This window comes from Chlamydotis macqueenii, chromosome 8 (assembly GCF_036417535.1).
Source record: "Chlamydotis macqueenii isolate bChlMac1 chromosome 8, bChlMac1.mat, whole genome shotgun sequence".
Lineage (NCBI taxonomy): Eukaryota > Metazoa > Chordata > Aves > Otidiformes > Otididae > Chlamydotis > Chlamydotis macqueenii.
In genome coordinates, this window is record NC_141563.1 from 676,438 (window position 1) to 748,289 (window position 71,852).

Genomic DNA, 71,852 nt, shown 5'->3' on the forward strand with positions numbered 1-71,852 from the left:
GTTCCCCTGAGGAAAATAGGGTAGTAACCCGTAGCCAAACCAGACGGAGGGAGGAGCGGGCAGAGTTATATCCCCTTAGAGAAATTGCGATGGGGGGACCTCAACCTGGCATGGGGTATGTATCCATCCCACTTAACTCAGGGGATGTGAGAGGATTTAAAAAAGAGATGGGGGGTTTGTTGGAAGACCCCCTAGGGGTCTCGGAAAGATTGGATCAGTTCCTAGGTCCTAATATATATACCTGGGATGAGCTACAAGCAATTTTGAGTATTTTATTTACGTCTGAAGAGAGAGATATGATCAGACGAGCTGGAATGAGGATATGGGACCATCAACATCAAGGGGGTCCGGCAGCAGATATAAAGTGGCCAATCCAGAGACCTAATTGGAATAATCAGAATGAAGTTGATAGAGGCCACATGTCCGACTTGCGGATAATAATTATACAGGGAATTAGAGAAGCTGTTCCTCGAGGACAAAACATTAACAAAGCACTTAATGAACAACAAAAGAAAGATGAAACCCCTACAGAATGGTTAGAAAGACTAAGGAAGAGTTTACAAGTGTACTCCGGGTTAGATCCAACCACTGATTTAGGGCAAGCATTATTGAAAACTCAGTTTGTGGCTAAGTCATGTATTGATATCCGGAAGAAATTAGAAAAGATGGAGGACTGGCAGCAAAGGGGATTAGATGAGTTACTCCGGGAGGCGCAGAAAGTTTACGTTCGGAGAGAGGAAGAAACTCAGAAGAAACAAGCTAGGCTTTTGGTTGCAGCAGTAAGGGAAGGACAGAGAGGTCCTCCGCCCAGACGGAATACGAACCTTAACCCATCAGGACCCTCTGGAAAGGAAAGTAGGGACCAGAGAGGGGAGAAGGAAATGAGGACCTGTTTCTGTTGTGGAAAGACGGGGCATATTAAGAAGGATTGTAGGAAGAGGATGAGGGATGAGAGAATGTTTAAAGAAGATGAGAGGGGTCAGGGGCTCTATCTGCTGGGGACCCGGGAGAAAACTGAGCCCTTGATAAAATTAAAAGTGGGTCCCCAGCGACAAGAAATAGAGTTCCTAGTGGACTCTGGAGCAGAAAGATCTACTGTTCAAAAATTGCCCCGGGGGTGTGAGACATCCTCGGAGAAAGTAGAAGTTATTGGAGCAAAAGGAGAGCCTTTTGGGGTTCCCGTAATAAAAAATGTGGTTTTGGAAAGTGATTCTAAATTTGGGGTGGGGTCCTTGCTGTTAGTGCCTGAGGCGGACTATAACTTATTGGGCAGAGATTTAGTGATAGAATTAGGGATTGGCTTAGAAGTCATAAGAAATGAACTAAGAATTAAGTTGTGTCCTTTACGGACAGTTGATGAGGGGAAAATAAACCCTGAGGTATGGTACACTCCGGAGACCATTGGAAAATTGGATATTGAACCTTTTTCAGTGACAATAAGAAACCCAGAAATACCAGTGAGAATAAAACAATACCCCCTACCGATGGAGGGGAGACAGGGATTGAAACCTGAGATTCAAAGGTTAATTGAAAAAGGAATATTAGAACCTTGCATGTCCCCTTTTAACACCCCCATCTTACCTGTAAAGAAACCTGATGGGACATACAGATTAGTGCATGATTTACGAGAAATTAACAAACGAACGGTTACCAGATTCCCTGTAGTGGCAAACCCTCATACACTTTTAAGCCAGCTGGGCCCCAATGATCAGTGGTATAGTGTAATTGATTTAAAGGATGCCTTCTGGGCATGCCCCTTAAAGAAAGATTGCAGGGATTATTTTGCTTTTGAATGGGAAGACCCGGACACTTACAGAAAACAACAATTACGGTGGACCGTTTTACCTCAAGGGTTCACCGAGTCTCCAAATTTGTTTGGACAGGCATTAGAACAAATATTGAGGGGGTAGGAATTAGGTGGGGGGGTGACCCTTGTCCAGTATGTGGACGATTTACTGTTGGCCGGCAGCGATGAGGAGGCAGTTAGGGAGGAGAGTATTAGGTTGTTAAATTTTTTAAGTTTACAGGGATTAAAGGTGTCGAAATCAAAACTGCAATTTGTCGAAAAGGAAGTGAAATATTTAGGGCACAGATTGAGTAAAGGAACTAAGAAGTTAGACCCAGAAGGAGTTCAGGGCATATTACCATTGCCGGCTCCAAAAACTAAGAGACAGATCAGACAATTGCTGGGCCTTTTGGGATATTGTAGACAATGGATTGAAGGCTATAGTAGGAAAGTAAAATTTTTATATGCTAAGATATCTAAGGATGGCCTATTAAAATGGTCTAAGGATGATGATGAACAATTGGAAGTTTTAAAAATGGATTTGGTAAACACTCCTGTTTTGAGTTTACCGGATGTCAAGAAACCATTTTATTTATTTATTAATGTTGATGAAGGAACAGCATATGGGGTGTTAGTGCAAGAATGGGCAGGGAAGAAAAAGCCTGTAGGATACCTTTCTAAATTGTTAGACCCTGTAAGCAGAGGATGGCCTATCTGCCTACAAGCTATAGTGGCTGCGGCTCTGCTAGTGGAAGAGGCTCACAAAGTTACCTTTGGGGGAGAACTGAAAGTATTATCACCCCACAATATTAGAGGAATTTTACAACAGAAAGCTGAAAAGTGGATTACTGATGCCAGGCTCCTGAAGTACGAGGGTATCCTGATATCTTCACCTAAACTAGAACTTGAAGTTACCGGTTTACAGAATCCAGCACAATTTCTGTACGGGGAACCGTCAGAGGAAATAACTCATGATTGCCTGCACACTATTGAAGAACAAGCCAAAATTAGACCAGATTTGGAGGAAGAAGAGCTAGAGGATGGGGAAAAACTTTTTGTAGATGGATCTTCCCGGGTAATAGAGGGGAAAAGAAAATCAGGATATGCGATAATCAATGGAAAAACATTTAAGGTAATAGAATCAGGGCCCCTGAGTCCCAGTTGGTCGGCTCAAGCATGCGAGTTATACGCAGTTTTAAGAGCTTTACAATTATTAGAAGGAAAAATCGGCACCACCTATACGGATTCCAAATATGCCTTTGGAATAGTGCATACATTTGGGAAAATTTGGGAAGAAAGAGGCTTAATAAATTCCCAGGGAAAGGGATTGGTTCATCAGGAGTTAATAATTGAAATTTTGCAGGCTTTACGGAGGCCGGTAGGAATAGCAGTGGTCCATTTAAAAGGGCATCAGCGGGGATTAACTCCACTGACAAGGGGAAACAATCTAGCAGATCAAGAAGCAAAACGAGCGGCTTTAATGATCTTCAAGGAAAAGAAAGATAGAAAGTTTCCTTGCAAGGATTGTTGGAAGAGCACACTTCATTGTAGCTGTGCGAATCCTAATTATCAGTTTTGTTGTGTGCATGGGGAAGAGTACCACCTGTACAGCTTCACTGTGCAGGAGAAAGACAAGTTAGTCCGAATGGGGGCAAGGGAAGTCAAATCTGGAGAATGGGAACTTCCTGATGGACGAGAGGTCATTTCAAAAACTATGGCTATAAGAATCATGCGCAAGTACCATGAAAACACCCACTGGGGGGTTCAAGCACTAGTAGATCAATTTGCCATAAAATATGCTTGCATTGGGGTATATAATGTAGCAAAAAGAATAATTGGAGATTGCCTAATTTGCCAAAAAGTGAACAAGCACCAATTAAGAGAAAGACCATTAGGGGGAAGAGATTTGGCTCACCGACCCTTCGCCAAAATTCAGATAGACTTCACCGAACTACCGAAAGTAGGCAGGTATAGATATTTGTTGGTAATAATAGATCATTTAACACACTTTGTAGAAGCATTTCCAACAGTCGGGGCCACTGCCCAAACGGTGACAAAACTATTGCTTGAAAATGTGATACCTAGGTATGGCTCTATTGAAACTATTGACTCTGATAGGGGACCACATTTTGCTTCAAAAATCATAAAAGAAGTTTTTACTGCTTTGGGGACCAAGTGGGAATATCATACACCCTGGCACCCACAGAGTTCGGGAAAAATAGAGCGGGTAAACGGTGAGATAAAGAAACAACTGACCAAATTAATGATGGAGACCAAATTATCTTGGGTAAAATGCCTTCCCTTAGCCTTATTAAATATTAGAATCCAACCTCGCACGGATGTGGGAATCTCCCCTTTCGAAATGTTATATGGAATGCCTTATGATTTGGAGGTTCCCCGAGATCATCCCCAGGCTGAAAATTTACAACTGAAACAGTACATAATCCAACTCATGTCTATGAGGAAACAATTGCGAGATAAAGGCTTAGCAGTACAAAGGCCTCCGTTGGACATTGCAATACACAATATACAACCTGGAGATAACGTTTTAATTAGGTCATGGAAGGAGTCCTCACTAACTCCCCGCTGGGAAGGGCCTTATCTTGTTTTACTCACTACAGAAACCGCCATCCGGACTGCTGAACGGGGGTGGACCCATGCCAGCCGGGTAAAAGGACCCATCTCCGAGGAGCAGTGGGAGAGCTCTGGAGACCCGAATACCTTGAAATTAAAACTGCGAAGAAAAAGACGGACTAATAAATTGAACTGAGCAATGAACATGTATCGGTAAGGCGGAGACGCTTCGCTTGTTAACCTTTTTTTTTACAGAAGAACCACACTTGGAGACCTGAAAAATACATGGATACGTAAGGACTATATTGAAATCAGAATTGTGGTTGTAATTGTAATTATCATTATATATATGATCCTTTAAGAAAAGTGATGTGTCACATAGCTCATATTAATTGTAGTAATAAGTTTGGTAGTAGCAGGGAAGGAACTTACATATCTTTGGAAGTGCCGAAAACAGGAGTAGCCTCGTTTAAACAATTTAAAAATAAAATACCAAAGTGCTACTCCCAGGAGAATCGGGAGCCGAACAGAAAATAAATAAGTGAGGGCCGATTCACTATCACATTTCTCCTGAAGATTGTCCTTGCCACCAAGAAGATGACATTCCTCGTAGCTCGAAGCAACCGAGTTGACGAGCGAGGTGGAGGGACAAGGTGCTGTGGAGAACTGACCCCTGTCACTGCAGATGATTTAAAGGCCCTCCAAGTGAAAAGGCCCCGAGGTTCCAAATGGGAAAAAGGCACTAGTCAAATTGGCCTAAAACAAAATTGGAGGCTTCACCCTTTTCGGTACGTCCTGACTATTCTGTTTTTAATGTTACCACAAACATGGGGGAAACTGAGCCACCAAGCTCATCAGCCATTCGAATGGACACTGCATCAAGTGGGCAATGATGATGATAAAGTCATACAAACTATAATAACTCCAGGGGCCCCTGCCTTTAAGACCACTCTGTGTCAGTTAGCGCCAGTAGATGGAGCGTGTAAAAATGAAGGTACACCATTTTATCTATGCCCGAGCTCTAACCCTGGGAAATCGTATTGTAACCAACCAGGACAACATTTTTGCGCATACTGGGGTTGTGAAACAATTGCTAACCGGTGGATTCCAGAGCCTGGAAAAGATCCCTTCTTGAAGGTATCTTGGGCCCCTTATGGATGTAAGCCACAAGTGGAACCTACACTGGATAGAAGTGGGTCTGTCAGTATCGCAAAGTGGAGTTGCAACTACTGGCACTTGAATGTGACCCGACCTCAGGACCCTAGCTGGCTAGTAGGAAGAACTTGGGGAGTTCGTTATTATAAGGAACTAGGGCAAGATAGAGGTGGGCTAATACACATTAAAAAGAAACCAGCCTCGAATGATCCACTGCCAGTAGGCCCCAAGCAGGTCCTGACTGATGATTTGGCTAAGAAAACAGACCCCGACCAGACATTGACTGATAGTTTGGTCAAGGAAACAGAGGGTGATGTAACGAAAGTTATTGTAATGAATAGTACCCAAGCCATCCAAACCCCTGACGAAAACTCTGGGGATAACCCTCTTTGGAAACTGATGCAAGCCAGTTACCTGGTATTAAACCACACAAACCCAAATATGACCCAACATTGCTGGTTGTGTTACGATACTAGGCCTCCCTTCTATGAGGCAATAGGCATCCACTCAAAGGCGAAAAGGGTAAATGGTTCAAGCCCGATACAATGTTTATGGGATTCTGAAGGTCGAAAACCAGGCCTGACGATGCAACATGTATCGGGACAAGGGAGATGTATTGGGAATGTACCCCCAGAGAAAAATAAATTATGCAAGATAAGAGCTTCCCTGAAAGGGAAGCCCCCTGCTGATTGGCTAATACCAGCCCGTAACACCAAATGGATCTGCTCCAAAACTGGAATCACTCCCTGTTTATCTCTTAAATTGTTCAACGAATATGAGGAATATTGCATCCAAGTGATGATAATCCCCCGGATCATATACCACCCTGAGGAATTTGTGCATAATAACCAGAATACCCAGAGTCACCACTTACAGAAACGAGAACCATTTACCTTTACGGCTTTGACAATAGCCACTTTGATAGCTGTAGGAGCAACAGGCGCGGGCACAGGAATAACATCATTGGTCCAACAAAATCAGAAATTTCAATCACTTAGAATAGCAGTAGACGAAGACTTGGTAAGAATTGAACAATCAATAACTGCCTTGGAAAAATCTGTTAGATCATTATCAGAGGTGGTGCTACAAAACCGAAGGGGGTTAGATTTAATGTTTCTACAACAAGGTGGGCTATGTGCTGCCTTGGGAGAACAATGTTGTGTATATGCTGATCACACAGGGATTGTAAGGGATACTATGACAAAACTTCGGGAAGGCCTAGAAAAATGAAAACGAGAACAAGAAACGCAACAAAGCTGGTATGAGTCCTGGTTTAACCACTCTCCTTGGCTTACCACATTACTATCTACCATTGCAGGACCCTTGATTATATTAATACTGGTATTAACTTTTGGACCCTGTATATTCAATAGAGTAGTTACAATTGTAAAAAACAGATTAGAAGCAGCTCATTTGATGCTTATGAGAGCCAAGCATGAACCTCTGGGAGGAATACCGGAGGTGGAGGAGACCCTCATTTTGAGCCAGCAGGTGCTTAAGCGATTTGATGAACAAAATAGTGAAAAGAAAAAGGGGGGATTGTAATAAACTGTGAGCTGTTTGTTCATCAAACCTTGTCAGAACAATGGAGAGTTATATGAAATACACAAAGTCGGCCACAAGAAAGTTACATTAAATACACAAGGTCAGCCACAGGCACCTGGCTATGTAAAAACGGCATGCAGGACTGCGAAAGGAGGGAGCGGGGGGGGGCTCATAAAGATGAAGGGTATAAAACCAGTAACTTTCTCACCATATAGTTTGAAGAAGCAATTAGTGGGAGGGGGAAGTCTGGTTTGGAGCAAGAAACAGTCTCACATTATCTCGAGGGAGGGAGGGAGTGATTAAAAGGAGCAAGGATTCGAAAACAGGATGGCACCCATCACATAAATCTCCTTGTTCAAGAAGGACACGAATCGGCTCAGACTGATAAGGACACTGCCAACTTGTGGGAACAGCACATTCCAGGCAAAGGTGAAAAGTACACCGTGAAGAAGACCTACGGCATTCCTCCCAAAAGACCCCCGAAGACCCTCGCCCACAATTCCTGGGAGAATTTGCGCAAGCGCGAAGGACTGATAAGCTAATTAGCATACGAAGCGAGAGTAGGTGGGTTTAGGTAATGAATATGTATCAGCATCAACGAAATATTTATTGTTTTTACTGTATAAGAACGGGGCGGTTTGCTATCTCGGCGCGCGCCGTTGGCGGAGCAGGAGACTCCCCGGCCGCCCAGCGCTGTTTTGCTTACTGGTCGCGTGCTTTAATAAACCAAATTTTTAATTGGCCAACCTCTGTCAGTTAATTGGACAAAGAGGGCAGATAAACTATAACAGGCTGCGTGCCAGGCTGTTACTGAAACCAAAGCGGGATAATGAGAAAAAGAACAAGACAGCCTCCCCCCACCCCTGCCTCTGCCCAGGGTTAACAGTATCTCTACCACCTTCCCCCCCGAGCGGCACAGGGGGGAAGAGGGAATGGGGGTCGCGGTCAGTTCATCACACGTTGTTTTACGCCGCTGCTTCGTCGTTGGGGGAAGAACTCCTCGCATTCCTCCCCTGCTCCTTAGTGGGGCCCCTTCACACGGGCTGCAGTCCTTTGTGAAACTTCTCCGGCGTGGGTCATCTCTTCCACGGGATGCAGTCCCTCCAGAACGGCTGCCCCGCGGGACCTCCATGGGCCACAGCCTCCTTCAGGCCTCCACCTGCCCCAAGGTGGGGTCCTCTCTGGACTTCAGGGGGATCTCTGCTCCTCCGTGGGCCTCCACGGGCTGCAGGTGGATCTCTGCTCCTGCGTGAGCCCCATGGCCTGCAGGGGGACAGCCTCCTTCACCATGGTCATCACCACGGGCTGCAGGGGAATTCTGCCCAGGAGCAGCATTACTGCTCCCCTCCTTCTTCACTGCCCTTGGCGCCTGCAGCCGTTCCTCTCACAAGAAATTCTTCACAGCAGCAGAACAGACGCCTCTCAGGTTCTCTACACATCAGCAGGTCCACCCTAGGCCTGGCCGAGTCCGCTGGACAAAGGGGAGCAACTTCTAGCAGCTTCTGACAGAAGCTGCCACTGTAGCCTCCCCCCCACCCCCCACTAAATACAACCAGAACACAACGGATGCCACAGCAGCCAGCAATGATCCACAGGAATATGGCCGTGAGCACATATTCCTCTTCTGGGAGGAGTACAGCCACCCAGACAAGGGCAGTTTTTGTCCATCTTGACTCCATACTGGTGTGGCCCCATCTAAAGTAGTGTATCCCAGTGTGGGGCTCCTCGTTCTGGAGGAATGGGGAGGAAATATCGTGTGACCAGAGAAAGTCTTCCAGGATAGTGATAGGGGTCGTGTTTGGAGAGGCTGAGAGACCTGAGCTTCTTCAGCCTGCTGAAGTGGTGCCTGAGAGAACAACAGTAGTAGCTCTAGACAGCTTGAAAATTTCTTACCAAGATGATGGCACTTCTTTTTTTGTGATAGTGGCAAACAGCATGAGAAAGGAAACCCATCAGAAACTGTAGCTTTGGAGGACCAGAGTGGACCTGAGGATAAAGAAATGTCAACCTGAGGGTAATGCTGCAGTGCAAAAGTCCCTCAGAGGGATTCTGGACCAGCCCGTGGCTTTGTGATTTAAGGAAGAGCTCATGGGGATGGCGAGACACCAGTACAGGTAGGGACATCCTGCTGTGAGAACAAGGTTGGAGGTCTTTGTCCCCTTGGCTATGGCTGATGACCCTGCCATTGAGGCCTAACAGGAGACACATCATCCTCAGGGCAATGGAGCATTGTTGTCTACTCACACCCACCCCAGGAGGCCGGGAGCTGTGAAACCCTTCTCCTTCACTTGGCATTGCACCTCCCACATGTGCAGGAAGAGCCCTGAGCAACACCTAAGGGACAAGAGCTCCCTTCCCTAGGGATGGGGCTCAGGCCTTGCTCATCATCTTTTGTCAAACAAACCAAGGGTTTTCTCAGCACCAGCGTTGCCTGGTCCTTACCTCTGCCTGCCTCTTATCATGGCCTCCAGTTATCTGCTGTAACAAGTCCATGGAGAGGCTGTGTCAGTCGTGGCCCTCAGAGGGACCCAGCAATGCTTCAAGGTCCTTTGGGTTTTGCTTCCGACTTTGACTCCTGGAAAGGTTTGTGCAAATCTCCTCGCAGTCGCTCAGGTTCATGGACTCAGCACCCAAAGCACCCTGGGGCTCATTACCGTGCAGAAAGCTGTCATGTGCCTTTTGGTTTCTACACATGTTTTCAAGTCTTCATGTCTTGTAGAGCTCAGTGGAGATGTTTCAGGGACCTAAGTAAAGAGGTCACAGAGTACTCTAATAAAAAGTTAGCTTTGCTTCTTAAGGGCATTTTGTCTACTTCTCCAGTCTACTGAAGAAGGGACAGCGGCACTCTGCAACGGACGTTGATCCAGGCTGTCTCCTAAGGAGGTCTGGCAAGGAAGGAAAAGCAGTCCCTTGAACTCTGCTTGGACAACCTTGCTCCTCACCACCCCAAGCCCAGCAGTGCCCTCATCGGCCACCTGACAGAAAGGTAAGAAAGGACAGATGTAAACACAATTCACGGTTAATTAGACTCCAGAAAGATGAAGCACGTTTCTAACTCCCTGAGGCTCAAAGCAGAAACCAGACCGGTGAATGACCAAAGAGCCAGCAGATGAGGAAACCTGGGAGCCATGGGAAGGGCCTGCATTCATTTAGTCTGCTGAAAGACGTCCTTAGACATCAGGAGAGGTGGAAACACCGGAATGAGGAGGGACGTGAAATAACAGAGTAGTGGTGACGCACGTACAGGGGAAGGCCAATGCTTCTCCTCCTGCCATAAGTACACTTCCTCGCAGGTTCCATTCTGTCATGGCGGGGAAACATTGCCGTTTCTTAAAAGCGCTGGAATGCTTCAGCTGAGGAAAATGTGCTTGTATGTTTTATCGAAATGTAAAAAATAAGATAGTGCACCTTTGCAGTAACATACTAGCTGTCTGGCCATGAACAGGCAGTGCCACTTTTAGGGGCCCCGGGGTACCTGAGGTGCTGGCCTGGGATTGGCATCGGTCACACAGGACCTGTGGGAGACCAGAGCTCCTTGCAAGCTGCAGGTGAAGGCTGGGCAGGAGTTCCCAGGGCATCTGCACTGGCACCGGGTGTCTGTGTCCCTGCAGCTGAAAATATTTGTGTCCTACATCCATTCCCAATCCTGGAAAACTTTTTCCATTTCAAGAAAAAGAGAAAACCCAGAAAAGTGAGCAAAACCTGGAAAGTCTGCTGACACGTTCCTTTGCTTTGCATGTTTGTCTTCAGCTCTTCTTCATTTGCATTGATATTTACTGACATCTGACAGCCCGACAGGCATAAAAACGCGATCATTCTGTGTGGTGCACAGAGCCCTTGCCCCCCTTCCCCAGCCCCAATATCTTGCCCAGGAATTTTCACTCTTTCACAGAGGGAGTCACGCTGAGGTGCTGACTCTTCTTCACTGGTATAGAAATTGGAGTAAATAGCCACTTGCAGCCCAGGAGATTTCCTGTCCCTAAACCAGAAGGTTTCTGCTCTAGTTAGAAACAAAGCTCAGCATCATCAAAAGATTGTAAGAGAAGTGAGGTTGGAAGGGACCTCGGGACGTCTGCAGTCCCACCTGCTCAGAAACAGGGTCAGACCAAGGTGTTCAGGGCTTGATTCAGTCCGAGCTACAAAACCCACTTGGAGATGTTCTTGGTCCTTGCAGGGGGGTTGGACTGGATGACCTCTGAAGGTCCCTTCCAACCCTTCTATGATTCTATGCTTCTATGATTCTTTTCAATGATTCTGTGATTTTTATTGTCCAATGTCTCAGTTTTAGTTTGCAAAGTCTCCTTTTCAGAGTCCAAACCACGTCTAGAGTGTCCAAAGCCTTGTGTTCAGGCTCCAAAGCATTGTTTATTTGATCCAGACAATTGGTTTTCAGGTCCAAATTGTATCTTGAGAGTCCAAACTCTCCTTTTTATGATCCAAATGCCTCCTTTTGGACCAAAAGCTTCAATTTAGGTGCCATGCTTTGGTTCTAGGGTTGAAAGCCCCATTTCTACGGTGCAAACTCTCAATTTTCGGTTCCAGGACCTCACGTGAGAGTTCCAAAGCCTACTTTTAAGTTTCAAAGATTCAACTTAAGGGCCCAGAGCATCCCATTTAATGCGTGAAGTCTTATTTTTCAGGTCCAAAGCCTCATATTGAGAGTCCAAAGCCTGATTTATAGGGTCCAGAGGCTCACTTTTGGGCCCAAAGCCTCATTTTTAGCTTCCAAAGCCTCCTTTTCAGGGAACAAAGCCTCATTTTAAGGACTCAGTTTTCAGATTTTTAAGGGGCAAGGCCTTAGGGTTTGGTACCAAAGCAAGAGTTGAGGGTTCAAACCCTATTTTTGTGGTTCAAAGCCTCATTTTCACTTTCAAACCCTCATTTTCAGGGCCCAAATCTGCATTTGCAAGTTCCAAACCCTCATTTTGCGGGTGCAAAGCCCTGGGGTTTTTTTCAGCTCTAAGCCCTCATTAGAGTGCCCAAATCTTCATACGCTGGACAGCGGGTTGCCCGGGCAACGGATCACTGTGGGGACCCTTTGTGACCTCACTTTGTGACAGCCCGCGGTGCTGCATATACCCAGCGTGGGCCCCCCCACACAGTGTCCGGCAGGACAGCAACGGGACAGGGCAGGAGCGTGGGTCTGGCGAGGAGCCCCTGAGCGCAGCCCACGTCTTTTCCCGCTGCCCCGAGCAGCCCCGCAGCACTGAGACGTTTCCCCGAGGCTTCCCCAACCCTTTCCTCCATCCCACAAGATGGAAAGGAGATCCCCCAGCTGTCCCAGGGTGGCCTGGGAGGAGGTGAGGGCTCCCAAAAGGAGCAGCAGGGCCCAGCCACTAAAATACGGTGAGTGAGTGGCCCCCGGGCTGGCAGCAGGACGCGGACCTTTCCAGCCCATCTGCAAGCCAGTTCCTCAGCCCTGAGGAACCCTCGGGGTTCTCCCTGACGTGTGGTGCTGCAGCCTCGCAGCCCTTTTGCTGAGCACCCTCAAGGCTGGACACCCCCAGGGAGACCGTGCCAGGGGAGCAGGCACAAGGCTGGGCGAAGAGCAGAGCTCCTTCTTCAGCTCTCTCCTGCCCTGAGGCCCTCTCTACAGCCCTCCCTGCTCTCCTCCAGCTCTAGATGGCAGCTGGTTAGCTGTCTATGAAGAGGAAGAGGAAAGCGTGAGCTGCATCCGGGCTTTTCTCGAGAGCACCAGCAAGGTAACCGTGGTCATTGCCCTGGCAGCTGTACCTGCATCTCCTGATGGCCCCGCAGCTCTGCTGCCTGCTGCCAGGGCTCTGGTCGTGCTGGCCATGTGCCTCCCTCTCTCACGCTCCCCCTTGCCTCCCTGTCCCTGGTTTGCAGGATGAGGCCCAGAAGATGCGTTTTCTCAAGAGCATCCGCAGGCTGTGCCGAGCTGCCAGACACAAGGTCTTGTGGCAGGGCCTGGATGTCTTCTGCCACAGATTGGAGCTGGCAGAGACTATCAGGGTGAGGAGACACCTGGCGGGTCTGGGAAAGCATGCAGGGACCCCGGGCAGCGGCACGCTGTGACGGCAGCGCTGGAGTGGGAGGGGGCAATGGCGAGCGTCCGTGGGTCCCAAGCTGTCCCCGAGGGGACTTGAATGTCACCGAGTTCAGGGACTCGGAGCCCTGCCAGCGGACACCCCAGCACCCGGGTCCTAAGGGCAGCATTCTGTGGGCCGGCAGCGGGGTGGGGGGCAGAGGGGCTCTGCCAGCCCTGCCCAGCAGTGCCAATGCTGCTGGCACGGGGTGCTGCTGGCTGACAGCTCCCATCCCGCTTGTGCTCTGCAGGCACTGCTGCAAGAGGAGCCCAAGGACCACCTGCGCACGGCGGTGCGACAGCAAGCCATGCTGGCCATCGCTGCCTTGAGGTACCTGCCCAGCCCCTGCTTTTGACTCTGTCCCCAGGGGTGCCTGGAGGCACAGCGCCCAGCGCCTGTGTCCCACTGGCCCCTCTCTCTCTTTGCAGCACGGTGGGGACGGTGCTGGAGGGCAAAAAGCAGCCCCTCTTAGACGCCTGCTTCACCAGTGTCTTTGAGCTTCCTCCAAAGGAGGAGATGCGGGGCCTGGACATCTCCCTCTACCACGAGGTGAGCACTGGGGAGCTACAGGAGCTCTGGGGTCCCCTGGGGTCACCTGCCCGCCCTGTGCCGAGAGACAACCGGACGTGCAAGGCTGGGCAGGGCCCCTGGCTTTGCTTTCCCACTCTCATCCTTCTCCCCCATTCCCGTGAGCCTGGCCACGTGCAGTGCTGCAGGCTGCGCTGGCCACAGCAGCTTCTCTGCCCTGAGGCCTCTCCCGGGCACCGTGAGGCAGTGCGGGTGTCCTCCCCTTGCACAGGGAGTTCAGATCCACCTCCTGGGAGTGAGAGGGGTCGCCGAAAGACTGCCACCCTCCTTTGTCCTCCCTGCAGACCCTGCATGCCATGGACACGATGCTGCAGATGTTTATACTCAGCTCTCCCGCCTCCAGCTTCAGCGAGGAGCTGCAGAACATCTTGCAGGTCTGGCACGGGCACAGCGTGGGGTTGGCAGGGGCTGTTCTTCAAGCGTTGCTCAAGCTCACAGGACGCCTGGAGCGACTGCACGAGTCCAGCCAGGAGATCAGCAGTGCTGCTTCTGCTGGCACGGGCGGCAGCTCCCAGGGCACGCCAACAGCTTCTCTTCTCCCAGATGCTGCTGACCTCCACCAAGTCCACGATGGCAGCGGTGCGCGAGAGGGCCGTGGGGAGGATCGCGATGCTGAGCTATTTGCTGGCCAGCTATTTCTCACTGGAGGTAAGAGCCAGGGCCCTTCCAGCAAGCCGTCTCGCCTTCCCTGCACACCAGAGCAGCCTGCAGCTGGGGGTGCCTGCGAGGCAAGTCGGGGCACAGGCTAGGGCACTGGGCCAGGCTCTGCCCTGAAGCAGGCCTCTTGGTCCCTCCTTCCTGCACGGTCTCCCCTCAGCCCTTCTGATGTTCTGCCTCCCTCGCCCAGGGCTGCTGTCACTTTGGAACAGAGGAGGACGGCCCTGACTGCTACGGGGACATCCATATCCCGATCCTGGGACAGCTGCTGGGACGTCTCATGCTTCTCAGCTCTTGCGAGTACAGAGACACCAGCTGTGTGGCCCTGGATGCTCTTCGCCACCTCTACAGTTTCATCCTGCAGCAAAGACGTAAGAGAAGCTGTGGCAGGCCGTGTCCCTCCAGACGCACACACCTCTGCTTGTTTCCCTGAGCATTGCCACAGACCGTTCTTGTGCTTGCTGGAGGCTGTCCATGAATGGCAGCCAGCTTCCCTGACCTCCATGGCCCTTGGCAGCTGCTTTCCGTACGATCCCAGCTCTGTCGTCTCTATCGTTCTGCTGCAGAAGCTCAATGCTCACCTCAAGTACAGGACCTGTTCTCTGCTGCTCTCCTTAATCACTCCTCTCAGGATCTCAGACGCGGCTGTTTTGTGGGCCCTGCAGCCACAGCTGCTGTTGCTTGCCGCGTCCCAAAACCCTTTTATCAGTGAAGAGCAGATCCAGCCGGGCATCATGCCAGCTGGTCCCTCCAGTGCCTGTAGCAAGAAGCTGTGCCTCCTCCTAATCCTTCCTCATCATTCCTGAGGAATGTTCCCATCTTCTTCCCATCACCCATCAGCCTTAGCTTTACACGCCTGCCCACCACCTCCTCCCCTGACTGTGGGTTGTCACCCCCCTCCTCACTCATTCCTACTTCCAAGCTCTCTTCATCGCTTAGGAAGCGTCTTAGCAAAATGCTGTGTCTTACTGACTCTTCTGTGTTTCCCCTCCATTTAGGCAACGCGCTGCCAGAGGACCATCCAGAGTACCCAGACTTGCAACGGAGATGGGATTCCGAGGGCAACTGGTTGCACTCTTCGCTCAATAGCAGCGACACGATGAAGGTATTGAGGTCCCCCCTTGCTGGGACTCTGGTCCGTGGCATTGGCAGGAGGCTTGTGTGAGCAAAGGGACCCAGAATCAGTGGGGCTCAGCCAAGCAGCACCACCAGGTCGTTCGTTGTGATTCATCTTGCCTTCTTTGCTTCCCCCTAGATGATTGGAAACTGCCTCGAGCCGTATGAGAGGACAGATGTCATCCTCACAGCCATCGAGGCCATGACAGACAACAGCCTTTGTGACGAGGACGGGGCCAGCAGCATGCTGGACGAGGCCATGAAAAATCGTTGTTCCTGGCTGACGGACGTAAGCGGCCTGTGGCTGGATCGCCCTGCCCATGAGCCCTTTCAGGGCTTGCTCCTCCCTCCCTCCCTCCTTCCTTCCTTTCCTCCCTCGCCCACCCCTCAACCTCTCCCTCCCACTCCCCAGTGTGTCCAGCACCTGCAGCCTTCCTAAGCCTAAAGAGAGGGAAGGGAAGGGCAGCAGTTTCAGTGGCAGCAGCTGTGCAAACAGCTGGGCTGCAGTGGCAGCACCATCCTCACCTGTGTCCCCTCCAGGTGCCAAAGATCATGACTGCCATCCATGGAAGCCTGGACCGCATTTGCGTGACACCAGCCCCGCGCAGCATGGATGCACTCCTCCTCTTCCTGGCCAACTGGCGCCCTAAGGAAGTGGTGAGGAGCTTGTTGAAGTTCTCTCCACCAGCTGACAGGTAGAGGCCCAGACACCCTTGAGGGCTTGTTCCCTGTGGGGAGAGGGGTGCGGAGACTCCGGCTGCCAGACCCTTGGGAACCTGCAGGACATCCTGGAGGTGCTGGGCCCTGGCCCAGCATGGTGGTCAGCTAACCCTGCTGACCCAACGCTCTGGCTTGCAGCGCTGCCCTGGCCATGTGGGAGGTGATCTTCTCCCTGCCCCAGCCGTTGGAGAAGGTTTTGAGGGAGCTGCGCAGCGAACTCCAGGACCAGCTGGTGTGCAAGTTGTTCCACACCATCAGTGACGATGTCTGCATCCTGCACCTGGCTGTGAGTGACCGGAGCAGGCCTTGCTCACCTGCAGGGCTGTGCCTGCCCGCTCCCCTCCCATCTGCCCCCAAATGCTGTTCAGCCGCTCCTCAGAGGCGTGAGGAGAGGCTGGCCATGGTCAGAGGACAGCAGGAGCCATCACAGACACCGTGCTGTGTGCGGCCTGGTGCAGGGCACGGGGGGATCCAAGAGGCCCTGCACAGGCAGAGCTGTCCCCACGACGGGCTGTCTGGCCCCAGTGCCCTTGCCCTGAGCTGCCAGTGGGAACCAGGAGCCGCTGGGTGCGGGGAGCCCTTCAGGCTCTGCCACTCTTTCACTGCCCTCTTCGTTGCAGCTGCTGGCCGCCAGCGACGTCCGGTCAGAGGATTTTGCTGCCGTGTACAATGAGCGGAGGTCTCTGCAGCACTCAAGCCTGGAGGTGCTCTCGCTGACACTCCGAGGCCTCGTCTCGCTGTCGCAGAGACCTGAGCTGGTGAGTGGGGCAGAGTCGAGTGGAGCCCAGTTGGCAGCCTGGGGCTGCTGGGGCAGTGGGTGTTGTGGTGGCTTGGTCTTGGCTGGGAGTCGGGAGGTGGGGTGACGGCTCCAAACACCTTCGCTTCATGGAGGGGCCTGCTGCTGTCCTGGGGAGCTCTCCAGGCACAGGGGGTTACCAACCCTTTGGCCCTTCGGGCTGCTCAGAAAAGGGGGTGGCTGAGCAGGGGCAGTCTTTGCTCTCCTACCACCTCTTCCCTCCCCCTGCTCTCCTCGCATCCCCATCCGTGTGTCCGTGGCCACCGCCAGCCAGGAGGCTGCTGCAGCAATTCCCGTGCTTGCTGCCAGGAAGCCGGACGGGAGGCTGGTGCTCAGGGACCAGAGCAGTTTGGCCAGGATGGCCTTTCATTGCTTCACAAAAAGGAGATGGTGTGTTTCATACAGGCAAGAAAAATGCAGGTCGTGCTGGGAGACGTCCTGGAGACCCTGCAGCATGCCAATGAAGACATTCAGATGAAGGCCCTGCTTGTCTTCAGAAAAATGCTGGTTTATCTGAAGTGGGAGAATGCCTGCCCCTTCACTCTGCAGCTGGTGGAGAAGCTCCTGCCACTCTTCAGCAATGTAAGGCTGCTGCGGGAGCCTGAGCCAAGGCAACGGACACGCTGCAAGGACAGCTGCTGGTCAGCCCAGCCCTGTGGTCAGCGGTCGGGCAGGGCTGCTCCCCTCCTCACTCCCCTGGGCTCTGCAGCCCAGCACGGCTTCTCCCTGGCAGGCTGATGCCTCCGGGTATCACCAGAGACCTGAGAGCCTACGCTGGGGCCCAGCTCAGCCCCTGTGCACAGCACCAGCCGCCCAAGAGCTGCTCTCAGAGCTTTGAGGGCCTCCTCAGCTGCAGCGCCAGGCCGGAGCAGACGTTCTCCCCAGGCGCCGTGGCGGGGGATGAGGCTGAGCCAGCCGTGTGTGCGCCGGAGGGATTTTCTCCGGCCAGCCTGGTCTTCTCTTCAGCCTGTGGCTGGGGAGCTCTGCACTGGCACGGCCGGTGTGGCTGATGGTGGATGCTGGGTGGCTAGGGGAGCACGCGGAGCATCGGCCCCACCTCTTGTGTGGCCTCTCTCAGGCCCAGGGCTATTCAGCCGCAGCTGCAGATCTGGCCCACAGCCCCTGTGTTCAGAACCCAACCCCGGGGCATCTCCCCCACATCAGCCACGCCAACGCCCTTGCTCAGCGTGGGCAGGGAGCAGCTGTTGCTGAAGTCCCCCTGTCCTCCTCCCTACCAGGAGTCCAGCCAGGTGCGGGAGCTCTCCATCAGCCTCTTCAGAGACGTGCTGAAGACTGTGGTGGGGAGGAACTGTACAAAGCTGAAGAAGGCAGTGCAGAGGGCCCTGCTCCCGCTATTCCTCCAGATGCATGACCAGATCGGGAGCGTGGCCAAGGTGCAGTGACTGCGACCGGTGTCGTGGGGAGGGGAGTGCTGACAGCATGGGCTCTTGTGCCTTCTCTGAGCCTCTGCTTCTCTTCAGGCCTCCAGGGAAGCCCTCTTAGCTGCTGCAGAGCTCCTGGAGCAGAACGAGCTCAAGGACCTCACCCAGACAGAGCAGACATGGAGGATTGGAGAGTGCTTGGTGAGAACAACCCCAAATCCTAAGATCCAGGCTGGACGAGGGCTGCCCTGTGTGCCCGGTGCTGTGGGCTGTGCAGCTCTGCCTTCCCTGCTCTGCTCCAGCCCGGAGCCCAACGCCTGGAGCTGCATCTTCCTTCCCTGCCTTCAAGCACAGAGCCCCCAGGAGCTCTTCTGCAGGCCCCTCTCCCCTGCTCGCTGCCCCCTGGGTGCTGAAGTCTCCTCCCTGCCCATCCGGGGACCTGGCAGCAGGACAGAGGAATCTCAGTACCTCGGGGCTCCCTCTGCCTCTGGCTCTCTCTGAACCCCAGCCCCACAGGGCTGTTGGCTGGAGACGGGAAATGCCGGGAGGGAAGGGCAGTGCTGGTGGGAAGGACTGCTCCAGCCGGCTGGGGAGGGTTGGTACCAGCCCCGTGCCCTTGTGCTCTCTCCAGCTGGCGCACAAGAGGAGCAGGGTGGAAGAGTACCTGCAGCAGAGCCTGCCGTACTTGAAGGACTCTCAGGCCCCCGTGCAAGAGGCAGCCGTCAGGTTCATCGGTGAGCCACAGCCCCTGGGGACCCTCTTCTGGCAGCCTGGCCCCAGTCCCCGCTGTTGCACTGGCAACAAGGGGCAGCCCGTGGCTACCAGAGCCCTGAGGAGGGCCCAGCACCACGCAGCTGGGCTCGCTGGGAGCCTCGCTCGGTCCCACCACCCTCGGGGACTGTCCTTCCCTGGGGTCAGCCCTGCTGAGGGGGAGGAGGGTGGGCAGCCACCCTGCAAAGTGAAGGTCTGACAAGAGATCTGTGCCTAGGGCTTGCCGCACGGCATCTGAAGGACCGAAGCTCGGAGAAGCTCTGCGATATCTGCAATGGTGAGGAGGGGCAGTGCTGTGCAGGCTGGGGCTGGTGGGGAAGGGGACAGAGCCCGCGCAGGGCGCTATCACGCCTGGAACTGCTGCAGGAAAACTCTTTGGGGCCAGAAGAACATGTTGGGGGACACGGGGCATTTGTCTCGCCTCCTCTCCGGGCCAGAGAATGAGATGGTTGGGCTGGCATGGTCTGGAGGGGACTCCTGGGGGTCTCTGCAGGTAGTGGGCGTTCATCTCTGCTCTGCTTGCTTCTCTTGCAGCTCTCAAGCCCTTGACGAATGACCCTGACCCCTCGGTCAGCTCCCTGGCAGCTCAGACCATCTTCATCCTGGGCAAAGAGACACCAACATCAAGAGAAACGCCAGCATCAAGACAAATGCCAACATCAAGGTGGAGCCTGCGGTCACTGTGCTGCTGGTGCCGCTGAGCCTTTGAGAGATTAAATTCTCCTCTCAAAATTGCCCGTGTTAAAGTACGTTTTTAAAAAAATAACTCTGGAACAACAAGCCCAGTCCCATGCGGTCCTTGCCACAGGGCCCACCTGGAGGGTGCTGAGCAGACAGTGTCACTGCTGGCCTCTGCCGCTGCCTCAGGACAGCACACCCGGACCCAGGGTGTCCTTGCAACAAAGCCCCAGCTGCCCCGCTAGAGCACAAAACCCGGAGGGGAGGAGGAGAGAAGCTGTAGCCAAGCTGCCCCTCCTGCGACACCTCAGGGCACGAAGAGGCACCTGTGTGCACCAAGCTGACAAATCATCCTGTGTCCCGTCACAAAAACCCTGTGCTGTACTGGGGAGCTGTGCTGGTTTGGGCTGGGACAGAGCTGAAACGCCCACAAAATGTCCCGCAAGTCCCTTTGCTCCCTGACTTTGGGCTCCGTCTGTTCTGGTGGTCACTCAGGACAGCAGAGGGGTGGCGTCGTGTGGAGTCACTGGGCCCCACAGCCAGCTCAGCTCGGAACCAAGAGGTTCCCCTGGCTTTCTGGGTCCAAAGCGCCACTTGTCGCATCCAGCCCGACCTTCAGCACCCAACGCCCCGATTTTAGGGCCAAAAGCCTTATTGTAAGGGCACCCACCAGGCTGTCGGTGTCACCGAAATCGGGACTCAAGCTCATAACACCAATGCAGCATTAAGAAGCAGGCATTCCTTATTGCGGCGCCGGATGCACGGGGGGATCCTTCCACCTAGCGTGCGTGCCGGTCTGGAAATCTGGACAGCACATATTTAGTGATTTCATGCGTAATCATTACTAATTCCCAGAATACTAACACACAATCATTAGTTTTCCTAGAAAGCATTATAATATTCCCCACCCACTTGCGCATGCTCAGTCCTTTGTGTCGAGGGTCTTTCGGGTGGTCTTGGGGGTCGTCGGAGTGCCCCTCCTCGAATTCGCTGGTGGAACCCCTCCTTCAAATCTCCAGCTACGGTCTTGGGAACAGGTCGCGTTGCCCTGGATTTTCTGGCTCCAAAGGGAGGGCTCAGGGCCTATTCCCACAGCTGGTGTTTGAGGCCTCCCTTTGTTCTGCCACCTTTCTTAATTACCCCAGACAGGCTGGGCTGACTCCTAACAAAGGAACAGCTCTGAGACTGCCCGCTCCCTCTCAGGACAAACAGATTTCATGTCAACTTTAACCTGTGTGACTACAGCTCTGCAGTTAGCAAGAATCACCTCGTATTGACATCTAATTTCCCAGCAATCACACTATTCTAAAGTTACACTGATTGAGCATTTCATGCCGTGTAACACCAGCACCCGCACCTTCTCTCAGGCCCCAAATTCCACCCTGAGCGGCTGCACCCGGGAGGCGGAGCTCGTCGCCTGGCAACGTCTGCCCCGAGGTCAGGGGGGCGTCAGTGGACCCAGGACAGCCAATGGCGTTTGAACAGGCGGGGCAAGGCTCGTGATTGAACGAACCAGGCAGCCAATCCGAGGAAACAGCACCGCCGGGCAGGGCGGGAACTGCACCCGGGTAGAGCGACAGCCCCGGCCACCAATCAGAGGTGACGGGCTCCGGTGCAGGGCAGGCTCAGCAGCCCGGGGGCCAATCAGAGGCGGCGTCCCCTCAGAGGAGGAGACCGACAGCTGTCGGCGCCATCGTGTGCAGAGCTGGGCTGGGGGCGGAGGGGTCCCCCGCTCTGCGGGGTTGCGGTCTGCGTGGGAGCGAGCCGGCCCGCCTTCCCGCCGCGGGACAGAGACCCAGGGGGAGGTGCCTCCGCTGGCGCTGCGGGATCCGTTCCCTCGGCAGGGGAAAAGCGATCGCTGTGGGAACTCTGTGCCCTGCCTGACGGCGGGACAGGGGAGAGCGATCAGAGCCCCGGTCTGGCTGTGCTGAGAGAAATGGCGCTGCGGGGAGTGGCCCTGCCCAGCTGAGGAGCAAAACCCCCGCGCTGGCTGCGGGCTGCGTAATAAACTGTGAGCTGTTTGTTCATCAAACCTTGTCAGAACAATGGAGAGTTATATGAAATACACAAAGTCGGCCACAAGAAAGTTACATTAAATACACAAGGTCAGCCACAGGCACCTGGCTATGTAAAAACGGCATGCAGGACTGCGAAAGGAGGGAGCGGGGGGGGGCTCATAAAGATGAAGGGTATAAAACCAGTAACTTTCTAACCTTATAGTTTGAAGAAGCAATTAGTGGGAGGGGGAAGTCTGGTTTGGAGCAAGAAACAGTCTCACATTATCTCGAGGGAGGGAGGGAGTGATTAAAAGGAGCAAGGATTCGAAAACAGGATGGCACCCATCACATAAATCTCCTTGTTCAAGAAGGACACGAATCGGCTCAGACTGATAAGGACACTGCCAACTTGTGGGAACAGCACATTCCAGGCAAAGGTGAAAAGTACACCGTGAAGAAGACCTACGGCCTTCCTCCCAAAAGACCCCCGAAGACCCTCGCCCACAATTCCTGGGAGAATTTGCGCAAGCGCGAAGGACTGATAAGCTAATTAGCATACGAAGCGAGAGTAGGTGGGTTTAGGTAATGAATATGTATCAGCATCAACGAAATATTTATTGTTTTTACTGTATAAGAACGGGGCGGTTTGCTATCTCGGCGCGCGCCGTTGGCGGAGCAGGAGACTCCCCGGCCGCCCAGCGCTGTTTTGCTTACTGGTCGCTTGCTTTAATAAACCAAATTTTTAATTGGGCAATCTCTGTCAGTTAATTGGACAAAGAGGGCAGATAAACTATAACAATTTTGGTGCCGTGACTCGGAGAAAGGCAATCTGGCCTGAGGTCCTTGGCAGGGGAGGCGCCCCGCTGAATAAGCGGCCCTTGTCAGGGTGCTTCTATGCTAAATCCTTTACCGACGAACCTTAAATTAGACAGTAAGCAAATTAAACCGGTTAACCCCATAATCTTTGTGCACGAAGCCCCGGGCGAAGACGCAGGACGCGTGAGTATAGGCCAGTGTCGTAGTTCAACAGCCGGTTATCCGTTCGGTTGGGGTTGGGTATCCTGAAGCGTGCTTGTGTGAGACGTCCATTGGGCTCAGTAGTCCACCGGGCGAAGTGAGTGCGGACCCTCAGTAGTGCGGTTCCCAAACCCCGCGAGGGGCTGGGCCACAAACCAGGGGAAGTGAGTGTGTGAGTGAAAGAAGGCGCTTTGGAAGATGGGACAGAGGAAAAGCAAGCCCTCTGATCCCATGGGTGGGTCTGGGGTCCAGGTGAGGCTCCCGCAGATACCACGGTATAGTCCATTAGGCTTAATGATTAAACATTGGGATGATTACCCCTCTAGGCGGGGTAAGGATAAAGTAAAAATGATTCACTATTGCATGGAAGTTTGGGGTGGTAAACAAATTAGAGGGGACCATCTATATTGGCCTGTATTTGGGTCCTTTGAAGATTGGATTTGCCAGGCCCTAAACATCTACATACATTCAAAGGAACCTTTTAATTTAGAAGAAAGTGAATATGCACATTTGTGGATTGGGTCAGAGACCAGAGTGAATCTGTATCCCTTAAAGGAAAAGGAAGGGGCTAGGAGAAAGAAACAGAAGGAGGAGGAAGGGGTTCCTACCTCACCTCCCCCTTATATTCCACCACCCCCTCCTCCACAGCCTTTGGCGCCCCCCCCACTAGTGGCACCAAGGTATGAGAATGACTCTGCTCCTAGTTCCCCTGAGGAAAATAGGGTAGTAACCCGTAGCCAAACCAGACGGAGGGAGGAGCGGGCAGAGTTATATCCCCTTAGAGAAATTGCGATGGGGGGACCTCAACCTGGCATGGGGTATGTATCCATCCCACTTAACTCAGGGGATGTGAGAGGATTTAAAAAAGAGATGGGGGGTTTGTTGGAAGACCCCCTAGGGGTCTCGGAAAGATTGGATCAGTTCCTAGGTCCTAATATATATACCTGGGATGAGCTACAAGCAATTTTGAGTATTTTATTTACGTCTGAAGAGAGAGATATGATCAGACGAGCTGGAATGAGGATATGGGACCATCAACATCAAGGGGGTCCGGCAGCAGATATAAAGTGGCCAATCCAGAGACCTAATTGGAATAATCAGAATGAAGTTGATAGAGGCCACATGTCCGACTTGCGGATAATAATTATACAGGGAATTAGAGAAGCTGTTCCTCGAGGACAAAACATTAACAAAGCACTTAATGAACAACAAAAGAAAGATGAAACCCCTACAGAATGGTTAGAAAGACTAAGGAAGAGTTTACAAGTGTACTCCGGGTTAGATCCAACCACTGATTTAGGGCAAGCATTATTGAAAACTCAGTTTGTGGCTAAGTCATGTATTGATATCCGGAAGAAATTAGAAAAGATGGAGGACTGGCAGCAAAGGGGATTAGATGAGTTACTCCGGGAGGCGCAGAAAGTTTACGTTCGGAGAGAGGAAGAAACTCAGAAGAAACAAGCTAGGCTTTTGGTTGCAGCAGTAAGGGAAGGACAGAGAGGTCCTCCGCCCAGACGGAATACGAACCTTAACCCATCAGGACCCTCTGGAAAGGAAAGTAGGGACCAGAGAGGGGAGAAGGAAATGAGGACCTGTTTCTGTTGTGGAAAGACGGGGCATATTAAGAAGGATTGTAGGAAGAGGATGAGGGATGAGAGAATGTTTAAAGAAGATGAGAGGGGTCAGGGGCTCTATCTGCTGGGGACCCGGGAGAAAACTGAGCCCTTGATAAAATTAAAAGTGGGTCCCCAGCGACAAGAAATAGAGTTCCTAGTGGACTCTGGAGCAGAAAGATCTACTGTTCAAAAATTGCCCCGGGGGTGTGAGACATCCTCGGAGAAAGTAGAAGTTATTGGAGCAAAAGGAGAGCCTTTTGGGGTTCCCGTAATAAAAAATGTGGTTTTGGAAAGTGATTCTAAATTTGGGGTGGGGTCCTTGCTGTTAGTGCCTGAGGCGGACTATAACTTATTGGGCAGAGATTTAATGATAGAATTAGGGATTGGCTTAGAAGTCATAAGAAATGAACTAAGAATTAAGTTGTGTCCTTTACGGACAGTTGATGAGGGGAAAATAAACCCTGAGGTATGGTACACTCCGGAGACCATTGGAAAATTGGATATTGAACCTTTTTCAGTGACAATAAGAAACCCAGAAATACCAGTGAGAATAAAACAATACCCCCTACCGATGGAGGGGAGACAGGGATTGAAACCTGAGATTCAAAGGTTAATTGAAAAAGGAATATTAGAACCTTGCATGTCCCCTTTTAACACCCCCATCTTACCTGTAAAGAAACCTGATGGGACATACAGATTAGTGCATGATTTACGAGAAATTAACAAACGAACGGTTACCAGATTCCCTGTAGTGGCAAACCCTCATACACTTTTAAGCCAGCTGGGCCCCAATGATCAGTGGTATAGTGTAATTGATTTAAAGGATGCCTTCTGGGCATGCCCCTTAAAGAAAGATTGCAGGGATTATTTTGCTTTTGAATGGGAAGACCCGGACACTTACAGAAAACAACAATTACGGTGGACCGTTTTACCTCAAGGGTTCACCGAGTCTCCAAATTTGTTTGGACAGGCATTAGAACAAATATTGAGGGGGTAGGAATTAGGTGGGGGGGTGACCCTTGTCCAGTATGTGGACGATTTACTGTTGGCCGGCAGCGATGAGGAGGCAGTTAGGGAGGAGAGTATTAGGTTGTTAAATTTTTTAAGTTTACAGGGATTAAAGGTGTCGAAATCAAAACTGCAATTTGTCGAAAAGGAAGTGAAATATTTAGGGCACAGATTGAGTAAAGGAACTAAGAAGTTAGACCCAGAAGGAGTTCAGGGCATATTACCATTGCCGGCTCCAAAAACTAAGAGACAGATCAGACAATTGCTGGGCCTTTTGGGATATTGTAGACAATGGATTGAAGGCTATAGTAGGAAAGTAAAATTTTTATATGCTAAGATATCTAAGGATGGCCTATTAAAATGGTCTAAGGATGATGATGAACAATTGGAAGTTTTAAAAATGGATTTGGTAAACACTCCTGTTTTGAGTTTACCGGATGTCAAGAAACCATTTTATTTATTTATTAATGTTGATGAAGGAACAGCATATGGGGTGTTAGTGCAAGAATGGGCAGGGAAGAAAAAGCCTGTAGGATACCTTTCTAAATTGTTAGACCCTGTAAGCAGAGGATGGCCTATCTGCCTACAAGCTATAGTGGCTGCGGCTCTGCTAGTGGAAGAGGCTCACAAAGTTACCTTTGGGGGAGAACTGAAAGTATTATCACCCCACAATATTAGAGGAATTTTACAACAGAAAGCTGAAAAGTGGATTACTGATGCCAGGCTCCTGAAGTACGAGGGTATCCTGATATCTTCACCTAAACTAGAACTTGAAGTTACCGGTTTACAGAATCCAGCACAATTTCTGTACGGGGAACCGTCAGAGGAAATAACTCATGATTGCCTGCACACTATTGAAGAACAAGCCAAAATTAGACCAGATTTGGAGGAAGAAGAGCTAGAGGATGGGGAAAAACTTTTTGTAGATGGATCTTCCCGGGTAATAGAGGGGAAAAGAAAATCAGGATATGCGATAATCAATGGAAAAACATTTAAGGTAATAGAATCAGGGCCCCTGAGTCCCAGTTGGTCGGCTCAAGCATGCGAGTTATACGCAGTTTTAAGAGCTTTACAATTATTAGAAGGAAAAATCGGCACCACCTATACGGATTCCAAATATGCCTTTGGAATAGTGCATACATTTGGGAAAATTTGGGAAGAAAGAGGCTTAATAAATTCCCAGGGAAAGGGATTGGTTCATCAGGAGTTAATAATTGAAATTTTGCAGGCTTTACGGAGGCCGGTAGGAATAGCAGTGGTCCATTTAAAAGGGCATCAGCGGGGATTAACTCCACTGACAAGGGGAAACAATCTAGCAGATCAAGAAGCAAAACGAGCGGCTTTAATGATCTTCAAGGAAAAGAAAGATAGAAAGTTTCCTTGCAAGGATTGTTGGAAGAGCACACTTCATTGTAGCTGTGCGAATCCTAATTATCAGTTTTGTTGTGTGCATGGGGAAGAGTACCACCTGTACAGCTTCACTGTGCAGGAGAAAGACAAGTTAGTCCGAATGGGGGCAAGGGAAGTCAAATCTGGAGAATGGGAACTTCCTGATGGACGAGAGGTCATTTCAAAAACTATGGCTATAAGAATCATGCGCAAGTACCATGAAAACACCCACTGGGGGGTTCAAGCACTAGTAGATCAATTTGCCATAAAATATGCTTGCATTGGGGTATATAATGTAGCAAAAAGAATAATTGGAGATTGCCTAATTTGCCAAAAAGTGAACAAGCACCAATTAAGAGAAAGACCATTAGGGGGAAGAGATTTGGCTCACCGACCCTTCGCCAAAATTCAGATAGACTTCACCGAACTACCGAAAGTAGGCAGGTATAGATATTTGTTGGTAATAATAGATCATTTAACACACTTTGTAGAAGCATTTCCAACAGTCGGGGCCACTGCCCAAACGGTGACAAAACTATTGCTTGAAAATGTGATACCTAGGTATGGCTCTATTGAAACTATTGACTCTGATAGGGGACCACATTTTGCTTCAAAAATCATAAAAGAAGTTTTTACTGCTTTGGGGACCAAGTGGGAATATCATACACCCTGGCACCCACAGAGTTCGGGAAAAATAGAGCGGGTAAACGGTGAGATAAAGAAACAACTGACCAAATTAATGATGGAGACCAAATTATCTTGGGTAAAATGCCTTCCCTTAGCCTTATTAAATATTAGAATCCAACCTCGCACGGATGTGGGAATCTCCCCTTTCGAAATGTTATATGGAATGCCTTATGATTTGGAGGTTCCCCGAGATCATCCCCAGGCTGAAAATTTACAACTGAAACAGTACATAATCCAACTCATGTCTATGAGGAAACAATTGCGAGATAAAGGCTTAGCAGTACAAAGGCCTCCGTTGGACATTGCAATACACAATATACAACCTGGAGATAACGTTTTAATTAGGTCATGGAAGGAGTCCTCACTAACTCCCCGCTGGGAAGGGCCTTATCTTGTTTTACTCACTACAGAAACCGCCATCCGGACTGCTGAACGGGGGTGGACCCATGCCAGCCGGGTAAAAGGACCCATCTCCGAGGAGCAGTGGGAGAGCTCTGGAGACCCGAATACCTTGAAATTAAAACTGCGAAGAAAAAGACGGACTAATAAATTGAACTGAGCAATGAACATGTATCGGTAAGGCGGAGACGCTTCGCTTGTTAACCTTTTTTTTTACAGAAGAACCACACTTGGAGACCTGAAAAATACATGGATACGTAAGGACTATATTGAAATCAGAATTGTGGTTGTAATTGTAATTATCATTATATATATGATCCTTTAAGAAAAGTGATGTGTCACATAGCTCATATTAATTGTAGTAATAAGTTTGGTAGTAGCAGGGAAGGAACTTACATATCTTTGGAAGTGCCGAAAACAGGAGTAGCCTCGTTTAAACAATTTAAAAATAAAATACCAAAGTGCTACTCCCAGGAGAATCGGGAGCCGAACAGAAAATAAATAAGTGAGGGCCGATTCACTATCACATTTCTCCTGAAGATTGTCCTTGCCACCAAGAAGATGACATTCCTCGTAGCTCGAAGCAACCGAGTTGACGAGCGAGGTGGAGGGACAAGGTGCTGTGGAGAACTGACCCCTGTCACTGCAGATGATTTAAAGGCCCTCCAAGTGAAAAGGCCCCGAGGTTCCAAATGGGAAAAAGGCACTAGTCAAATTGGCCTAAAACAAAATTGGAGGCTTCACCCTTTTCGGTACGTCCTGACTATTCTGTTTTTAATGTTACCACAAACATGGGGGAAACTGAGCCACCAAGCTCATCAGCCATTCGAATGGACACTGCATCAAGTGGGCAATGATGATGATAAAGTCATACAAACTATAATAACTCCAGGGGCCCCTGCCTTTAAGACCACTCTGTGTCAGTTAGCGCCAGTAGATGGAGCGTGTAAAAATGAAGGTACACCATTTTATCTATGCCCGAGCTCTAACCCTGGGAAATCGTATTGTAACCAACCAGGACAACATTTTTGCGCATACTGGGGTTGTGAAACAATTGCTAACCGGTGGATTCCAGAGCCTGGAAAAGATCCCTTCTTGAAGGTATCTTGGGCCCCTTATGGATGTAAGCCACAAGTGGAACCTACACTGGATAGAAGTGGGTCTGTCAGTATCGCAAAGTGGAGTTGCAACTACTGGCACTTGAATGTGACCCGACCTCAGGACCCTAGCTGGCTAGTAGGAAGAACTTGGGGAGTTCGTTATTATAAGGAACTAGGGCAAGATAGAGGTGGGCTAATACACATTAAAAAGAAACCAGCCTCGAATGATCCACTGCCAGTAGGCCCCAAGCAGGTCCTGACTGATGATTTGGCTAAGAAAACAGACCCCGACCAGACATTGACTGATAGTTTGGTCAAGGAAACAGAGGGTGATGTAACGAAAGTTATTGTAATGAATAGTACCCAAGCCATCCAAACCCCTGACGAAAACTCTGGGGATAACCCTCTTTGGAAACTGATGCAAGCCAGTTACCTGGTATTAAACCACACAAACCCAAATATGACCCAACATTGCTGGTTGTGTTACGATACTAGGCCTCCCTTCTATGAGGCAATAGGCATCCACTCAAAGGCGAAAAGGGTAAATGGTTCAAGCCCGATACAATGTTTATGGGATTCTGAAGGTCGAAAACCAGGCCTGACGATGCAACATGTATCGGGACAAGGGAGATGTATTGGGAATGTACCCCCAGAGAAAAATAAATTATGCAAGATAAGAGCTTCCCTGAAAGGGAAGCCCCCTGCTGATTGGCTAATACCAGCCCGTAACACCAAATGGATCTGCTCCAAAACTGGAATCACTCCCTGTTTATCTCTTAAATTGTTCAACGAATATGAGGAATATTGCATCCAAGTGATGATAATCCCCCGGATCATATACCACCCTGAGGAATTTGTGCATAATAACCAGAATACCCAGAGTCACCACTTACAGAAACGAGAACCATTTACCTTTACGGCTTTGACAATAGCCACTTTGATAGCTGTAGGAGCAACAGGCGCGGGCACAGGAATAACGTCATTGGTCCAACAAAATCAGAAATTTCAATCACTTAGAATAGCAGTAGACGAAGACTTGGTAAGAATTGAACAATCAATAACTGCCTTGGAAAAATCTGTTAGATCATTATCAGAGGTGGTGCTACAAAACCGAAGGGGGTTAGATTTAATGTTTCTACAACAAGGTGGGCTATGTGCTGCCTTGGGAGAACAATGTTGTGTATATGCTGATCACACAGGGATTGTAAGGGATACTATGACAAAACTTCGGGAAGGCCTAGAAAAACGAAAACGAGAACAAGAAACGCAACAAAGCTGGTATGAGTCCTGGTTTAACCACTCTCCTTGGCTTACCGCATTACTATCTACCATTGCAGGACCCTTGATTATATTAATACTGGTATTAACTTTTGGACCCTGTATATTCAATAGAGTAGTTACAATTGTAAAAAACAGATTAGAAGCAGCTCATTTGATGCTTATGAGAGCCAAGCATGAACCTCTGGGAGGAATACCGGAGGTGGAGGAGACCCTCATTTTGAGCCAGCAGGTGCTTAAGCGATTTGATGAACAAAATAGTGAAAAGAAAAAGGGGGGATTGTAATAAACTGTGAGCTGTTTGTTCATCAAACCTTGTCAGAACAATGGAGAGTTATATGAAATACACAAAGTCGGCCACAAGAAAGTTACATTAAATACACAAGGTCAGCCACAGGCACCTGGCTATGTAAAAACGGCATGCAGGACTGCGAAAGGAGGGAGGGGGGGGGGCTCATAAAGATGAAGGGTATAAAACCAGTAACTTTCTAACCATATAGTTTGAAGAAGCAATTAGTGGGAGGGGGAAGTCTGGTTTGGAGCAAGAAACAGTCTCACATTATCTCGAGGGAGTGAGGGAGTGATTAAAAGGAGCAAGGATTCGAGAACAGGATGGCACCCATCACATAAATCTCCTTGTTCAAGAAGGACACGAATCGGCTCAGACTGATAAGGACACTGCCAACTTGTGGGAACAGCACATTCCAGGCAAAGGTGAAAAGTACACCGTGAAGAAGACCTACGGCCTTCCTCCCAAAAGACCCCCGAAGACCCTCGCCCACAATTCCTGGGAGAATTTGCGCAAGCGCGAAGGACTGATAAGCTAATTAGCATACGAAGTGAGAGTAGGTGGGTTTAGGTAATGAATATGTATCAGCATCAACGAAATATTTATTGTTTTTACTGTATAAGAACGGGGCGGTTTGCTATCTCGGCGCGCGCCGTTGGCGGAGCAGGAGACTCCCCGGCCGCCCAGCGCTGTTTTGCTTACTGGTCGCTTGCTTTAATAAACCACATTTTTAATTGGGCAATCTCTGTCAGTTAATTGGACAAAGAGGGCAGATAAACTATAACAATTTTGGTGCCGTGACTCGGAGAAAGGCAATCTGGCCTGAGGTCCTTGGCAGGGGAGGCGCCCCGCTGAATAAGCGGCCCTTGTCAGGGTGCTTCTATGCTAAATCCTTTACCGACGAACCTTAAATTAGACAGTAAGCAAATTAAACCGGTTAACCCCATAATCTTTGTGCACGAAGCCCCGGGCGAAGACGCAGGACGCGTGAGTATAGGCCGGTTATCCGTTCGGTTGGGGTTGGGTATCCTGAAGCGTGCTTGTGCGAGACGTCCATTGGGTTCAGTAGTCCACCGGGCGAAGTGAGTGCGGACCCTCAGTAGTGCGGTTCCCAAACCCCTCGAGGGGCTGGGCCACGAACCAGGGGAAGTGAGTGTGTGAGTGAAAGAAGGCGCTTCGGAAGATGGGACAGAGGAAAAGCAAGCCCTCTGATCCCATGGGTGGGTCTGGGGTCCAGGTGAGGCTCCCGCAGATACCACGGGATAGTCCATTAGGCTTAATGATTAAACATTGGGATGATTACCCCTCTAGGCGGGGTAAGGATAAAGTAAAAATGATTCACTGTTGCATGGAAGTTTGGGGTGGTAAACAAATTAGAGGGGACCATCTATATTGGCCTGTATTTGGGTCCTTTGAAGATTGGATTTGCCAGGCCCTAAACATCTACATACATTCAAAGGAACCTTTTAATTTAGAAGAAAGTGAATATGCACATTTGTGGATTGGGTCAGAGACCAGAGTGAATCTGTATCCCTTAAAGGAAAAGGAAGGGGCTAGGAGAAAGAAACAGAAGGAGGAGGAAGGGGTTCCTACCTCACCTCCCCCTTATATTCCACCACCCCCTCCTCCACAGCCTTTGGCGCCCCCCCCACTAGTGGCACCAAGGTATGAGAATGACTCTGCTCCTAGTTCCCCTGAGGAAAATAGGGTAGTAACCCGTAGCCAAACCAGACGGAGGGAGGAGCGGGCAGAGTTATATCCCCTTAGAGAAATTGCGATGGGGGGACCTCAACCTGGCATGGGGTATGTATCCATCCCACTTAACTCAGGGGATGTGAGAGGATTTAAAAAAGAGATGGGGGGTTTGTTGGAAGACCCCCTAGGGGTCTCGGAAAGATTGGATCAGTTCCTAGGTCCTAATATATATACCTGGGATGAGCTACAAGCAATTTTGAGTATTTTATTTACGTCTGAAGAGAGAGATATGATCAGACGAGCTGGAATGAGGATATGGGACCATCAACATCAAGGGGGTCCGGCAGCAGATATAAAGTGGCCAATCCAGAGACCTAATTGGAATAATCAGAATGAAGTTGATAGAGGCCACATGTCCGACTTGCGGATAATAATTATACAGGGAATTAGAGAAGCTGTTCCTCGAGGACAAAACATTAACAAAGCACTTAATGAACAACAAAAGAAAGATGAAACCCCTACAGAATGGTTAGAAAGACTAAGGAAGAGTTTACAAGTGTACTCCGGGTTAGATCCAACCACTGATTTAGGGCAAGCATTATTGAAAACTCAGTTTGTGGCTAAGTCATGTATTGATATCCGGAAGAAATTAGAAAAGATGGAGGACTGGCAGCAAAGGGGATTAGATGAGTTACTCCGGGAGGCGCAGAAAGTTTACGTTCGGAGAGAGGAAGAAACTCAGAAGAAACAAGCTAGGCTTTTGGTTGCAGCAGTAAGGGAAGGACAGAGAGGTCCTCCGCCCAGACGGAATACGAACCTTAACCCATCAGGACCCTCTGGAAAGGAAAGTAGGGACCAGAGAGGGGAGAAGGAAATGAGGACCTGTTTCTGTTGTGGAAAGACGGGGCATATTAAGAAGGATTGTAGGAAGAGGATGAGGGATGAGAGAATGTTTAAAGAAGATGAGAGGGGTCAGGGGCTCTATCTGCTGGGGACCCGGGAGAAAACTGAGCCCTTGATAAAATTAAAAGTGGGTCCCCAGCGACAAGAAATAGAGTTCCTAGTGGACTCTGGAGCAGAAAGATCTACTGTTCAAAAATTGCCCCGGGGGTGTGAGACATCCTCGGAGAAAGTAGAAGTTATTGGAGCAAAAGGAGAGCCTTTTGGGGTTCCCGTAATAAAAAATGTGGTTTTGGAAAGTGATTCTAAATTTGGGGTGGGGTCCTTGCTGTTAGTGCCTGAGGCGGACTATAACTTATTGGGCAGAGATTTAATGATAGAATTAGGGATTGGCTTAGAAGTCATAAGAAATGAACTAAGAATTAAGTTGTGTCCTTTACGGACAGTTGATGAGGGGAAAATAAACCCTGAGGTATGGTACACTCCGGAGACCATTGGAAAATTGGATATTGAACCTTTTTCAGTGACAATAAGAAACCCAGAAATACCAGTGAGAATAAAACAATACCCCCTACCGATGGAGGGGAGACAGGGATTGAAACCTGAGATTCAAAGGTTAATTGAAAAAGGAATATTAGAACCTTGCATGTCCCCTTTTAACACCCCCATCTTACCTGTAAAGAAACCTGATGGGACATACAGATTAGTGCATGATTTACGAGAAATTAACAAACGAACGGTTACCAGATTCCCTGTAGTGGCAAACCCTCATACACTTTTAAGCCAGCTGGGCCCCAATGATCAGTGGTATAGTGTAATTGATTTAAAGGATGCCTTCTGGGCATGCCCCTTAAAGAAAGATTGCAGGGATTATTTTGCTTTTGAATGGGAAGACCCGGACACTTACAGAAAACAACAATTACGGTGGACCGTTTTACCTCAAGGGTTCACCGAGTCTCCAAATTTGTTTGGACAGGCATTAGAACAAATATTGAGGGGGTAGGAATTAGGTGGGGGGGTGACCCTTGTCCAGTATGTGGACGATTTACTGTTGGCCGGCAGCGATGAGGAGGCAGTTAGGGAGGAGAGTATTAGGTTGTTAAATTTTTTAAGTTTACAGGGATTAAAGGTGTCGAAATCAAAACTGCAATTTGTCGAAAAGGAAGTGAAATATTTAGGGCACAGATTGAGTAAAGGAACTAAGAAGTTAGACCCAGAAGGAGTTCAGGGCATATTATCATTGCCGGCTCCAAAAACTAAGAGACAGATCAGACAATTGCTGGGCCTTTTGGGATATTGTAGACAATGGATTGAAGGCTATAGTAGGAAAGTAAAATTTTTATATGCTAAGATATCTAAGGATGGCCTATTAAAATGGTCTAAGGATGATGATGAACAATTGGAAGTTTTAAAAATGGATTTGGTAAACACTCCTGTTTTGAGTTTACCGGATGTCAAGAAACCATTTTATTTATTTATTAATGTTGATGAAGGAACAGCATATGGGGTGTTAGTGCAAGAATGGGCAGGGAAGAAAAAGCCTGTAGGATACCTTTCTAAATTGTTAGACCCTGTAAGCAGAGGATGGCCTATCTGCCTACAAGCTATAGTGGCTGCGGCTCTGCTAGTGGAAGAGGCTCACAAAGTTACCTTTGGGGGAGAACTGAAAGTATTATCACCCCACAATATTAGAGGAATTTTACAACAGAAAGCTGAAAAGTGGATTACTGATGCCAGGCTCCTGAAGTACGAGGGTATCCTGATATCTTCACCTAAACTAGAACTTGAAGTTACCGGTTTACAGAATCCAGCACAATTTCTGTACGGGGAACCGTCAGAGGAAATAACTCATGATTGCCTGCACACTATTGAAGAACAAGCCAAAATTAGACCAGATTTGGAGGAAGAAGAGCTAGAGGATGGGGAAAAACTTTTTGTAGATGGATCTTCCCGGGTAATAGAGGGGAAAAGAAAATCAGGATATGCGATAATCAATGGAAAAACATTTAAGGTAATAGAATCAGGGCCCCTGAGTCCCAGTTGGTCGGCTCAAGCATGCGAGTTATACGCAGTTTTAAGAGCTTTACAATTATTAGAAGGAAAAATCGGCACCACCTATACGGATTCCAAATATGCCTTTGGAATAGTGCATACATTTGGGAAAATTTGGGAAGAAAGAGGCTTAATAAATTCCCAGGGAAAGGGATTGGTTCATCAGGAGTTAATAATTGAAATTTTGCAGGCTTTACGGAGGCCGGTAGGAATAGCAGTGGTCCATTTAAAAAGGCATCAGCAGGGATTAACTCCACTGACAAGGGGAAACAATCTAGCAGATCAAGAAGCAAAACGAGCGGCTTTAATGATCTTCAAGGAAAAGAAAGATAGAAAGTTTCCTTGCAAGGATTGTTGGAAGAGCACACTTCATTGTAGCTGTGCGAATCCTAATTATCAGTTTTGTTGTGTGCATGGGGAAGAGTACCACCTGTACAGCTTCACTGTGCAGGAGAAAGACAAGTTAGTCCGAATGGGGGCAAGGGAAGTCAAATCTGGAGAATGGGAACTTCCTGATGGACGAGAGGTCATTTCAAAAACTATGGCTATAAGAATCATGCGCAAGTACCATGAAAACACCCACTGGGGGGTTCAAGCACTAGTAGATCAATTTGCCATAAAATATGCTTGCATTGGGGTATATAATGTAGCAAAAAGAATAATTGGAGATTGCCTAATTTGCCAAAAAGTGAACAAGCACCAATTAAGAGAAAGACCATTAGGGGGAAGAGATTTGGCTCACCGACCCTTCGCCAAAATTCAGATAGACTTCACCGAACTACCGAAAGTAGGCAGGTATAGATATTTGTTGGTAATAATAGATCATTTAACACACTTTGTAGAAGCATTTCCAACAGTCGGGGCCACTGCCCAAACGGTGACAAAACTATTGCTTGAAAATGTGATACCTAGGTATGGCTCTATTGAAACTATTGACTCTGATAGGGGACCACATTTTGCTTCAAAAATCATAAAAGAAGTTTTTACTGCTTTGGGGACCAAGTGGGAATATCATACACCCTGGCACCCACAGAGTTCGGGAAAAATAGAGCGGGTAAACGGTGAGATAAAGAAACAACTGACCAAATTAATGATGGAGACCAAATTATCTTGGGTAAAATGCCTTCCCTTAGCCTTATTAAATATTAGAATCCAACCTCGCACGGATGTGGGAATCTCCCCTTTCGAAATGTTATATGGAATGCCTTATGATTTGGAGGTTCCCCGAGATCATCCCCAGGCTGAAAATTTACAACTGAAACAGTACATAATCCAACTCATGTCTATGAGGAAACAATTGCGAGATAAAGGCTTAGCAGTACAAAGGCCTCCGTTGGACATTGCAATACACAATATACAACCTGGAGATAACGTTTTAATTAGGTCATGGAAGGAGTCCTCACTAACTCCCCGCTGGGAAGGGCCTTATCTTGTTTTACTCACTACAGAAACCGCCATCCGGACTGCTGAACGGGGGTGGACCCATGCCAGCCGGGTAAAAGGACCCATCTCCGAGGAGCAGTGGGAGAGCTCTGGAGACCCGAATACCTTGAAATTAAAACTGCGAAGAAAAAGACGGACTAATAAATTGAACTGAGCAATGAACATGTATCGGTAAGGCGGAGACGCTTCGCTTGTTAACCTTTTTTTTTACAGAAGAACCACACTTGGAGACCTGAAAAATACATGGATACGTAAGGACTATATTGAAATCAGAATTGTGGTTGTAATTGTAATTATCATTATATATATGATCCTTTAAGAAAAGTGATGTGTCACATAGTTCATATTAATTGTAGTAATAAGTTTGGTAGTAGCAGGGAAGGAACTTACATATCTTTGGAAGTGCCGAAAACAGGAGTAGCCTCGTTTAAACAATTTAAAAATAAAATACCAAAGTGCTACTCCCAGGAGAATCGGGAGCCGAACAGAAAATAAATAAGTGAGGGCCGATTCACTATCACATTTCTCCTGAAGATTGTCCTTGCCACCAAGAAGATGACATTCCTCGTAGCTCAAAGCAACCGAGTTGACGAGCGAGGTGGAGGGACAAGGTGCTGTGGAGAACTGACCCCTGTCACTGCAGATGATTTAAAGGCCCTCCAAGTGAAAAGGCCCCGAGGTTCCAAATGGGAAAAAGGCACTAGTCAAATTGGCCTAAAACAAAATTGGAGGCTTCACCCTTTTCGGTACGTCCTGACTATTCTGTTTTTAATGTTACCACAAACATGGGGGAAACTGAGCCACCAAGCTCATCAGCCATTCAAATGGACACTGCATCAAGTGGGCAATGATGATGATAAAGTCATACAAACTATAATAACTCCAGGGGCCCCTGCCTTTAAGACCACTCTGTGTCAGTTAGCGCCAGTAGATGGAGCGTGTAAAAATGAAGGTACACCATTTTATCTATGCCCGAGCTCTAACCCTGGGAAATCGTATTGTAACCAACCAGGACAACATTTTTGCGCATACTGGGGTTGTGAAACAATTGCTAACCGGTGGATTCCAGAGCCTGGAAAAGATCCCTTCTTGAAGGTATCTTGGGCCCCTTATGGATGTAAGCCACAAGTGGAACCTACACTGGATAGAAGTGGGTCTGTCAGTATCGCAAAGTGGAGTTGCAACTACTGGCACTTGAATGTGACCCGACCTCAGGACCCTAGCTGGCTAGTAGGAAGAACTTGGGGAGTTCGTTATTATAAGGAACTAGGGCAAGATAGAGGTGGGCTAATACACATTAAAAAGAAACCAGCCTCGAATGATCCACTGCCAGTAGGCCCCAAGCAGGTCCTGACTGATGATTTGGCTAAGAAAACAGACCCCGACCAGACATTGACTGATAGTTTGGTCAAGGAAACAGAGGGTGATGTAACGAAAGTTATTGTAATGAATAGTACCCAAGCCATCCAAACCCCTGACGAAAACTCTGGGGATAACCCTCTTTGGAAACTGATGCAAGCCAGTTACCTGGTATTAAACCACACAAACCCAAATATGACCCAACATTGCTGGTTGTGTTACGATACTAGACCTCCCTTCTATGAGGCAATAGGCATCCACTCAAAGGCGAAAAGGGTAAATGGTTCAAACCCGATACAATGTTTATGGGATTCTGAAGGTCGAAAACCAGGCCTGACGATGCAACATGTATCGGGACAAGGGAGATGTATTGGGAATGTACCCCCAGAGAAAAATAAATTATGCAAGATAAGAGCTTCCCTGAAAGGGAAGCCCCCTGCTGATTGGCTAATACCAGCCCGTAACACCAAATGGATCTGCTCCAAAACTGGAATCACTCCCTGTTTATCTCTTAAATTGTTCAACGAATATGAGGAATATTGCATCCAAGTGATGATAATCCCCCGGATCATATACCACCCTGAGGAATTTGTGCATAATAACCAGAATACCCAGAGTCACCACTTACAGAAACGAGAACCATTTACCTTTACGGCTTTGACAATAGCCACTTTGATAGCTGTAGGAGCAACCGGCGCGGGCACAGGAATAACGTCATTGGTCCAACAAAATCAGAAATTTCAATCACTTAGAATAGCAGTAGACGAAGACTTGGTAAGAATTGAACAATCAATAACTGCCTTGGAAAAATCTGTTAGATCATTATCAGAGGTGGTGCTACAAAACCGAAGGGGGTTAGATTTAATGTTTCTACAACAAGGTGGGCTATGTGCTGCCTTGGGAGAACAATGTTGTGTATATGCTGATCACACAGGGATTGTAAGGGATACTATGACAAAACTTCGGGAAGGCCTAGTAAAACGAAAACGAGAACAAGAAACGCAACAAAGCTGGTATGAGTCCTGGTTTAACCACTCTCCTTGGCTTACCGCATTACTATCTACCATTGCAGGACCCTTGATTATATTAATACTGGTATTAACTTTTGGACCCTGTATATTCAATAGAGTAGTTACAATTGTAAAAAACAGATTAGAAGCAGCTCATTTGATGCTTATGAGAGCCAAGCATGAACCTCTGGGAGGAATACCGGAGGTGGAGGAGACCCTCATTTTGAGCCAGCAGGTGCTTAAGCGATTTGATGAACAAAATAGTGAAAAGAAAAAGGGGGGATTGTAATAAACTGTGAGCTGTTTGTTCATCAAACCTTGTCAGAACAATGGAGAGTTATATGAAATACACAAAGTCGGCCACAAGAAAGTTACATTAAATACACAAGGTCAGCCACAGGCACCTGGCTATGTAAAAACGGCATGCAGGACTGCGAAAGGAGGGAGGGGGGGGGGCTCATAAAGATGAAGGGTATAAAACCAGTAACTTTCTCACCATATAGTTTGAAGAAGCAATTAGTGGGAGGGGGAAGTCTGGTTTGGAGCAAGAAACAGTCTCACATTATCTCGAGGGAGTGAGGGAGTGATTAAAAGGAGCAAGGATTCGAGAACAGGATGGCACCCATCACATAAATCTCCTTGTTCAAGAAGGACACGAATCGGCTCAGACTGATAAGGACACTGCCAACTTGTGGGAACAGCACATTCCAGGCAAAGGTGAAAAGTACACCGTGAAGAAGACCTACGGCCTTCCTCCCAAAAGACCCCCGAAGACCCTCGCCCACAATTCCTGGGAGAATTTGCGCAAGCGCGAAGGACTGATAAGCTAATTAGCATACGAAGCGAGAGTAGGTGGGTTTAGGTAATGAATATGTATCAGCATCAACGGAATATTTATTGTTTTTACTGTATAAGAACGGGGCGGTTTGCTATCTCGGCGCGCGCCGTTGGCGGAGCAGGAGACTCCCCGGCCGCCCAGCGCTGTTTTGCTTACTGGTCGCTTGCTTTAATAAACCACATTTTTAATTGGCCAACCTCTGTCAGTTAATTGGACAAAGAGGGCAGATAAACTATAACAGGCTGCGTGCCAGGCTGTTACTGAAACCAAAGCGGGATAATGAGAAAAAGAACAAGACAGCCTCCCCCCACCCCTGCCTCTGCCCAGGGTTAACAGTATCTCTACCACCTTCCCCCCCGAGCGGCACAGGGGGGAAGAGGGAATGGGGGTCACGGTCAGTTCATCACACGTTGTTTTACGCCGCTGCTTCGTCGTTGGGGGAAGAACTCCTCGCGTTCCTCCCCTGCTCCTTAGTGGGGTCCCTTCACACGGGCTGCAGTCCTTTGTGAAACTTCTCCGGCATGGGTCATCTCTTCCACGGGATGCAGTCCCTCCAGAACGGCTGCCCCGCGGGACCTCCATGGGCCACAGCCTCCTTCAGGCCTCCACCTGCCCCAAGGTGGGGTCCTCTCTGGACTTCAGGGGGATCTCTGCTCCTCCGTGGGCCTCCACGGGCTGCAGGTGGATCTCTGCTCCTGCGTGAGCCCCATGGCCTGCAGGGGGACAGCCTCCTTCACCATGGTCATCACCACGGGCTGCAGGGGAATTCTGCCCAGGAGCAGCATTACTGCTCCCCTCCTTCTTCACTGCCCTTGGCGCCTGCAGCCGTTCCTCTCACAAGAAATTCTTCACAGCAGCAGAACAGACGCCTCTCAGGTTCTCTACACATCAGCAGGTCCACCCTAGGCCTGGCCAAGTCCGCTGGACAAAGGGGAGCAACTTCTAGCAGCTTCTGACAGAAGCTGCCACTGTAGCCTCCCCCCCACCCCCCACTAAATACAACCAGAACACAACGGATGCCACAGCAGCCAGCAATGATCCACAGGAATATGGCCGTGAGCACATATTCCTCTTCTGGGAGGAGTACAGCCACCCAGACAAGGGCAGGTTTTGTCCATCTTGACTCCATACTGGTGTGGCCCCATCTAAAGTAGTGTATCCCAGTGTGGGGCTCCTCGTTCTGGAGGAATGGGGAGGAAATATCGTGTGACCAGAGAAAGTCTTCCAGGATAGTGATAGGGGTCGTGTTTGGAGAGGCTGAGAGACCTGAGCTTCTTCAGCCTGCTGAAGTGGTGCCTGAGAGAACAACAGTAGTAGCTCTAGACAGCTTGAAAATTTCTTACCAAGATGATGGCACTTCTTTTTTTGTGATAGTGGCAAACAGCATGAGAAAGGAAACCCATCAGAAACTGTAGCTTTGGAGGACCAGAGTGGACCTGAGGATAAAGAAATGTCAACCTGAGGGTAATGCTGCAGTGCAAAAGTCCCTCAGAGGGATTCTGGACCAGCCCGTGGCTTTGTGATTTAAGGAAGAGCTCATGGGGATGGCGAGACACCAGTACAGGTAGGGACATCCTGCTGTGAGAACAAGGTTGGAGGTCTTTGTCCCCTTGGCTATGGCTGATGACCCTGCCATTGAGGCCTAACAGGAGACACATCATCCTCAGGGCAATGGAGCGTTGTTGTCTACTCACACCCACCCCAGGAGGCCGGGAGCTGTGAAACCCTTCTCCTTCACTTGGCATTGCACCTCCCACATGTGCAGGAAGAGCCCTGAGCAACACCTAAGGGACAAGAGCTCTCTTCCCTAGGGATGGGGCTCAGGCCTTGCTCATCATCTTTTGTCAAACAAACCAAGGGTTTTCTCAGCACCAGCGTTGCCTGGTCCTTACCTCTGCCTGCCTCTTATCATGGCCTCCAGTTATCTGCTGTAACAAGTCCATGGAGAGGCTGTGTCAGTCGTGGCCCTCAGAGGGACCCAGTAATGCTTCAAGGTCCTTTGGGTTTTGCTTCCGACTTTGACTCCTGGAAAGGTTTGTGCAAATCTCCTCGCAGTCGCTCAGGTTCATGGACTCAGCACCCAAAGCACCCTGGGGCTCATTACCGTGCAGAAAGCTGTCATGTGCCTTTTGGTTTCTACACATGTTTTCAAGTCTTCATGTCTTGTAGAGCTCAGTGGAGATGTTTCAGGGACCTAAGTAAAGAGGTCACAGAGTACTCTAATAAAAAGTTAGCTTTGCTTCTTAAGGGCATTTTGTCTACTTCTCCAGTCTACTGAAGAAGGGACAGCGGCACTCTGCAACGGACGTTGATCCAGGCTGTCTCCTAAGGAGGTCTGGCAAGGAAGGAAAAGCAGTCCCTTGAACTCTGCTTGGACAACCTTGCTCCTCACCACCCCAAGCCCAGCAGTGCCCTCATCGGCCACCTGACAGAAAGGTAAGAAAGGACAGATGTAAACACAATTCACGGTTAATTAGACTCCAGAAAGATGAAGCACGTTTCTAACTCCCTGAGGCTCAAAGCAGAAACCAGACCGGTGAATGACCAAAGAGCCAGCAGATGAGGAAACCTGGGAGCCATGGGAAGGGCCTGCATTCATTTAGTCTGCTGAAAGACGTCCTTAGACATCAGGAGAGGTGGAAACACCGGAATGAGGAGGGACGTGAAATAACAGAGTAGTGGTGACGCACGTACAGGGGAAGGCCAATGCTTCTCCTCCTGCCATAAGTACACTTCCTCGCAGGTTCCATTCTGTCATGGTGGGGAAACATTGCCGTTTCTTAAAAGCGCTGGAATGCTTCAGCTGAGGAAAATGTGCTTGTATGTTTTATCTAAATGTTAAAAATAAGATAGTGCACCTTTGCAGTAACATACTAGCTGTCTGGCCATGAACAGGCAGTGCCACTTTTAGGGGCCCCGGGGTACCTGAGGTGCTGGCCTGGGATTGGCATCTGTCACACAGGACCTGTGGGAGACCAGAGCTCCTTGCAAGCTGCAGGTGAAGGCTGGGCAGGAGTTCCCAGGGCATCTGCACTGGCACCGGGTGTCTGTGTCCCTGCAGCTGAAAATATTTGTGTCCTACATCCATTCCCAATCCTGGAAAACTTTTTCCATTTCAAGAAAAAGAGAAAACCCAGAAAAGTGAGCAAAACCTGGAAAGTCTGCTGACACGTTCCTTTGCTTTGCATGTTTGTCTTCAGCTCTTCTTCATTTGCATTGATATTTACTGACATCTGACAGCCCGACAGGCATAAAAACGCGATCATTCTGTGTGGTGCACAGAGCCCTTGCCCCCCTTCCCCAGCCCCAATATCTTGCCCAGGAATTTTCACTCTTTCACAGAGGGAGTCGCGCTGAGGTGCTGACTCTTCTTCACTGGTATAGAAATTGGAGTAAATGGCCACTTGCAGCCCAGGAGATTTCCTGTCCCTAAACCAGAAGGTTTCTGCTCTAGTTAGAAACAAAGCTCAGCATCATCAAAAGATTGTAAGAGAAGTGAGGTTGGAAGGGACCTCGGGACGTCTGCAGTCCCACCTGCTCAGAAACAGGGTCAGACCAAGGTGTTCAGGGCTTGATTCAGTCCGAGCTACAAAACCCAGTTGGAGATGTCCTTGGTCCTTGCAGGGGGGTTGGACTGGATGACCTCTGAAGGTCCCTTCCAACCCTTCTATGATTCTATGCTTCTATGATTCTTTTCAATGATTCTGTGATTTTTATTGTCCAATGTCTCAGTTTTAGTTTGTAAAGTCTCCTTTTCAGAGTCCAAACCACGTCCAGAGTGTCCAAAGCCTTGTGTTCAGGCTCCAAAGCATTGTTTATTTGATCCAGACAATTGGTTTTCAGGTCCAAATTGTATCTTGAGAGTCCAAACTCTCCTTTTTATGATCCAAATGCCTCCTTTTGGACCAAAAGCTTCAATTTAGGTGCCATGCTTTGGTTCTAGGGTTGAAAGCCCCATTTCTACGGTGCAAACTCTCAATTTTCGGTTCCAGGACCTCACGTGAGAGTTCCAGAGCCTACTTTTAAGTTTCAAAGATTCAACTTAAGGGCCCAGAGCATCCCATTTAATGCGTGAAGTCTTATTTTTCAGGTCCAAAGCCTCATATTGAGAGTCCAAAGCCTGATTTATAGGGTCCAGAGGCTCACTTTTGGGCCCAAAGCCTCATTTTTAGCTTCCAAAGCCTCCTTTTCAGGGAACAAAGCCTCATTTTAAGGACTCAGTTTTCAGATTTTTAAGGGGCAAGGCCTTAGGGTTTGGTACCAAAGCAAGAGTTGAGGGTTCAAACCCTATTTTTGTGGTTCAAAGCCTCATTTTCACTTTCAAACCCTCATTTTCAGGGCCCAAATCTGCATTTGCAAGTTCCAAACCCTCATTTTGCGGGTGCAAAGCCCTGGGTTTTTTTTCAGCTCTAAGCCCTCATTAGAGTGCCCAAATCTTCATACGCTGGACAGCGGGTTGCCCGGGCAACGGATCACTGTGGGGACCATTTGTGACCTCACTTTGTGACAGCCCGCGGTGCTGCATATACCCAGCGTGGGCCCCCCCACACAGTGTCCGGCAGGACAGCAACGGGACAGGGCAGGAGCGTGGGTCTGGCGAGGAGCCCCTGAGCGCAGCCCACGTCTTTTCCCGCTGCCCCGAGCAGCCCCGCGGCACTGAGACATTTCCCCGAGGCTTCCCCAACCCTTTCCTCCATCCCACAAGATGGAAAGGAGACCCCCCAGCCGTCCCAGGGTGGCCTGGGAGGAGGTGAGGGCTCCCAAAAGGAGCAGCAGGGCCCAGCCACTAAAATACGGTGAGTGAGTGGCCCCCGGGCTGGCAGCAGGACGCGGACCTTTCCAGCCCATCTGCAAGCCAGTTCCTCAGCCCTGAGGAACCCTCGGGGTTCTCCCTGACCTGTGGTGCTGCAGCCTCGCAGCCCTTTTGCTGAGCACCCCCAAGGCTGGACACCCCCAGGGAGACCGTGCCAGGGGAGCAGGCACAAGGCTGGGCGAAGAGCAGAGCTCCTTCTTCAGCTCTCTCCTGCCCTGAGGCCCTCTCTACAGCCCTCCCTGCTCTCCTCCAGCTCTAGATGGCAGCTGGTTAGCTGTCTATGAAGAGGAAGAGGAAAGCGTGAGCTGCATCCGGGCTTTTCTCGAGAGCACCAGCAAGGTAACCGTGGTCATTGCCCTGGCAGCTGTGCCTGCATCTCCTGATGGCCCCGCAGCTCTGCTGCCTGCTGCCAGGGCTCTGGTCGTGCTGGCCATGTGCCTCCCTCTCTCACGCTCCCCCTTGCCTCCCTGTCCCTGGTTTGCAGGATGAGGCCCAGAAGATGCGTTTTCTCAAGAGCATCCGCAGGCTGTGCCGAGCTGCCAGACACAAGGTCTTGTGGCAGGGCCTGGATGTCTTCTGCCACAGATTGGAGCTGGCAGAGACTATCAGGGTGAGGAGACACCCGGCGGGTCTGGGAAAGCATGCAGGGACCCCGGGCAGCGGCACGCTGTGACGGCAGCGCTGGAGTGGGAGGGGGCAATGGCGAGCGTCCGTGGGTCCCAAGCTGTCCCCGAGGGGACTTGAATGTCACCGAGTTCAGGGACTCGGAGCCCTGCCAGCGGACACCCCAGCACCCGGGTCCTAAGGGCAGCATTCTGTGGGCCGGCAGCGGGGTGGGGGGCAGAGGGGCTCTGCCAGCCCTGCCCAGCAGTGCCAATGCTGCTGGCACGGGGTGCTGCTGGCTGACAGCTCCCATCCCGCTTGTGCTCTGCAGGCACTGCTGCAAGAGGAGCCCAAGGACCACCTGCGCACGGCGGTGCGACAGCAAGCCATGCTGGCCATCGCTGCCTTGAGGTACCTGCCCAGCCCCTGCTTTTGACTCTGTCCCCAGGGGTGCCTGGAGGCACAGCGCCCAGCGCCTGTGTCCCACTGGCCCCTCTCTCTCTTTGCAGCACGGTGGGGACGGTGCTGGAGGGCAAAAAGCAGCCCCTCTTAGACGCCTGCTTCACCAGTGTCTTTGAGCTTCCTCCAAAGGAGGAGATGCGGGGCCTGGACATCTCCCTCTACCACGAGGTGAGCACTGGGGAGCTACAGGAGCTCTGGGGTCCCCTGGGGTCACCTGCCCGCCCTGTGCCGAGAGACAACCGGACGTGCAAGGCTGGGCAGGGCCCCTGGCTTTGCTTTCCCACTCTCATCCTTCTCCCCCATTCCCGTGAGCCTGGCCACGTGCAGTGCTGCAGGCTGCGCTGGCCACAGCAGCTTCTCTGCCCTGAGGCCTCTCCCGGGCACCGTGAGGCAGTGCGGGTGTCCTCCCCTTGCACAGGGAGTTCAGATCCACCTCCTGGGAGTGAGAGGGGTCGCCGAAAGACTGCCACCCTCCTTTGTCCTCCCTGCAGACCCTGCATGCCATGGACACGATGCTGCAGATGTTTATACTCAGCTCTCCCGCCTCCAGCTTCAGCGAGGAGCTGCAGAACATCTTGCAGGTCTGGCACGGGCACAGCGTGGGGTTGGCAGGGGCTGTTCTTCAAGCGTTGCTCAAGCTCACAGGACGCCTGGAGCGACTGCACGAGTCCAGCCAGGAGATCAGCAGTGCTGCTTCTGCTGGCACGGGCGGCAGCTCCCAGGGCACACCAGCAGCTTCTCTCCTCCCAGATGCTGCTGACCTCCACCAAGTCCACGATGGCAGCGGTGCGCGAGAGGGCCGTGGGGAGGATCGCGATGCTGAGCTATTTGCTGGCCAGCTATTTCTCACTGGAGGTAAGAGCCAGGGCCCTTCCAGCAAGCCGTCTCGCCTTCCCTGCACACCAGAGCAGCCTGCAGCTGGGGGTGCCTGCGAGGCAAGTCGGGGCACAGGCTAGGGCACTGGGCCAGGCTCTGCCCTGAAGCAGGCCTCTTGGTCCCTCCTTCCTGCACGGTCTCCCCTCAGCCCTTCTGATGTTCTGCCTCCCTCGCCCAGGGCTGCTGTCACTTTGGAACAGAGGAGGACGGCCCTGACTGCTATGGGGACATCCATATCCCGATCCTGGGACAGCTGCTGGGACGTCTCATGCTTCTCAGCTCTTGCGAGTACAAAGACACCAGCTGTGCGGCCCTGGATGCTCTTCACCTCCTCTACAGTTTCATCCTGCAGCAAAGACGTAAGAGAAGCTGTGGCAGGCCGTGTCCCTCCAGACGCACACACCTCTGCTTGTTTCCCTGAGCATTGCCACAGACCGTTCTTGTGCTTGCTGGAGGCTGTCCATGAATGGCAGCCAGCTTCCCTGACCTCCATGGCCCTTGGCAGCTGCTTTCCGTACGATCCCAGCTCTGTCGTCTCTATCGTTCTGCTGCAGAAGCTCAATGCTCACCTCAAGTACAGGACCTGTTCTCTGCTGCTCTCCTTAATCACTCCTCTCAGGATCTCAGACGCGGCTGTTTTGTGGGCCCTGCAGCCACAGCTGCTGTTGCTTGCCGCGTCCCAAAACCCTTTTATCAGTGAAGAGCAGATCCAGCCGGGCATCATGCCAGCTGGTCCCTCCAGTGCCTGTAGCAAGAAGCTGTGCCTCCTCCTAATCCTTCCTCATCATTCCTGAGGAATGTTCCCATCTTCTTCCCATCACCCATCAGCCTTAGCTTTACACGCCTGCCCACCACCTCCTCCCCTGACTGTGGGTTGTCACCCCCCTCCTCACTCATTCCTACTTCCAAGCTCTCTTCATCGCTTAGGAAGCGTCTTAGCAAAATGCTGTGTCTTACTGACTCTTCTGTGTTTCCCCTCCATTTAGGCAACGCGCTGCCAGAGGACCATCCAGAGTACCCAGACTTGCAACGGAGATGGGATTCCGAGGGCAACTGGTTGCACTCTTCGCTCAATAGCAGCGACACGATGAAGGTAATGAGGTCCCCCCTTGCTGGGACTCTGGTCCGTGGCATTGGCAGGAGGCTTGTGTGAGCAAAGGGACCCAGAATCAGTGGGGCTCAGCCAAGCAGCACCACCAGGTCGTTCGTTGTGATTCATCTTGCCTTCTTTGCTTCCCCCTAGATGATTGGAAACTGCCTCGAGCCGTATGAGAGGACAGATGTCATCCTCACAGCCATCGAGGCCATGACAGACAACAGCCTTTGTGACGAGGACGGGGCCAGCAGCATGCTGGACGAGGCCATGAAAAATCGTTGTTCCTGGCTGACGGACGTAAGCGGCCTGTGGCTGGATCGCCCTGCCCATGAGCCCTTTCAGGGCTTGCTCCTCCCTCCCTCCCTCCTTCCTTCCTTTCCTCCCTCGCCCACCCCTCAACCTCTCCCTCCCACTCCCCAGTGTGTCCAGCACCTGCAGCCTTCCTAAGCCTAAAGAGAGGGAAGGGAAGGGCAGCAGTTTCAGTGGCAGCAGCTGTGCAAACAGCTGGGCTGCAGTGGCAGCACCATCCTCACCTGTGTCCCCTCCAGGTGCCAAAGATCATGACTGCCATCCATGGAAGCCTGGACCGCATTTGCGTGACACCAGCCCCGCGCAGCATGGATGCACTCCTCCTCTTCCTGGCCAACTGGCGCCCTAAGGAAGTGGTGAGGAGCTTGTTGAAGTTCTCTCCACCAGCTGACAGGTAGAGGCCCAGACACCCTTGAGGGCTTGTTCCCTGTGGGGAGAGGGGTGCGGAGACTCCGGCTGCCAGACCCTTGGGAACCTGCAGGACATCCTGGAGGTGCTGGGCCCTGGCCCAGCATGGTGGTCAGCTAACCCTGCTGACCCAACGCTCTGGCTTGCAGCGCTGCCCTGGCCATGTGGGAGGTGATCTTCTCCCTGCCCCAGCCGTTGGAGAAGGTTTTGAGGGAGCTGCGCAGCGAACTCCAGGACCAGCTGGTGTGCAAGTTGTTCCACACCATCAGCGACGACATCTGCATCCTGCACCTGGCTGTGAGTGACCGGAGCAGGCCTTGCTCACCTGCAGGGCTGTGCCTGCCCGCTCCCCTCCCATCTGCCCCCAAATGCTGTTCAGCCGCTCCTCAGAGGCGTGAGGAGAGGCTGGCCATGGTCAGAGGACAGCAGGAGCCATCACAGACACCGTGCTGTGTGCGGCCTGGTGCAGGGCACGGGGGGATCCAAGAGGCCCTGCACAGGCAGAGCTGTCCCCACGACGGGCTGTCTGGCCCCAGTGCCCTTGCCCTGAGCTGCCAGTGGGAACCAGGAGCCGCTGGGTGCGGGGAGCCCTTCAGGCTCTGCCACTCTTTCACTGCCCTCTTCGTTGCAGCTGCTGGCCGCCAGCGACGTCCGGTCAGAGGATTTTGCTGCCGTGTACAATGAGCGGAGGTCTCTGCAGCACTCAAGCCTGGAGGTGCTCTCGCTGACACTCCGAGGCCTCGTCTCGCTGTCGCAGAGACCTGAGCTGGTGAGTGGGGCAGAGTCGAGTGGAGCCCAGTTGGCAGCCTGGGGCTGCTGGGGCAGTGGGTGTTGTGGTGGCTTGGTCTTGGCTGGGAGTCGGGAGGTGGGGTGACGGCTCCAAACACCTTCGCTTCATGGAGGGGCCTGCTGCTGTCCTGGGGAGCTCTCCAGGCACAGGGGGTTACCAACCCTTTGGCCCTTCGGGCTGCTCAGAAAAGGGGGTGGCTGAGCAGGGGCAGTCTTTGCTCTCCTACCACCTCTTCCCTCCCCCTGCTCTCCTCGCATCCCCATCCGTGTGTCCGTGGCCACCGCCAGCCAGGAGGCTGCTGCAGCAATTCCCGTGCTTGCTGCCAGGAAACCGGACGGGAGGCTGGTGCTCAGGGACCAGAGCAGTTTGGCCAGGATGGCCTTTCATTGCTTCACAAAAAGGAGATGGTGTGTTTCATACAGGCAAGAAAAATGCAGGTCGTGCTGGGAGACGTCCTGGAGACCCTGCAGCATGCCAATGAAGACATTCAGATGAAGGCCCTGCTTGTCTTCAGAAAAATGCTGGTTTATCTGAAGTGGGAGAATGCCTGCCCCTTCACTCTGCAGCTGGTGGAGAAGCTCCTGCCACTCTTCAGCAATGTAAGGCTGCTGCGGGAGCCTGAGCCAAGGCAACGGACACGCTGCAAGGACAGCTGCTGGTCAGCCCAGCCCTGTGGTCAGCGGTCGGGCAGGGCTGCTCCCCTCCTCACTCCCCTGGGCTCTGCAGCCCAGCACGGCTTCTCCCTGGCAGGCTGATGCCTCCGGGTATCACCAGAGACCTGAGAGCCTACGCTGGGGCCCAGCTCAGCCCCTGTGCACAGCACCAGCCGCCCAAGAGCTGCTCTCAGAGCTTTGAGGGCCTCCTCAGCTGCAGCGCCGGGCCGGAGCAGACGTTCTCCCCAGGCGCCGTGGCGGGGGCTGAGGCTGAGCCAGCCGTGTGTGCGCCGGAGGGATTTTCTCCGGCCAGCCTGGTCTTCTCTTGAGCCTGTGGCTGGGGAGCTCTGCACTGGCACGGCCGGTGTGGCTGATGGTGGATGCTGGGTGGCTAGGGGAGCACGCGGAGCATCGGCCCCACCTCTTGTGTGGCCTCTCTCAGGCCCAGGGCTATTCAGCCGCAGCTGCAGATCTGGCCCACAGCCCCTGTGTTCAGAACCCAACCCCGGGGCATCTCCCCCACATCAGCCACGCCAACGCCCTTGCTCAGCGTGGGCAGGGAGCAGCTGTTGCTGAAGTCCCCCTGTCCTCCTCCCTACCAGGAGTCCAGCCAGGTGCGGGAGCTCTCCATCAGCCTCTTCAGAGACGTGCTGAAGACTGTGGTGGGGAGGAACTGTACAAAGCTGAAGAAGGCAGTGCAGAGGGCCCTGCTCCCGCTATTCCTCCAGATGCATGACCAGATCGGGAGCGTGGCCAAGGTGCAGTGACTGCGACCGGTGTCGTGGGGAGGGGAGTGCTGACAGCATGGGCTCTTGTGCCTTCTCTGAGCCTCTGCTTCTCTTCAGGCCTCCAGGGAAGCCCTCTTAGCTGCTGCAGAGCTCCTGGAGCAGAACGAGCTCAAGGACCTCACCCAGACAGAGCAGACATGGAGGATTGGAGAGTGCTTGGTGAGAACAACCCCAAATCCTAAGATCCAGGCTGGACGAGGGCTGCCCTGTGTGCCCGGTGCTGTGGGCTGTGCAGCTCTGCCTTCCCTGCTCTGCTCCAGCCTGGAGCGCAACGCCTGGAGCTGCATCTTCCTTCCCTGCCTTCAAGCACAGAGCCCCCAGGAGCTCTTCTGCAGGCCCCTCTCCCCTGCTCGCTGCCCCCTGGGTGCTGAAGTCTCTTCCCTGCCCATCCGGGGACCTGGCAGCGGGACAGAGGAATCTCAGTACCTCGGGGCTCCCTCTGCCTCTGGCTCTCTCTGAACCCCAGCCCCACAGGGCTGTTGGCTGGAGACGGGAAATGCCGGGAGGGAAGGGCAGTGCTGGTGGGAAGGACTGCTCCAGCCGGCTGGGGAGGGTTGGTACCAGCCCCGTGCCCTTGTGCTCTCTCCAGCTGGCGCACAAGAGGAGCAGGGTGGAAGAGTACCTGCAGCAGAGCCTGCCGTACTTGAAGGACTCTCAGGCCCCCGTGCGAGAGGCAGCCGTCAGGTTCATCGGTGAGCCACAGCCCCTGGGGACCCTCTTCTGGCAGCCTGGCCCCAGTCCCCGCTGTTGCACTGGCAACAAGGGGCAGCCCGTGGCTACCAGAGCCCTGAGGAGGGCCCAGCACCACGCAGCTGGGCTCGCTGGGAGCCTCGCTCGGTCCCACCACCCTCGGGGACTGTCCTTCCCTGGGGTCAGCCCTGCTGAGGGGGAGGAGGGTGGGCAGCCACCCTGCAAAGTGAAGGTCTGACAAGAGATCTGTGCCTAGGGCTTGCCGCACGGCATCTGAAGGACCGAAGCTCGGAGAAGCTCTGCGATATCTGCAATGGTGAGGAGGGGCAGTGCTGTGCAGGCTGGGGCTGGTGGGGAAGGGGACAGAGCCCGCGCAGGGCGCTATCACGCCTGGAACTGCTGCAGGAAAACTCTTTGGGGCCAGAAGAACATGTTGGGGGACACGGGGCATTTGTCTCGCCTCCTCTCCGGGCCAGAGAATGAGATGGTTGGGCTGGCATGGTCTGGAGGGGACTCCTGGGGGTCTCTGCAGGTAGTGGGCGTTCATCTCTGCTCTGCTTGCTTCTCTTGCAGCTCTCAAGCCCTTGACGAATGACCCTGACCCCTCGGTCAGCTCCCTGGCAGCTCAGACCATCTTCATCCTGGGCAAAGAGACACCAACATCAAGAGAAACGCCAGCATCAAGACAAATGCCAACATCAAGGTGGAGCCTGCGGTCACTGTGCTGCTGGTGCCGCTGAGCCTTTGAGAGATTAAATTCTCCTCTCAAAATTGCCCGTGTTAAAGTACGTTTTTAAAAAAATAACTCTGGAACAACAAGCCCAGTCCCATGCGGTCCTTGCCACAGGGCCCGCCTGGAGGGTGCTGAGCAGACAGTGTCACTGCTGGCCTCTGCCGCTGCCTCAGGACAGCACACCCGGACCCAGGGTGTCCTTGCAACAAAGCCCCAGCTGCCCCGCTAGAGCACAAAACCCGGAGGGGAGGAGGAGAGAAGCTGTAGCCAAGCTGCCCCTCCTGCGACACCTCAGGGCACGAAGAGGCACCCGTGTGCACCAAGCTGACAAATCATCCTGTGTCCCGTCACAAAAACCCTGTGCTGTACTGGGGAGCTGTGCTGGTTTGGGCTGGGACAGAGCTGAAACGCCCACAAAATGTCCCGCAAGTCCCTTTGCTCCCTGACTTTGGGCTCCGTCTGTTCTGGTGGTCACTCAGGACAGCAGAGGGGTGGCGTCGTGTGGAGTCACTGGGCCCCACAGCCAGCTCAGCTCGGAACCAAGAGGTTCCCCTGGCTTTCTGGGTCCAAAGCGCCACTTGTCGCATCCAGCCCGACCTTCAGCACCCAACGCCCCGATTTTAGGGCCAAAAGCCTTATTGTAAGGGCACCCACCAGGCTGTCGGTGTCACCGAAATCGGGACTCAAGCTCATAACACCAATGCAGCATTAAGAAGCAGGCATTCCTTATTGCGGCGCCGGATGCACGGGGGGATCCTTCCACCTAGCGTGCGTGCCGGTCTGGAAATCTGGACAGCACATATTTAGTGATTTCATGCGTAATCATTACTAATTCCCAGAATACTAACACACAATCATTAGTTTTCCTAGAAAGCATTATAATATTCCCCACCCACTTGCGCATGCTCAGTCCTTTGTGTCGAGGGTCTTTCGGGTGGTCTTGGGGGTCGTCGGAGTGCCCCTCCTCGAATTCGCTGGTGGAACCCCTCCTTCAAATCTCCAGCTACGGTCTTGGGAACAGGTCGCGTTGCCCTGGATTTTCTGGCTCCAAAGGGAGGGCTCAGGGCCTATTCCCACAGCTGGTGTTTGAGGCCTCCCTTTGTTCTGCCACCTTTCTTAATTACCCCAGACAGGCTGGGCTGACTCCTAACAAAGGAACAGCTCTGAGACTGCCCGCTCCCTCTCAGGACAAACAGATTTCATGTCAACTTTAACCTGTGTGACTACAGCTCTGCAGTTAGCAAGAATCACCTCGTATTGACATCTAATTTCCCAGCAATCACACTATTCTAAAGTTACACTGATTGAGCATTTCATGCCGTGTAACACCAGCACCCGCACCTTCTCTCAGGCCCCAAATTCCACCCTGAGCGGCTGCACCCGGGAGGCGGAGCTCGTCGCCTGGCAACGTCTGCCCCGAGGTCAGGGGGGCGTCAGTGGACCCAGGACAGCCAATGGCGTTTGAACAGGCGGGGCAAGGCTCGTGATTGAACGAACCAGGCAGCCAATCCGAGGAAACAGCACCGCCGGGCAGGGCGGGAACTGCACCCGGGTAGAGCGACAGCCCCGGCCACCAATCAGAGGTGACGGGCTCCGGTGCAGGGCAGGCTCAGCAGCCCGGGGGCCAATCAGAGGCGGCGTCCCCTCAGAGGAGGAGACCGACAGCTGTCGGCGCCATCGTGTGCAGAGCTGGGCTGGGGGCGGAGGGGTCCCCCGCTCTGCGGGGTTGCGGTCTGCGTGGGAGCGAGCCGGCCCGCCTTCCCGCCGCGGGACAGAGACCCAGGGGGAGGTGCCTCCGCTGGCGCTGCGGGATCCGTTCCCTCGGCAGGGGAAAAGCGATCGCTGTGGGAACTCTGTGCCCTGCCTGACGGCGGGACAGGGGAGAGCGATCAGAGCCCCGGTCTGGCTGTGCTGAGAGAAATGGCGCTGCGGGGAGTGGCCCTGCCCAGCTGAGGAGCAAAACCCCCGCGCTGGCTGCGGGCTGCGTAATAAACTGTGAGCTGTTTGTTCATCAAACCTTGTCAGAACAATGGAGAGTTATATGAAATACACAAAGTCGGCCACAAGAAAGTTACATTAAATACACAAGGTCAGCCACAGGCACCTGGCTATGTAAAAACGGCATGCAGGACTGCGAAAGGAGGGAGCGGGGGGGGGCTCATAAAGATGAAGGGTATAAAACCAGTAACTTTCTCACCATATAGTTTGAAGAAGCAATTAGTGGGAGGGGGAAGTCTGGTTTGGAGCAAGAAACAGTCTCACATTATCTCGAGGGAGGGAGGGAGTGATTAAAAGGAGCAAGGATTCGAGAACAGGATGGCACCCATCACATAAATCTCCTTGTTCAAGAAGGACACGAATCGGCTCAGACTGATAAGGACACTGCCAACTTGTGGGAACAGCACATTCCAGGCAAAGGTGAAAAGTACACCGTGAAGAAGACCTACGGCCTTCCTCCCAAAAGACCCCCGAAGACCCTCGCCCACAATTCCTGGGAGAATTTGCGCAAGCGCGAAGGACTGATAAGCTAATTAGCATACGAAGCGAGAGTAGGTGGGTTTAGGTAATGAATATGTATCAGCATCAACGAAATATTTATTGTTTTTACTGTATAAGAACGGGGCGGTTTGCTATCTCGGCGCGCGCCGTTGGCGGAGCAGGAGACTCCCCGGCCGCCCAGCGCTGTTTTGCTTACTGGTCGCTTGCTTTAATAAACCAAATTTTTAATTTTTAATTAATTGGGCAATCTCTGTCAGTTAATTGGACAAAGAGGGCAGATAAACTATAACAATTTTGGTGCCGTGACTCGGAGAAAGGCAATCTGGCCTGAGGTCCTTGGCAGGGGAGGCGCCCCGCTGAATAAGCGGCCCTTGTCAGGGTGCTTCTATGCTAAATCCTTTACCGACGAACCTTAAATTAGACAGTAAGCAAATTAAACCGGTTAACCCCATAATCTTTGTGCACGAAGCCCCGGGCGAAGACGCAGGACGCGTGAGTATAGGCCGGTTATCCGTTCGGTTGGGGTTGGGTATCCTGAAGCGTGCTTGTGTGAGACGTCCATTGGGCTCAGTAGTCCACCGGGCGAAGTGAGTGCGGACCCTCAGTAGTGCGGTTCCCAAACCCCTCGAGGGGCTGGGCCACGAACCAGGGGAAGTGAGTGTGTGAGTGAAAGAAGGCGCTTCGGAAGATGGGACAGAGGAAAAGCAAGCCCTCTGATCCCATGGGTGGGTCTGGGGTCCAGGTGAGGCTCCCGCAGATACCACGGGATAGTCCATTAGGCTTAATGATTAAACATTGGGATGATTACCCCTCTAGGCGGGGTAAGGATAAAGTAAAAATGATTCACTGTTGCATGGAAGTTTGGGGTGGTAAACAAATTAGAGGGGACCATCTATATTGGCCTGTATTTGGGTCCTTTGAAGATTGGATTTGCCAGGCCCTAAACATCTACATACATTCAAAGGAACCTTTTAATTTAGAAGAAAGTGAATATGCACATTTGTGGATTGGGTCAGAGACCAGAGTGAATCTATATCCCTTAAAGGAAAAGGAAGGGGCTAGGAGAAAGAAACAGAAGGAGGAGGAAGGGGTTCCTACCTCACCTCCCCCTTATATTCCACCACCCCCTCCTCCACAGCCTTTGGCGCCCCCCCCACTAGTGGCACCAAGGTATGAGAATGACTCTGCTCCTAGTTCCCCTGAGGAAAATAGGGTAGTAACCCGTAGCCAAACCAGACGGAGGGAGGAGCGGGCAGAGTTATATCCCCTTAGAGAAATTGCGATGGGGGGACCTCAACCTGGCATGGGGTATGTATCCATCCCACTTAACTCAGGGGATGTGAGAGGATTTAAAAAAGAGATGGGGGGTTTGTTGGAAGACCCCCTAGGGGTCTCGGAAAGATTGGATCAGTTCCTAGGTCCTAATATATATACCTGGGATGAGCTACAAGCAATTTTGAGTATTTTATTTACGTCTGAAGAGAGAGATATGATCAGACGAGCTGGAATGAGGATATGGGACCATCAACATCAAGGGGGTCCGGCAGCAGATATAAAGTGGCCAATCCAGAGACCTAATTGGAATAATCAGAATGAAGTTGATAGAGGCCACATGTCCGACTTGCGGATAATAATTATACAGGGAATTAGAGAAGCTGTTCCTCGAGGACAAAACATTAACAAAGCACTTAATGAACAACAAAAGAAAGATGAAACCCCTACAGAATGGTTAGAAAGACTAAGGAAGAGTTTACAAGTGTACTCCGGGTTAGATCCAACCACTGATTTAGGGCAAGCATTATTGAAAACTCAGTTTGTGGCTAAGTCATGTATTGATATCCGGAAGAAATTAGAAAAGATGGAGGACTGGCAGCAAAGGGGATTAGATGAGTTACTCCGGGAGGCGCAGAAAGTTTACGTTCGGAGAGAGGAAGAAACTCAGAAGAAACAAGCTAGGCTTTTGGTTGCAGCAGTAAGGGAAGGACAGAGAGGTCCTCCGCCCAGACGGAATACGAACCTTAACCCATCAGGACCCTCTGGAAAGGAAAGTAGGGACCAGAGAGGGGAGAAGGAAATGAGGACCTGTTTCTGTTGTGGAAAGACGGGGCATATTAAGAAGGATTGTAGGAAGAGGATGAGGGATGAGAGAATGTTTAAAGAAGATGAGAGGGGTCAGGGGCTCTATCTGCTGGGGACCCGGGAGAAAACTGAGCCCTTGATAAAATTAAAAGTGGGTCCCCAGCGACAAGAAATAGAGTTCCTAGTGGACTCTGGAGCAGAAAGATCTACTGTTCAAAAATTGCCCCGGGGGTGTGAGACATCCTCGGAGAAAGTAGAAGTTATTGGAGCAAAAGGAGAGCCTTTTGGGGTTCCCGTAATAAAAAATGTGGTTTTGGAAAGTGATTCTAAATTTGGGGTGGGGTCCTTGCTGTTAGTGCCTGAGGCGGACTATAACTTATTGGGCAGAGATTTAATGATAGAATTAGGGATTGGCTTAGAAGTCATAAGAAATGAACTAAGAATTAAGTTGTGTCCTTTACGGACAGTTGATGAGGGGAAAATAAACCCTGAGGTATGGTACACTCCGGAGACCATTGGAAAATTGGATATTGAACCTTTTTCAGTGACAATAAGAAACCCAGAAATACCAGTGAGAATAAAACAATACCCCCTACCGATGGAGGGGAGACAGGGATTGAAACCTGAGATTCAAAGGTTAATTGAAAAAGGAATATTAGAACCTTGCATGTCCCCTTTTAACACCCCCATCTTACCTGTAAAGAAACCTGATGGGACATACAGATTAGTGCATGATTTACGAGAAATTAACAAACGAACGGTTACCAGATTCCCTGTAGTGGCAAACCCTCATACACTTTTAAGCCAGCTGGGCCCCAATGATCAGTGGTATAGTGTAATTGATTTAAAGGATGCCTTCTGGGCATGCCCCTTAAAGAAAGATTGCAGGGATTATTTTGCTTTTGAATGGGAAGACCCGGACACTTACAGAAAACAACAATTACGGTGGACCGTTTTACCTCAAGGGTTCACCGAGTCTCCAAATTTGTTTGGACAGGCATTAGAACAAATATTGAGGGGGTAGGAATTAGGTGGGGGGGTGACCCTTGTCCAGTATGTGGACGATTTACTGTTGGCCGGCAGCGATGAGGAGGCAGTTAGGGAGGAGAGTATTAGGTTGTTAAATTTTTTAAGTTTACAGGGATTAAAGGTGTCGAAATCAAAACTGCAATTTGTCGAAAAGGAAGTGAAATATTTAGGGCACAGATTGAGTAAAGGAACTAAGAAGTTAGACCCAGAAGGAGTTCAGGGCATATTACCATTGCCGGCTCCAAAAACTAAGAGACAGATCAGACAATTGCTGGGCCTTTTGGGATATTGTAGACAATGGATTGAAGGCTATAGTAGGAAAGTAAAATTTTTATATGCTAAGATATCTAAGGATGGCCTATTAAAATGGTCTAAGGATGATGATGAACAATTGGAAGTTTTAAAAATGGATTTGGTAAACACTCCTGTTTTGAGTTTACCGGATGTCAAGAAACCATTTTATTTATTTATTAATGTTGATGAAGGAACAGCATATGGGGTGTTAGTGCAAGAATGGGCAGGGAAGAAAAAGCCTGTAGGATACCTTTCTAAATTGTTAGACCCTGTAAGCAGAGGATGGCCTATCTGCCTACAAGCTATAGTGGCTGCGGCTCTGCTAGTGGAAGAGGCTCACAAAGTTACCTTTGGGGGAGAACTGAAAGTATTATCACCCCACAATATTAGAGGAATTTTACAACAGAAAGCTGAAAAGTGGATTACTGATGCCAGGCTCCTGAAGTACGAGGGTATCCTGATATCTTCACCTAAACTAGAACTTGAAGTTACCGGTTTACAGAATCCAGCACAATTTCTGTACGGGGAACCGTCAGAGGAAATAACTCATGATTGCCTGCACACTATTGAAGAACAAGCCAAAATTAGACCAGATTTGGAGGAAGAAGAGCTAGAGGATGGGGAAAAACTTTTTGTAGATGGATCTTCCCGGGTAATAGAGGGGAAAAGAAAATCAGGATATGCGATAATCAATGGAAAAACATTTAAGGTAATAGAATCAGGGCCCCTGAGTCCCAGTTGGTCGGCTCAAGCATGCGAGTTATACGCAGTTTTAAGAGCTTTACAATTATTAGAAGGAAAAATCGGCACCACCTATACGGATTCCAAATATGCCTTTGGAATAGTGCATACATTTGGGAAAATTTGGGAAGAAAGAGGCTTAATAAATTCCCAGGGAAAGGGATTGGTTCATCAGGAGTTAATAATTGAAATTTTGCAGGCTTTACGGAGGCCGGTAGGAATAGCAGTGGTCCATTTAAAAAGGCATCAGCAGGGATTAACTCCACTGACAAGGGGAAACAATCTAGCAGATCAAGAAGCAAAACGAGCGGCTTTAATGATCTTCAAGGAAAAGAAAGATAGAAAGTTTCCTTGCAAGGATTGTTGGAAGAGCACACTTCATTGTAGCTGTGCGAATCCTAATTATCAGTTTTGTTGTGTGCATGGGGAAGAGTACCACCTGTACAGCTTCACTGTGCAGGAGAAAGACAAGTTAGTCCGAATGGGGGCAAGGGAAGTCAAATCTGGAGAATGGGAACTTCCTGATGGACGAGAGGTCATTTCAAAAACTATGGCTATAAGAATCATGCGCAAGTACCATGAAAACACCCACTGGGGGGTTCAAGCACTAGTAGATCAATTTGCCATAAAATATGCTTGCATTGGGGTATATAATGTAGCAAAAAGAATAATTGGAGATTGCCTAATTTGCCAAAAAGTGAACAAGCACCAATTAAGAGAAAGACCATTAGGGGGAAGAGATTTGGCTCACCGACCCTTCGCCAAAATTCAGATAGACTTCACCGAACTACCGAAAGTAGGCAGGTATAGATATTTGTTGGTAATAATAGATCATTTAACACACTTTGTAGAAGCATTTCCAACAGTCGGGGCCACTGCCCAAACGGTGACAAAACTATTGCTTGAAAATGTGATACCTAGGTATGGCTCTATTGAAACTATTGACTCTGATAGGGGACCACATTTTGCTTCAAAAATCATAAAAGAAGTTTTTACTGCTTTGGGGACCAAGTGGGAATATCATACACCCTGGCACCCACAGAGTTCGGGAAAAATAGAGCGGGTAAACGGTGAGATAAAGAAACAACTGACCAAATTAATGATGGAGACCAAATTATCTTGGGTAAAATGCCTTCCCTTAGCCTTATTAAATATTAGAATCCAACCTCGCACGGATGTGGGAATCTCCCCTTTCGAAATGTTATATGGAATGCCTTATGATTTGGAGGTTCCCCGAGATCATCCCCAGGCTGAAAATTTACAACTGAAACAGTACATAATCCAACTCATGTCTATGAGGAAACAATTGCGAGATAAAGGCTTAGCAGTACAAAGGCCTCCGTTGGACATTGCAATACACAATATACAACCTGGAGATAACGTTTTAATTAGGTCATGGAAGGAGTCCTCACTAACTCCCCGCTGGGAAGGGCCTTATCTTGTTTTACTCACTACAGAAACCGCCATCCGGACTGCTGAACGGGGGTGGACCCATGCCAGCCGGGTAAAAGGACCCATCTCCGAGGAGCAGTGGGAGAGCTCTGGAGACCCGAATACCTTGAAATTAAAACTGCGAAGAAAAAGACGGACTAATAAATTGAACTGAGCAATGAACATGTATCGGTAAGGCGGAGACGCTTCGCTTGTTAACCTTTTTTTTTACAGAAGAACCACACTTGGAGACCTGAAAAATACATGGATACGTAAGGACTATATTGAAATCAGAATTGTGGTTGTAATTGTAATTATCATTATATATATGATCCTTTAAGAAAAGTGATGTGTCACATAGTTCATATTAATTGTAGTAATAAGTTTGGTAGTAGCAGGGAAGGAACTTACATATCTTTGGAAGTGCCGAAAACAGGAGTAGCCTCGTTTAAACAATTTAAAAATAAAATACCAAAGTGCTACTCCCAGGAGAATCGGGAGCCGAACAGAAAATAAATAAGTGAGGGCCGATTCACTATCACATTTCTCCTGAAGATTGTCCTTGCCACCAAGAAGATGACATTCCTCGTAGCTCAAAGCAACCGAGTTGACGAGCGAGGTGGAGGGACAAGGTGCTGTGGAGAACTGACCCCTGTCACTGCAGATGATTTAAAGGCCCTCCAAGTGAAAAGGCCCCGAGGTTCCAAATGGGAAAAAGGCACTAGTCAAATTGGCCTAAAACAAAATTGGAGGCTTCACCCTTTTCGGTACGTCCTGACTATTCTGTTTTTAATGTTACCACAAACATGGGGGAAACTGAGCCACCAAGCTCATCAGCCATTCAAATGGACACTGCATCAAGTGGGCAATGATGATGATAAAGTCATACAAACTATAATAACTCCAGGGGCCCCTGCCTTTAAGACCACTCTGTGTCAGTTAGCGCCAGTAGATGGAGCGTGTAAAAATGAAGGTACACCATTTTATCTATGCCCGAGCTCTAACCCTGGGAAATCGTATTGTAACCAACCAGGACAACATTTTTGCGCATACTGGGGTTGTGAAACAATTGCTAACCGGTGGATTCCAGAGCCTGGAAAAGATCCCTTCTTGAAGGTATCTTGGGCCCCTTATGGATGTAAGCCACAAGTGGAACCTACACTGGATAGAAGTGGGTCTGTCAGTATCGCAAAGTGGAGTTGCAACTACTGGCACTTGAATGTGACCCGACCTCAGGACCCTAGCTGGCTAGTAGGAAGAACTTGGGGAGTTCGTTATTATAAGGAACTAGGGCAAGATAGAGGTGGGCTAATACACATTAAAAAGAAACCAGCCTCGAATGATCCACTGCCAGTAGGCCCCAAGCAGGTCCTGACTGATGATTTGGCTAAGAAAACAGACCCCGACCAGACATTGACTGATAGTTTGGTCAAGGAAACAGAGGGTGATGTAACGAAAGTTATTGTAATGAATAGTACCCAAGCCATCCAAACCCCTGACGAAAACTCTGGGGATAACCCTCTTTGGAAACTGATGCAAGCCAGTTACCTGGTATTAAACCACACAAACCCAAATATGACCCAACATTGCTGGTTGTGTTACGATACTAGACCTCCCTTCTATGAGGCAATAGGCATCCACTCAAAGGCGAAAAGGGTAAATGGTTCAGACCCGATACAATGTTTATGGGATTCTGAAGGTCGAAAACCAGGCCTGACGATGCAACATGTATCGGGACAAGGGAGATGTATTGGGAATGTACCCCCAGAGAAAAATAAATTATGCAAGATAAGAGCTTCCCTGAAAGGGAAGCCCCCTGCTGATTGGCTAATACCAGCCCGTAACACCAAATGGATCTGCTCCAAAACTGGAATCACTCCCTGTTTATCTCTTAAATTGTTCAACGAATATGAGGAATATTGCATCCAAGTGATGATAATCCCCCGGATCATATACCACCCTGAGGAATTTGTGCATAATAACCAGAATACCCAGAGTCACCACTTACAGAAACGAGAACCATTTACCTTTACGGCTTTGACAATAGCCACTTTGATAGCTGTAGGAGCAACCGGCGCGGGCACAGGAATAACGTCATTGGTCCAACAAAATCAGAAATTTCAATCACTTAGAATAGCAGTAGACGAAGACTTGGTAAGAATTGAACAATCAATAACTGCCTTGGAAAAATCTGTTAGATCATTATCAGAGGTGGTGCTACAAAACCGAAGGGGGTTAGATTTAATGTTTCTACAACAAGGTGGGCTATGTGCTGCCTTGGGAGAACAATGTTGTGTATATGCTGATCACACAGGGATTGTAAGGGATACTATGACAAAACTTCGGGAAGGCCTAGTAAAACGAAAACGAGAACAAGAAACGCAACAAAGCTGGTATGAGTCCTGGTTTAACCACTCTCCTTGGCTTACCGCATTACTATCTACCATTGCAGGACCCTTGATTATATTAATACTGGTATTAACTTTTGGACCCTGTATATTCAATAGAGTAGTTACAATTGTAAAAAACAGATTAGAAGCAGCTCATTTGATGCTTATGAGAGCCAAGCATGAACCTCTGGGAGGAATACCGGAGGTGGAGGAGACCCTCATTTTGAGCCAGCAGGTGCTTAAGCGATTTGATGAACAAAATAGTGAAAAGAAAAAGGGGGGATTGTAATAAACTGTGAGCTGTTTGTTCATCAAACCTTGTCAGAACAATGGAGAGTTATATGAAATACACAAAGTCGGCCACAAGAAAGTTACATTAAATACACAAGGTCAGCCACAGGCACCTGGCTATGTAAAAACGGCATGCAGGACTGCGAAAGGAGGGAGGGGGGGGGGCTCATAAAGATGAAGGGTATAAAACCAGTAACTTTCTCACCATATAGTTTGAAGAAGCAATTAGTGGGAGGGGGAAGTCTGGTTTGGAGCAAGAAACAGTCTCACATTATCTCGAGGGAGTGAGGGAGTGATTAAAAGGAGCAAGGATTCGAGAACAGGATGGCACCCATCACATAAATCTCCTTGTTCAAGAAGGACACGAATCGGCTCAGACTGATAAGGACACTGCCAACTTGTGGGAACAGCACATTCCAGGCAAAGGTGAAAAGTACACCGTGAAGAAGACCTACGGCCTTCCTCCCAAAAGACCCCCGAAGACCCTCGCCCACAATTCCTGGGAGAATTTGCGCAAGCGCGAAGGACTGATAAGCTAATTAGCATACGAAGCGAGAGTAGGTGGGTTTAGGTAATGAATATGTATCAGCATCAACGGAATATTTATTGTTTTTACTGTATAAGAACGGGGCGGTTTGCTATCTCGGCGCGCGCCGTTGGCGGAGCAGGAGACTCCCCGGCCGCCCAGCGCTGTTTTGCTTACTGGTCGCTTGCTTTAATAAACCACATTTTTAATTGGCCAACCTCTGTCAGTTAATTGGACAAAGAGGGCAGATAAACTATAACAGGCTGCGTGCCAGGCTGTTACTGAAACCAAAGCGGGATAATGAGAAAAAGAACAAGACAGCCTCCCCCCACCCCTGCCTCTGCCCAGGGTTAACAGTATCTCTACCACCTTCCCCCCCGAGCGGCACAGGGGGGAAGAGGGAATGGGGGTCACGGTCAGTTCATCACACGTTGTTTTACGCCGCTGCTTCGTCGTTGGGGGAAGAACTCCTCGCGTTCCTCCCCTGCTCCTTAGTGGGGTCCCTTCACACGGGCTGCAGTCCTTTGTGAAACTTCTCCGGCATGGGTCATCTCTTCCACGGGATGCAGTCCCTCCAGAACGGCTGCCCCGCGGGACCTCCATGGGCCACAGCCTCCTTCAGGCCTCCACCTGCCCCAAGGTGGGGTCCTCTCTGGACTTCAGGGGGATCTCTGCTCCTCCGTGGGCCTCCACGGGCTGCAGGTGGATCTCTGCTCCTGCGTGAGCCCCATGGCCTGCAGGGGGACAGCCTCCTTCACCATGGTCATCACCACGGGCTGCAGGGGAATTCTGCCCAGGAGCAGCATTACTGCTCCCCTCCTTCTTCACTGCCCTTGGCGCCTGCAGCCGTTCCTCTCACAAGAAATTCTTCACAGCAGCAGAACAGACGCCTCTCAGGTTCTCTACACATCAGCAGGTCCACCCTAGGCCTGGCCAAGTCCGCTGGACAAAGGGGAGCAACTTCTAGCAGCTTCTGACAGAAGCTGCCACTGTAGCCTCCCCCCCACCCCCCACTAAATACAACCAGAACACAACGGATGCCACAGCAGCCAGCAATGATCCACAGGAATATGGCCGTGAGCACATATTCCTCTTCTGGGAGGAGTACAGCCACCCAGACAAGGGCAGGTTTTGTCCATCTTGACTCCATACTGGTGTGGCCCCATCTAAAGTAGTGTATCCCAGTGTGGGGCTCCTCGTTCTGGAGGAATGGGGAGGAAATATCGTGTGACCAGAGAAAGTCTTCCAGGATAGTGATAGGGGTCGTGTTTGGAGAGGCTGAGAGACCTGAGCTTCTTCAGCCTGCTGAAGTGGTGCCTGAGAGAACAACAGTAGTAGCTCTAGACAGCTTGAAAATTTCTTACCAAGATGATGGCACTTCTTTTTTTGTGATAGTGGCAAACAGCATGAGAAAGGAAACCCATCAGAAACTGTAGCTTTGGAGGACCAGAGTGGACCTGAGGATAAAGAAATGTCAACCTGAGGGTAATGCTGCAGTGCAAAAGTCCCTCAGAGGGATTCTGGACCAGCCCGTGGCTTTGTGATTTAAGGAAGAGCTCATGGGGATGGCGAGACACCAGTACAGGTAGGGACATCCTGCTGTGAGAACAAGGTTGGAGGTCTTTGTCCCCTTGGCTATGGCTGATGACCCTGCCATTGAGGCCTAACAGGAGACACATCATCCTCAGGGCAATGGAGCGTTGTTGTCTACTCACACCCACCCCAGGAGGCCGGGAGCTGTGAAACCCTTCTCCTTCACTTGGCATTGCACCTCCCACATGTGCAGGAAGAGCCCTGAGCAACACCTAAGGGACAAGAGCTCTCTTCCCTAGGGATGGGGCTCAGCCCTTGCTCATCATCTTTTGTCAAACAAACCAAGGGTTTTCTCAGCACCAGCGTTGCCTGGTCCTTACCTCTGCCTGCCTCTTATCATGGCCTCCAGTTATCTGCTGTAACAAGTCCATGGAGAGGCTGTGTCAGTCGTGGCCCTCAGAGGGACCCAGTAATGCTTCAAGGTCCTTTGGGTTTTGCTTCCGACTTTGACTCCTGGAAAGGTTTGTGCAAATCTCCTCGCAGTCGCTCAGGTTCATGGACTCAGCACCCAAAGCACCCTGGGGCTCATTACCGTGCAGAAAGCTGTCATGTGCCTTTTGGTTTCTACACATGTTTTCAAGTCTTCATGTCTTGTAGAGCTCAGTGGAGATGTTTCAGGGACCTAAGTAAAGAGGTCACAGAGTACTCTAATAAAAAGTTAGCTTTGCTTCTTAAGGGCATTTTGTCTACTTCTCCAGTCTACTGAAGAAGGGACAGCGGCACTCTGCAACGGACGTTGATCCAGGCTGTCTCCTAAGGAGGTCTGGCAAGGAAGGAAAAGCAGTCCCTTGAACTCTGCTTGGACAACCTTGCTCCTCACCACCCCAAGCCCAGCAGTGCCCTCATCGGCCACCTGACAGAAAGGTAAGAAAGGACAGATGTAAACACAATTCACGGTTAATTAGACTCCAGAAAGATGAAGCACGTTTCTAACTCCCTGAGGCTCAAAGCAGAAACCAGACCGGTGAATGACCAAAGAGCCAGCAGATGAGGAAACCTGGGAGCCATGGGAAGGGCCTGCATTCATTTAGTCTGCTGAAAGACGTCCTTAGACATCAGGAGAGGTGGAAACACCGGAATGAGGAGGGACGTGAAATAACAGAGTAGTGGTGACGCACGTACAGGGGAAGGCCAATGCTTCTCCTCCTGCCATAAGTACACTTCCTCGCAGGTTCCATTCTGTCATGGTGGGGAAACATTGCCGTTTCTTAAAAGCGCTGGAATGCTTCAGCTGAGGAAAATGTGCTTGTATGTTTTATCGAAATGTTAAAAATAAGATAGTGCACCTTTGCAGTAACATACTAGCTGTCTGGCCATGAACAGGCAGTGCCACTTTTAGGGGCCCCGGGGTACCTGAGGTGCTGGCCTGGGATTGGCATCTGTCACACAGGACCTGTGGGAGACCAGAGCTCCTTGCAAGCTGCAGGTGAAGGCTGGGCAGGAGTTCCCAGGGCATCTGCACTGGCACCGGGTGTCTGTGTCCCTGCAGCTGAAAATATTTGTGTCCTACATCCATTCCCAATCCTGGAAAACTTTTTCCATTTCAAGAAAAAGAGAAAACCCAGAAAAGTGAGCAAAACCTGGAAAGTCTGCTGACACGTTCCTTTGCTTTGCATGTTTGTCTTCAGCTCTTCTTCATTTGCATTGATATTTACTGACATCTGACAGCCCGACAGGCATAAAAACGCGATCATTCTGTGTGGTGCACAGAGCCCTTGCCCCCCTTCCCCAGCCCCAATATCTTGCCCAGGAATTTTCACTCTTTCACAGAGGGAGTCGCGCTGAGGTGCTGACTCTTCTTCACTGGTATAGAAATTGGAGTAAATGGCCACTTGCAGCCCAGGAGATTTCCTGTCCCTAAACCAGAAGGTTTCTGCTCTAGTTAGAAACAAAGCTCAGCATCATCAAAAGATTGTAAGAGAAGTGAGGTTGGAAGGGACCTCGGGACGTCTGCAGTCCCACCTGCTCAGAAACAGGGTCAGACCAAGGTGTTCAGGGCTTGATTCAGTCCGAGCTACAAAACCCAGTTGGAGATGTCCTTGGTCCTTGCAGGGGGGTTGGACTGGATGACCTCTGAAGGTCCCTTCCAACCCTTCTATGATTCTATGCTTCTATGATTCTTTTCAATGATTCTGTGATTTTTATTGTCCAATGTCTCAGTTTTAGTTTGTAAAGTCTCCTTTTCAGAGTCCAAACCACGTCCAGAGTGTCCAAAGCCTTGTGTTCAGGCTCCAAAGCATTGTTTATTTGATCCAGACAATTGGTTTTCAGGTCCAAATTGTATCTTGAGAGTCCAAACTCTCCTTTTTATGATCCAAATGCCTCCTTTTGGACCAAAAGCTTCAATTTAGGTGCCATGCTTTGGTTCTAGGGTTGAAAGCCCCATTTCTACGGTGCAAACTCTCAATTTTCGGTTCCAGGACCTCACGTGAGAGTTCCAGAGCCTACTTTTAAGTTTCAAAGATTCAACTTAAGGGCCCAGAGCATCCCATTTAATGCGTGAAGTCTTATTTTTCAGGTCCAAAGCCTCATATTGAGAGTCCAAAGCCTGATTTATAGGGTCCAGAGGCTCACTTTTGGGCCCAAAGCCTCATTTTTAGCTTCCAAAGCCTCCTTTTCAGGGAACAAAGCCTCATTTTAAGGACTCAGTTTTCAGATTTTTAAGGGGCAAGGCCTTAGGGTTTGGTACCAAAGCAAGAGTTGAGGGTTCAAACCCTATTTTTGTGGTTCAAAGCCTCATTTTCACTTTCAAACCCTCATTTTCAGGGCCCAAATCTGCATTTGCAAGTTCCAAACCCTCATTTTGCGGGTGCAAAGCCCTGGGTTTTTTTTCAGCTCTAAGCCCTCATTAGAGTGCCCAAATCTTCATACGCTGGACAGCGGGTTGCCCGGGCAACGGATCACTGTGGGGACCATTTGTGACCTCACTTTGTGACAGCCCGCGGTGCTGCATATACCCAGCGTGGGCCCCCCCACACAGTGTCCGGCAGGACAGCAACGGGACAGGGCAGGAGCGTGGGTCTGGCGAGGAGCCCCTGAGCGCAGCCCACGTCTTTTCCCGCTGCCCCGAGCAGCCCCGCGGCACTGAGACATTTCCCCGAGGCTTCCCCAACCCTTTCCTCCATCCCACAAGATGGAAAGGAGACCCCCCAGCCGTCCCAGGGTGGCCTGGGAGGAGGTGAGGGCTCCCAAAAGGAGCAGCAGGGCCCAGCCACTAAAATACGGTGAGTGAGTGGCCCCCGGGCTGGCAGCAGGACGCGGACCTTTCCAGCCCATCTGCAAGCCAGTTCCTCAGCCCTGAGGAACCCTCGGGGTTCTCCCTGACCTGTGGTGCTGCAGCCTCGCAGCCCTTTTGCTGAGCACCCCCAAGGCTGGACACCCCCAGGGAGACCGTGCCAGGGGAGCAGGCACAAGGCTGGGCGAAGAGCAGAGCTCCTTCTTCAGCTCTCTCCTGCCCTGAGGCCCTCTCTACAGCCCTCCCTGCTCTCCTCCAGCTCTAGATGGCAGCTGGTTAGCTGTCTATGAAGAGGAAGAGGAAAGCGTGAGCTGCATCCGGGCTTTTCTCGAGAGCACCAGCAAGGTAACCGTGGTCATTGCCCTGGCAGCTGTGCCTGCATCTCCTGATGGCCCCGCAGCTCTGCTGCCTGCTGCCAGGGCTCTGGTCGTGCTGGCCATGTGCCTCCCTCTCTCACGCTCCCCCTTGCCTCCCTGTCCCTGGTTTGCAGGATGAGGCCCAGAAGATGCGTTTTCTCAAGAGCATCCGCAGGCTGTGCCGAGCTGCCAGACACAAGGTCTTGTGGCAGGGCCTGGATGTCTTCTGCCACAGATTGGAGCTGGCAGAGACTATCAGGGTGAGGAGACACCCGGCGGGTCTGGGAAAGCATGCAGGGACCCCGGGCAGCGGCACGCTGTGACGGCAGCGCTGGAGTGGGAGGGGGCAATGGCGAGCGTCCGTGGGTCCCAAGCTGTCCCCGAGGGGACTTGAATGTCACCGAGTTCAGGGACTCGGAGCCCTGCCAGCGGACACCCCAGCACCCGGGTCCTAAGGGCAGCATTCTGTGGGCCGGCAGCGGGGTGGGGGGCAGAGGGGCTCTGCCAGCCCTGCCCAGCAGTGCCAATGCTGCTGGCACGGGGTGCTGCTGGCTGACAGCTCCCATCCCGCTTGTGCTCTGCAGGCACTGCTGCAAGAGGAGCCCAAGGACCACCTGCGCACGGCGGTGCGACAGCAAGCCATGCTGGCCATCGCTGCCTTGAGGTACCTGCCCAGCCCCTGCTTTTGACTCTGTCCCCAGGGGTGCCTGGAGGCACAGCGCCCAGCGCCTGTGTCCCACTGGCCCCTCTCTCTCTTTGCAGCACGGTGGGGACGGTGCTGGAGGGCAAAAAGCAGCCCCTCTTAGACGCCTGCTTCACCAGTGTCTTTGAGCTTCCTCCAAAGGAGGAGATGCGGGGCCTGGACATCTCCCTCTACCACGAGGTGAGCACTGGGGAGCTACAGGAGCTCTGGGGTCCCCTGGGGTCACCTGCCCGCCCTGTGCCGAGAGACAACCGGACGTGCAAGGCTGGGCAGGGCCCCTGGCTTTGCTTTCCCACTCTCATCCTTCTCCCCCATTCCCGTGAGCCTGGCCACGTGCAGTGCTGCAGGCTGCGCTGGCCACAGCAGCTTCTCTGCCCTGAGGCCTCTCCCGGGCACCGTGAGGCAGTGCGGGTGTCCTCCCCTTGCACAGGGAGTTCAGATCCACCTCCTGGGAGTGAGAGGGGTCGCCGAAAGACTGCCACCCTCCTTTGTCCTCCCTGCAGACCCTGCATGCCATGGACACGATGCTGCAGATGTTTATACTCAGCTCTCCCGCCTCCAGCTTCAGCGAGGAGCTGCAGAACATCTTGCAGGTCTGGCACGGGCACAGCGTGGGGTTGGCAGGGGCTGTTCTTCAAGCGTTGCTCAAGCTCACAGGACGCCTGGAGCGACTGCACGAGTCCAGCCAGGAGATCAGCAGTGCTGCTTCTGCTGGCACGGGCGGCAGCTCCCAGGGCACACCAGCAGCTTCTCTCCTCCCAGATGCTGCTGACCTCCACCAAGTCCACGATGGCAGCGGTGCGCGAGAGGGCCGTGGGGAGGATCGCGATGCTGAGCTATTTGCTGGCCAGCTATTTCTCACTGGAGGTAAGAGCCAGGGCCCTTCCAGCAAGCCGTCTCGCCTTCCCTGCACACCAGAGCAGCCTGCAGCTGGGGGTGCCTGCGAGGCAAGTCGGGGCACAGGCTAGGGCACTGGGCCAGGCTCTGCCCTGAAGCAGGCCTCTTGGTCCCTCCTTCCTGCACGGTCTCCCCTCAGCCCTTCTGATGTTCTGCCTCCCTCGCCCAGGGCTGCTGTCACTTTGGAACAGAGGAGGACGGCCCTGACTGCTATGGGGACATCCATATCCCGATCCTGGGACAGCTGCTGGGACGTCTCATGCTTCTCAGCTCTTGCGAGTACAAAGACACCAGCTGTGCGGCCCTGGATGCTCTTCACCTCCTCTACAGTTTCATCCTGCAGCAAAGACGTAAGAGAAGCTGTGGCAGGCCGTGTCCCTCCAGACGCACACACCTCTGCTTGTTTCCCTGAGCATTGCCACAGACCGTTCTTGTGCTTGCTGGAGGCTGTCCATGAATGGCAGCCAGCTTCCCTGACCTCCATGGCCCTTGGCAGCTGCTTTCCGTACGATCCCAGCTCTGTCGTCTCTATCGTTCTGCTGCAGAAGCTCAATGCTCACCTCAAGTACAGGACCTGTTCTCTGCTGCTCTCCTTAATCACTCCTCTCAGGATCTCAGACGCGGCTGTTTTGTGGGCCCTGCAGCCACAGCTGCTGTTGCTTGCCGCGTCCCAAAACCCTTTTATCAGTGAAGAGCAGATCCAGCCGGGCATCATGCCAGCTGGTCCCTCCAGTGCCTGTAGCAAGAAGCTGTGCCTCCTCCTAATCCTTCCTCATCATTCCTGAGGAATGTTCCCATCTTCTTCCCATCACCCATCAGCCTTAGCTTTACACGCCTGCCCACCACCTCCTCCCCTGACTGTGGGTTGTCACCCCCCTCCTCACTCATTCCTACTTCCAAGCTCTCTTCATCGCTTAGGAAGCGTCTTAGCAAAATGCTGTGTCTTACTGACTCTTCTGTGTTTCCCCTCCATTTAGGCAACGCGCTGCCAGAGGACCATCCAGAGTACCCAGACTTGCAACGGAGATGGGATTCCGAGGGCAACTGGTTGCACTCTTCGCTCAATAGCAGCGACACGATGAAGGTAATGAGGTCCCCCCTTGCTGGGACTCTGGTCCGTGGCATTGGCAGGAGGCTTGTGTGAGCAAAGGGACCCAGAATCAGTGGGGCTCAGCCAAGCAGCACCACCAGGTCGTTCGTTGTGATTCATCTTGCCTTCTTTGCTTCCCCCTAGATGATTGGAAACTGCCTCGAGCCGTATGAGAGGACAGATGTCATCCTCACAGCCATCGAGGCCATGACAGACAACAGCCTTTGTGACGAGGACGGGGCCAGCAGCATGCTGGACGAGGCCATGAAAAATCGTTGTTCCTGGCTGACGGACGTAAGCGGCCTGTGGCTGGATCGCCCTGCCCATGAGCCCTTTCAGGGCTTGCTCCTCCCTCCCTCCCTCCTTCCTTCCTTTCCTCCCTCGCCCACCCCTCAACCTCTCCCTCCCACTCCCCAGTGTGTCCAGCACCTGCAGCCTTCCTAAGCCTAAAGAGAGGGAAGGGAAGGGCAGCAGTTTCAGTGGCAGCAGCTGTGCAAACAGCTGGGCTGCAGTGGCAGCACCATCCTCACCTGTGTCCCCTCCAGGTGCCAAAGATCATGACTGCCATCCATGGAAGCCTGGACC